The following is a 72,089-nucleotide window of genomic DNA, read 5'->3' as shown; positions in this document are numbered from 1 at the left end:
ATTGTCTTCAAGATAAGAAAGAAAAAAGTGAGGTTATGATACTCCGTGCTTTGAATTTATATCCTTATTTTAAAATTGTAATAGTCAATTCAACTATTCAACATGATCTTCATATAAAAATATACTTGAAGACCAAATTTTGCATTTGTTAGAATCTTTCTACTATTCTTTTTATAGGAAGAAAATTACCTAATCTAAAAATTTTGAACTATATATCCAAAAATAGTAATCTTCTATCTTAAAATTCTAAAACAAATTTAATTTCTAATTAAATAATATAAAATTTGGTCTCCTGTACATTATGTTAAATGGTTTGAATTGTATGTTCAAACTTTGAAAATGAAATTATGAATTCATAATATATGAACCAATCTACACATTACAAAGTAGCATATAGCCTTACTCTCAAGAAAATTAATTATACGTCTTTGACAAAATGAAACACAGGCCTTTTCCTACCAGTTCGGCTATGATATATAATTCTTTTTAGGAATTAATATACAAAATGTTTTATTACTGTCATCACCCCGTGATTTTTAGTGATAGGAAAATAAATATTAAAAATATTAGAAATAAGAATGGTTGACGGGAATTTGTAAAAACGAGAAGGCAGTATATTGGCATGGCGTCCCGCAGGGACGCCATGCCACACTTTGGTTCTCCGGTAAAAAATAAAAATAATTAAAGAAGTGGGACACCATTAATTGCAATGTTTGGTGCGATGGAAGAAAAAAAAAAACAAATCCTGAAAACTGGGACGCCATTTCAATTCTTGGGTCAGTGGAAAAAAAAAAAAAAAAAACTAAATAAGTGGGACGCCATGCCAAGGCTTGGCCCCGCGGAAAAATATTTGAGGATGACTTAGATTGAAATGGATGACTTAGATATCAATGTACACAGTCAAATATTGCGCAGTCAAATATTGCACAGTCAACCAGCGGTACCGTGCCAAATATTGAAATGGATGACTTAAGATATCATTCTTCTACACAGTCAAATATTGCACTGGATCTAAATTGAATAACTTTTGACGATCTGACTTAGATTGAAATGGATGATTATATTTTTTCCGCGGGACCAAGGAAGGCATGGCGTCCCAGTTAAATTTTTTTTTTTTCCGCGGACCCAAACTATACCATGGCATCCCACTTATGGAATTGTTTTTTTTTTTCCACCGCACCAAACATTCCAATGGCGTCCTAGTTATGAAATTGGTTTTTTTTTGTTTTTTTTTTTTTTACCGTGGAACCAAAGTTTGGCATGGTGTCCCCGCAGAACGCCATGCCAATATACTGCCTTCCCGTTTTTGAAAATTTCCGTCAACCTTTCTTATTTTTAATATTTTTAATTTTTATTTTCCTATCAATAAAAATCACGGGTCATCACCGTCACCATTCTTAAATATTTAGCTTAATATCGTTATTATTCACTTTAATGACTATATTATCCATTTATTTAATTAAATATAACTGGACTAAACTTAATTAAAAAAAGAGGAGGGTCCAAATGCCTCCACGTTTTTGTGCCTCCATCATGCCTCCATCTCTCTCCATCATTTTCAAAGTTCAAACAGTCGATCCGAACCGCTCAACTTAACCTCCATACTAAAATATGTTTGGAGACCAAATTTTATATTTTTAGGAATTTGTTTACTATTTTTTTAGATAGGTACAAAAATACTGTTTTTAGATGGTTCAGATTTACTGATTTTGTACATATCTAAAAAAATAGTAAAAAAATTCCTAAAAATATAAAATTTGGTCTCCAAACATATTTTAGTATGGAGGTTAAGTTGAGCGGTTCGGATCAACTGTTTGAACTTTGAAAATGATGGAGAGAGATAGAGGCATTTGAACCCTCCTCTTAAAAAAATAACAGTAAAGAAACAAAATTCGGAAAATTTAAAGGGAGAGGATTTTGAACCGGTCCAACCGAACCAAACTATATAAATTTTTACTTTAGTGATTTTTATCATCATTAGTATTCACTTAATTTAAATAAACTTTCATGAAATATATTAGTTTGATTAATGATAGTAATGATATATAGACAATGATTATGGTGTCTAAATATTTTTTTTTAGTTTTATGCTATTTGATATGTTAATTTCGCTATATATATATCAGACAAATTTTCTGTTGCTAACTTCCTATAGAAGTTATATTTGTAGCGCCTTATATGGATAGCTTGGCTAATTAAAATTGTAGAACGAGTCTTGCTGATTCATATAATGGAATGATACAAATTTTGACGGTCTAATTAAAATGAAATTGGTCAACCTACAAAATGTTGTTTAATCTGCATGGATAACGCAAATGTTGTCTTATAACTTATAAGCATTATGAAATACTTAGTTTTAACAAGGTTATGATAGTAAAAGATCCAGAGATTTGTTGGTCTCGAGATTCATGAGTTGACAACAATGGTTACAAAACAAAATAATTATTTAAAGCGAAAGGGGAGACAAATAGAATTAAATTCCATAACATGCGGAATAAACACATTAAAATATTAATTGGAATATAGCAGGCTAGAATAAACTTTTTAAAAGATATTAATTGTTTTCCAATTTCCTTTCTGAGTGAAACTCTGTCCATTCTTTCAGTTGTGCACTTTTACTTTTAGGTGGACCCAACATTCTATTGCTGCCGGATGGACGATTAATTAATTCCTATGTTATCCCGATACTTTTATATTAGCTTCGTAGGATACTGATACGTGTCTGATACTAGCGTATCGGATGAACTGGCATATCCAAAACCATCTGATATGATCTCCGATACGCATTGAAACGTTTGGATACGGCTCTCTCTATCAGGATACGCATTGAATACACCAGATCTGTGCACCAGTGTTGAACCTGTGCACCGTGCATGTACCCAATGCGCGTCCATCCACTCGTGGACCGCACATAGAACCTGTGCAAATGAATGAGAATCATGCTCCCCTACCAATACACCACAATATATTTGTTGTTAGAAAGGATTAACTCTGTTAATTATTTAATTTATACTTTGAGTTATTATATCATCTCCCCTCTAGAATTTTTAATATTTAATGTATATAAAACAAGTGTTGAACTAATATTATAATAAAAATAAAAACTAATATCTATAATAGACGTATCATATTCATAATTTTTTTAAATTATTCTATCGTCGTATCCGTATCATATTTGATACGATATCCGTACCCGTATCCATACAACATAGATTAATTCTAACCCAAACTCTCGTAAAATTATGTGTTTCTTCCTTGTAGGTTGTTTATGTGTTTCTCTGAGATGCCTCTTCTAAACAGGCGAGGCTAGAACGAATTATAAGGCAAGAGAGGCAATATCTTCACCGAGAAGGTGATCCGACAAAACAACTTCAAACGGGCACATCTCAACACTAGAGTGTCTGATTTCAATATATGACCACTTTTCGAAAATTGCATGAGGAGATCTACAAAAAAAACAAAGGAAAAATCCTCAAAACTTGAATTAATTGAAGTTTCCGATTAAGAATTTTCTTTCTAATTTTCGTATTTTTTTTGTCCTTTACCATACTTTTTCTTTGACATTGTTCATGTAAATATATGAAGTCTCAGATTTTAAAATTTTGTTATATTTTCATCTTTTTTTAGTTAGAATGTTATTCATGTAACTGATAATGTGTGAAGTAATTATAATTATTGTTTATATTGGTAAATGTAGTGTGTTTGGTACTGGTATCTATTGTATTTAAATTTATATTTTATTGAAATTTAGATTTAGAGTTTTATTTGAATTCAGATCTAAAGTTTGATTTGAATTCAGATATAGAATTTCATTGAACTTTTTTAAATATGAATTATATATGATTTTTAATAATAAATAGTGTAGGATTAATGTTTTTTAAAAAAATCGACGAATAAACACTACTACGGAACTGCAGACTTCAATCGGACAAAAAGTAGATCTGTCGATGAATTTCCGATCGCTAGAAGCCAACACGATAGAAGAACCTGCATATCTTCTATCTGCTCCTTACCGTAATAAGAACCAATTTCTTCAATCAGTATCATTTATCATATTAGATTCAATTATTGGCTTCATAATTTGGTCTAATGGCAATGTAATTTGTGTGGGAGGTAATAGATTCAAAATTCGACTACAAATTAAATATATTCTCTTATATACTTAAAGTTGAAATTTTGCTCTTTTTTATTTGAAAAAAAAGTATCAATTTACTTCATAAAAATACAATGAAGCAAAGAAACAAAAAGCTTCTTCCTACTAATATGATATATATCAATTCATATGCTACATGTGATTATTTTCAGTTTGTAGTTTTATGTCTTTCTCGTCCAAGTTCGCTTCCTTGTCAAGATTTCCCTCCTTGATTGTATCTTTTCCTACATTTTCTTCTATCCTTTTCCCCCATAAGACATTGTAGAGACCTCCAACCATGAGTATACCTCCTATTACACTACAAAAAATACAGACACACATTAAGCACACCAAAAGTAAGTACACTAGAGAAAACTCTGATAATTAAAATAGTCGAAAGTGGAATTTGTTATCAACAAATCAGTCACAACCTTTGTAGCACGGATAATCCTTCTATTTATTATGTGCATGTGTCAGACATATATATGCATGTTCATGAGCATGCAGCGTGACGCTAGTACTCATTGCGCACCAGAAATTGAATGAAAAAGGTTGTGTTGTGTCTTGTTGAAAGTTGGACACCTCTATATGTTAATGCTACATATATATAGGTCCATCCTGAACCTATATAATATCGGCTGAATATGTGCTAGCTAGGATACTACCAAATAAGTTTGTTTAATTCAAAAATGAAAGCATTATGGTGAAGATAAGAGTTAATAGGCTAGTAATTGTACCTTCCTGAGGTAATTGCTTCTCCTAATTAAGATAATTGATGAAAGCATCATTGTGAAGATAAAAGTCAATGGCATTGACATTGCTAAGAAAACTGGTCCCTTTATCTGAATTACCCATGCTTGCAAATAATATGTTATTCCAGCTAGTACAATTCCCTACATTCCAAGGAAAAAAAAAACGATGAGTTTGGACATACCCTTAGGAAGTGACTAGTTTGTTTAGATATTACTGGAATAGCTGCTTAAGAAGGGACCTATATATATATATATATATTATAGACAAGAATTTATTACATAATTACTGATATGCACATTTTTCTTACTGATTCTGTCTAATTGTGGTTGTTGACACTGGAAAGCACTTGTACCTGTGGCTGTCAAAGTGTCAATACTGATGGAATTGTAGGTCTAGTAAAAATGGTGACCAATAACAGTACATGCATGTTCTTAATGGAATTGTAGGTCTATTAAAAATGGTGATGGATCTCGTCTATTTAAATGCATGTTCAATCCTCATAGGTGACTTGTAAAAGGAAATGTATGGCGGGTTAGTATTTATTTATTTTTAATAAAAAAAAACACATTGGTTGCTCCTTGAAATACTGGAGTCGTGAATACCATGTAAGGCTGTAACATGTATGCATTGGCATGTACCGTTGCCATGTAGTAAGGAGCTACGATGTACCAGTCTGTAATAAACTTGACCTGTCTAATTGCTATACTAATGTTCTCAGCACCAAAGTGACCAATTTCTCAAAAGGAAAAAGAAAGCATACACAGTAAACAATAGCGAGAAGGCCGACATCAAAGTGTAATTTCCATTTAGAGAAGTCTCTTTCAAGAGCAAGAGCAATGAAGAAAGATTGAATCATAGTGAAGATGCACTGAAAGGTTGTGTTCAGAATCTTGGAGGGATACTCCATCATTGGCCCCTGGTATGACATATATTACACATATTATTCTTTATATATAATATATATTGCTTTTAACAAATTTGTAGTAGAAATTGACCGGTACTTGTGACAATTCAGATTGTACAATTTACTCATTTTTGACACTTAATTTTACTTAGGTTTATGTTTTATTAGGAATAGTAAACATGAGTTGCATTGTTTTACAAGTTGGTCAACACATAATATAAATATATAATATATATAGAGACACACACACATACATGTACATATATAGATAGAGAGAGAGAGTTGTGCTATTGTGCTTCATGAAATAAAGGACGTGTTTTATTTCAAGCTCATATCTTTGTTTCTGAAGTCCAAAAGATTGATGTGAACCGTTCAACATGATCTCCATAATAAAATGTACTTGGAGATCAAATTGTATGTTTTTTAAATTTGTTTATTATTATTTTAGAATTTTTTAATTTCTCTGTTTTTTAGAAATTCTCTCTCTTTTCTCAGTTCATCTTGGCTTTCAGATCGACTTTTTGGATTTTAAATTTTCAAATTTGGATCTGTAGCACTTCGGCCCATATGCTACCGAAAGCATATTAGTCACTCTCTCTATATATATATATATCTTTCAATATAATTTTTGGAAATTAGAAAAAATATATTTTATTTCTACATAAAAAAGTTAAATAAAATAATTTCTGTATGTACATCCTCGATTGTTTTGTTCCAACATTTATCATCTCAAAATGAAGGATGGAATCCCTGAAAATGAAGAGGTTGCATGGAGTGTTGAAAGCCTCTGGAATTATGCTGTGTTTCTCAGGTGTTATAATCCTTGCATTTTACAAGGGAACTGTTTTGGATTCCATTAACCACCACCACCTGCTTCACAACAAAAATAGTACAGTCACACAAGCTGCCAATAGTAATTCTCAGATGAGATGGATTTTAGGGATTTTTCTCACAACCTCCTCTGTTTTTCTAACGTCACTCTGGACTGTCCTTATGGTAAGCAAACCAATTGAGGTTTCATGCATGCATGCTTGATCAATTGTGTAGTCAAAATTTGTTTATATATATATATATATATATATGAGGAGGGTTCCAATGCTTCATGTTTTTCATACCTCATCATATCTCATATTTTATATCTTCATTTTCTTCATATTCAAAGTCTAAATTGTCGATCCAAACCGTTCAACATGATATCCATACTAAAATATGGTTAGGGATGAAATTTTATATTTTTTTGGAATTTTTTTGCTATTTTTTAAGATGGGTAGAAAATCACTGTTTTTTGAACGGTTCAAAAACAGTGATTTTCTACCTATCTTAAAAAATAGCAAAAAAATTTCAAAAAATATAATATTTCATCTCCATGCATATTTTAGTATAAATATTTTGTTGAACGCTTCAGATCGACAATTTGGACTTTGAAAACGAAAATACAAAATATGAGATATGATGAGGTATGAAAAAAATGAAGCATTGGAACCCTCCTCATATATATATATAAACGAATTTTGACTACACAATTGATCAAGCATGCATGCATGAAACCTCAATTGGTTTGCTTACCATAAGGACAGTCCAGAGTGACGTTAGAAAAACAGAGGAGGTTGTGAGAAAAATCCCTAAAATCCATCTCATCTGAGAATTACTAGTGGCAGCTTGTGTGACTGTACTATTTTTGTTGTGAAGCAGGTGGTGGTGGTTAATGGAATCCAAAACAGTTCCCTTGTAAAATGCAAGGATTATAACACCTGAGAAACACAGCATAATTCCAGAGGCTTTCAACACTCCATGCAACCTATTCATTTTCTGGGATTCCATCATTCATTTTGAGATGATAAATGTTGGAACAAAACAATCGAGGATGTACATACAGAAATTATTTTATTTAACTTTTTTATGTAGAAATAAAATATATTTTTTCTAATTTCCAAAATTATATTGAAAGATATATATATAGAGAGAGAGTGTGACTAATATGCTTTCGGTAGCATATGGGTCGAAGTGCTACAGATCCAAATTTGAAAATTCAAAATCCAAAAAGTCGACCTGAAATCCAAGATGAATTATATATATATATATATATATATATAGAGAGAGAGAGAGAGAGAGATGGACTTGGGTGAGACGCGGAGCACCACGCGTTTGTACTTCACGCCATATTTTCATTTTGAAAGTCCAAACAATCGATCCGAACCGTTAGATGTGATCTCCATATTGAAATGTGCTTGGAGACCAAATTTTACATTTTTTGGAATTTTTTTACTATTTATTAAGCCACTTTGAAAATCTGAAAATCCGTGTGAACAGTAAAAAACAGTAAAAATTTCTGGACCACCGGATCAGCGATTTTCAAAGTGGCTTAATAAATAGTAAAAAAACTTTCAAAAAATGTAAAATTTGGTCTCCAAGCACATTTCAATATGGAGATCGTGTTGAGCGGTTCGGATCGGTTGTTTGGATTTTCAAAATGGCTAAAATGTACCATGGAGCACCAAACGCGTATACTCCGCGTCTCACCCAAGTCCATCTCAGATATATAGATATAGAGATATAGATATATAGATATAGATATATAGATATATATATATAGAGATGGGCTATGGTGCATTGCAATGCATGAACCCTCTTATGCATTGCACTATAAATCATAGATTTAAAGTCCAAATGACCAATCCGAACCGCTCATCTTGTTCTTCATATTAATATGTGCTTGGGGACCAAATTTTACATTTTTTGGAATTTTTTTACTATTTATTAAGCAATTTTGAAAGTCGCTGATCTGATGGTCCAGAAAAATTTACTGTTTTTACTGTTCACAGCAAAACAGCAATTTTCAAAAATGCTTAATAAATAGTAAAAAAATTCCAAAAAATGTAAAATTTGGTCTCCAAGCACATTTCAATATGGATTAAATATCTAACGGTTTGGATCGGTCGTTTGGACTTTAAATCCGTGATTATAGTGCAATGCAGAAGGGGGTTCATGCATTGCAATGCACCATAGCCCATCTCTCTGTATGTATATATATATATAGAGAGAGAGAGAGAGAGAGAGATTGACTAATATGCTTTCGGTAGCACTTCGGCCGAAGTGCTACCGGTCCAAATTTTAAATTTCAAAATTCAAAAAGTCAATCTGAACCGTTCATCTTGTTCTCCATATTAATATGTGCTTGAAGACCAAATTTTATATTTTTCTGAATTTTTTTACTATATATTAAGTCACTTTGAAAATCGTTGATCCAACGGTGGCTTAACAAAACAGTGCTACCGTTGGATCAGCGATTTTCAAAGTGGCTTAATAAATAGTAAAAAAATTCAGAAAAATGTAAAATTGGGTCTCCAAGCACATATTAATATGGAGAACAAGATGAATGGTTCAGATTGACTTTTTGGTTTTTGAAATTTCAAATTTGGACCGGTAGCACTTCGGCCCATATGCTACCGAAAGCATATTATTCTCTCTCTCTCTCTCTATATATATATATATAGAGATCTATATATATATATATATAGAGAGAGAGCTAGGCTACGGTGAGTTGCGAAGTAAAGCGACTATTTTACTTCACGCTCATATTTTGCGATTTTAAAGTTCAAAACGTCAATCCGAACCGTTCATCTTGTTCTTCATATTGAAATGTGCTTGGAGACCAAATTTTACATTTTTTTGGAATTTTTTTACTATTTATTAAGCAATTTTGAAAGTCGCTGATCTGATGGTCCAAAAAATTTTACTTTTTTACTGTTCACAGCAAACAGCAATTTTTAAAAATGCTTAATAAATAGTAAAAAAATTCCAAAAAATGTAAAATTTGGTCTCCAAGGACATTTCAATATGGATTAAATATCTAACGGTTCGGATCGGTAATTTGGACTTTCAAAATAAAAATACAGGGTGAAGTAAAAACGCGTTTTAGTTCGCAACTCACCGTAGACTACCTCTATATATATATATATATATATATATATATATTAATTGTGTTTTAAACCTCAAAATGGCAGCCAAGATGAAAGCCATGACAGGGATGAGACTGGAAATAGCAGATGATGACGCAGCTGAAATGTAGCTTAAACCGAGTGAGAATAAGTAAACAGAGCCATAAACCCTAATTAAGAAGGAAAACATGATAAATTAAGTAATTAGTTAGAAGGAAACATCAGTGAGAACTGAGAAATATCAAGTTTAGTACCAATATATGAACTAATTAACTTCAATATTAAGGCAACACAGCAAACAAAATTACTCTTAATTAATTAAGTTCAATACAAAATTGCAAGGTATATATGTAGTAATTAAATTATAAGAGTTGCTTGGTTTCGACATTCAGGGCTTGCTTGATTTAAGTAAACATACTCTTAAGGAAAGAATTAATAGAAGAAAAATTATTACACAACAAAACTTACCCATATAAACTGTGCAAAAATAATTTAAACGCGATTTTATATGAAAGATGAGTAGCTGATCTTTTCCTAAGCAAAAAATATATGCAAAGGTTATTTAATTAATTAGATGGAAAAAAGGTAAATAAAATAACATAACATACGTCAACAAAATATTAAAGACAATTTTCTCTTGCAGAACATATAAGGTAATTACCATATTTTTCTCTCTTTTTTTATGGGTGGGGGTGGCTTACAAAAAGCAGGTATTTATAATCTAATTGGCATTGACATTTTATGCATATATGGTTGATCATCTTGAAAATCCTTTATATAGTTTGGGAGAATAATATTGTATGAAAAAAAATGTCTAAACTGCATAAACTATATACCTGTCAAGAAGAAAAGCAAATTAGGGAGAAATGAAAATGGAGGCAACTAAATGCCTATAGAAAACAAACACCGGTATGCTCATGCCTTGGTTGAAGGCTGCTTTAGAAATGATCTGTGCTATTGAATATATAAACCTAATTAGAACTACAACTAAATATGCTTTAGTGTCGGTCATTGAATACTGATGTTTGTTTTAGTCTGATGAGGGTAACTGATTATGACTCTTTTAATTTATAGCATTAGTGCACCATACGAAAAGAAGGAATATATAGATATATACTTTCATTAAGATAAGAAAGATAACAGTAAGGCTGTGATACTTTACTACAGTGTGTATATCGGTTCGTGCTATAAATTTATGCATTCATTTACAAAGTTTCAGTAGTTGATCCAAACCACTCAACGTGATATTTATATGAAAATATACTTGGATATCAATTTTAACATTTTTAGAACCTCTTTACTATTTTTCTAATATTTTTTTAGATAGGTAGATAATAACTTTTTGGACAATTCGAAAATAGTGTTTTTCTACCTTTACAAAATTATTAAAAAAAATATAAAATTTGGTCACCATATACATTTTCATATGAATATATATTATGTTGAGTAGTTCGAATCGATTATTTAAAAAGATAAAGATATAAATTCATAATATGAACAAATTATACACATTACAAATATCACCTCACTCTCTTGAAAATACGTCTTTGACAAAGTGAAATAATTAAGCCTTTTCCTTCCACTCTTTGGCTATGACAATTCTTTTTGAGAATTAATATACATAATATTTTTATTACTATCATCTCGTTATCATTTTTAAAATTTTCCCTTAATATCGTTATTAGTCACTTTAATGACTTTATATGCACTTTATTTAATTAAATAGAACTGAACCAAATGCTTAATGAAAAAATAAAATGAAAACAAATTTGGAAAATTTAATAACGAAAATATTTGGAGCCGGTCCAAACGAAAATTTTCACTTTAATGATTTTTGATATCACGAACCGTGAGTTTAGTGCAGTGGTAGTGTACCGGAGCCTTTTAATAAAAAAAAAATATTTTTGATATCATTATTATTCACTTTACTGATTTTTTTCATTCACTTAATTTAAAAAAAATAATCATGAACTAAATTAGTTCGGTTAAATGACAGCGATTGTATATAGTAACATTGATGATAGTGTCTAATTTTTTTTTTCTAGTTTTACGCTATTTGAGATGTTAATTTCGCTACCAAACAAATTTTCAGTTGCAACTACTATAAAAGAAATATTTGTAAGTTATGGTCATGTTTGATTGTGGAGTAACTTTAATTCGGAGTAAATTGCTTACTCCAAGTTAAGGTGAAGTAAGTTAATCATGTTTGGTGGAGTTAGCTAAATTATCTCTCTAGGTGAAGTAAACTAAACCGGATTAATTCAAATCTTACTCTCACTTACTCTATCAATTTTACTTCTTATTTGATGGATTAAGTGGGGAATAAGAAGTTTAATCCACCCCTTACTCCACAACTAAACATGACCTATATTTGTGTCACCTTACTATATATGTTAGAAGTTGAGTCAGTCAACTAATTTAATATTTATAAAAAAAAAAAAATTGTGAATTTTAAACCTATAACTTCTCACACAAAGAGTTACTATTAGATGAAAGATGGTTCTCAACTTCTCATAGTGCCTTATTTGTAAACCTTGGCTAATTAGAAAATGTACGAGTGCTGCTGATTAATCTAATGGAATGATACAATATTTGACGGTCTAATTAGATTGACATAGGTCAACCTAAAAATGTTGTTTTTATCTGCATGGATAACGATGTGAGCTTCCAACATAATTTGTCTTGGTCTAGCTACCAACTTATAAGTATGAAATAGTTAATTTTAATAAGGTTATGCTTGTAAAAGATCCAAAAGATTTGTTGGTCGAGATTCATGAGCTGACAACTATGATTACAAAATAATAAAATAATTATTAATTTAAAGCGCGATGGGAGACCAATAGAATTCGATTCCAAAAATACGCAATAAACAGATTAAATATTAATTCGAATATGTCAGGCCAGAAGCCCAGAATCAACTTTTTAAAAAGATATTAATTTATTTTCAATTTAATTTCCTTTCCGAGAGTGAAACTCAGTCCGTTCTTTCAGTTGTAGGTGGACCCAACATGCTTGTGCTAACTACTACTTGCAGCTGCCGGATGGACGATTATTATCTGACTCGAACTCGTCTGATCCGAACTCAAACTCGACATTGTAGGCATCACCAAAGAGAATTAAATTTTTAAGTTATGAGAGTCAAATGTGAATAAATATTAATTATATAAAATTTTCATGTTGCGTATCAGACTAGATCTCCATCTGTTAACTTAGTTCTTTTTTTTTGAACTTAAGACTAATTTTGGATTGTCATTTTTTATTTCAATGTGAAGAATAAAAAAAAATTGTTCTTGTCATTTTTTGTGTGAAAATTGTATGAAGTTATTAATATATTTTGTAATTGTTTCAAGTTGTTAACGTTAGTGTAATTTTAAATAAAATATTGGTATAATTTTAGTTCATTTTTGGCAACACTTTGGTACAATTTTGGAATTCAGTTCACATAAAATATTGGTTACATTTATGTAGAATTTTGGTATAATTTTGGTAGCATTTACATACAATTTTTAAAAACTTAGTACAAGATGGATACAACGGCGATTTTTATTAATATCCCTAAAACAAATCAAAATTTTAAAAATGCCCCTGCTCCCAATTTTTTTTTAAAAATGCCCTGACCGCCTGGGCTTCGGGCGGCCCAAAAAAGCCTGTGAGGCGCCACCCCCTAGGGCAGCCCAAAGCACAAGTGAGGCGCCACACAGCAGGGCGCCTCATGTGTGTGTGTTTTTTTTTTTTTTTTTTTTTTTTTTTAGAGAAATGTTAGTATTTTGATTTGAATAATTTTGTGAAGAAAAACGGATTAAAATTCATAATAAATCCAGGAATTTAAAATTCAAATACATTACTAAATAATACAGTACCGTCGAGTCCATAGAATAAGGTAACATAAAATTCATACAGCAACAACCAGTTCAAATATCAATTATACAAACCATTACAGTTAAAACATAAAATACTACAACAACATACAATTGGGGTCTAAGCCTTACGAGACGAGGAGCTTGCTCCCTTTTTTTCCTCAGCCCGACGGACGCACGCAGGACACTCCCACGTAGTGAGACGAGCGTCGTTCAGCAGATCTGCATGCGGGTCCATGCAATTGGGATGAACAGCTTTGCCACATTTATAACAGAAGAACATATCCACCATATCTCCGTTCAGCTCACATAAGCAGCACTGTCCCCAACCAGGTGGAGGGACCCTGTCCACCCAGCCTTCCATCAGCATTTTTCTAATTGATGGATCAAGAGTGCTCAGAAATTCTTCATTATTTTTGGGTGAAAACAATCTTTCCAAATTCCTCATCGCGTAGGCTTCAGCCGTCCAAAAATTATTAATGAGTGCTCTTTTTGCTTCGCGTTCGGTTTCAGTTCTTCCTCTATTTTTTCCAACTTTGGGTGCCATTATAACTAGGGTTTCAAGTGACAGCAATTGATTAGAAAGGCTAATTATGTGCGTAATTAAATACTAACTGTACAGTAATCAACGGCTAATTAGAAAATAATTAGAAAATATATAAAAAATAATTGAAATAAATATTTTAAAAATAATTAAAAGAAATATTTAAAAAATAATTACAAAAAATATTTAAAAAATTATTAAAAAATTATTTAAATTACCTGTAGCTGTAGTCGCCCAGAAAATCGCCCGAAATCGCCTTGAGCGCTTTCTCCCTTCTTTCTGCCTTTGAGGTGGAAGGTAGACTGATGTTGGAGTGAGAAGAGAGAGAGAGAAAAAACGAATAAATAGGCATCCCTAGTGGACCACCCGTGGCCCAGCATCCCTTCTTTCTGCCTTTGCGGCATCTCATCGCCGTAGACAGGGACTCGTTGATAATCTGGATTTCGCGTTGCAGACTGTATCTCCCGCCAATTGATGTTCTCCCCAGCATCGCGCAGCATGCCAACGAGGCGGCCTTCAAAACCGCCTGTCTCCACGATTGGTGCAGTGTGCTCGAGCATCTGGCATCCTATATATCGCCAAGCATCCTTCGCCATGCACGCCAAGCTGTGTCCAACTCCTCTCATAGCGGTCAACAGCTGCACACAACATGATTATGCCTACAGTAAGTAATCTGGATTTGCACTTTAAAATTAAAGTATGTTTCGGTTTTACTTACCGCGCGAGCATTGATCGGACCCCAGGGCATATAATTGCTGGATGAATCCATCAGCCTACGTCGTAGGGTCTCGCCATAATGGCCTGTCAGGTAGACTGACGGCATGCCCCATCTCTGGTACCATACGGCATATCTCAGATCCCCGGGACCAGCACCCAACGATGTAGTATCTGGCGGGCTCCATAAGTGCTGCTCCGGATGTCGAGCCCAGTTGTACTGCATGACGAAATGCTGGCTCCAGTCGACTTTAGCCTTAGTGTGCGCCGTTCTGCAAGTGCAATTAATTAGAAAGTAGAGAAACAGTGGATATATTAAAGTTAAAAATTAATTAAGTAGAGAGAACTTACTTGTGGAACTTGTCGATAGCATCCTTGCCCATCAACGGGTGCTCCGGGATGAAAGCATCCAAGCCAAACTGCCGGGATACCCGATCGGGGTAATGGTACTCCACGATCCAGAAACAGACGACCGGTCCCCGATAATACCATAGATGTGTCTGCTCTAATGTCAGCGGGCTCAGCCATCTGCGCTGATACCATGCACGATACGGAAACCAATCGATATTCCCATCTCGGAGCATCTGGAGCTGACCCCGGACATAAGAAATCCCCCTGCCCCTCTCTTCATGATCGTGATGACTGCCCCATATGGCGGCGTATGCGGGGCATCTGGCTGGCTCAGGGCCTCCCCAATCGGGATGCGGCAATGGTATGACTGGCTGGTTTATGGGCAGATGTGACCACGACCAATGCTGAAGCAGAAGCAGTGGTCCAAAGAGCTGTTTATTCTTGACCTGAAAATTTAACTTACAATTCAATCTGGGTGCTTCTTATCCATCCTTCAATAACAACGTATATTAATACAGACTTACCAGACAAGCATGACAGAGGCCTCTGTATAAGTGGGCGAGGACAGCTCCACCCCAGTTCCATCTCGATTCTTTCTCCAGGTCCCTCAGCAGGGAGAGGTACATCATCGGAACCGCGTCACCGCTGGAATCCTCGAACATGACAGCACCGCACAAATCCAGCACATATGCTCTAGTATACCTGCAATATAAAATAATCAATGTAAATAATTGAGACGGTTGAGCAACTACTAAGTTAATTTAAAGAGTGTAATAGTACCTCCTGACCGCCTCAATGTCATCAGTATCAACATCTATCTGATTATGGAAGAAGTGAGACCGGAGTGCCTTTAGAGAAATGCAGTACCCGGAATAACGAAACTCCTCCTCCTCCCCCTTCTTCTTCTTATATTTCTTTTGCAGAGTCTTCGGATCACACCCTAACAACTCCGGTATCATCCTCTGCAGCTCTGGATGGTCTGAGATGCCGCCTATGGGGTCGCCATCGATACGTAAACCCCATAAGGCGCTCACATCACCAAGGGTGACTGTCATCTCCCCGACCGGGAGATGAAATGTATGAGTCTCAGGTCGCCATCTCTCCGCTAGACCCTGCATCAGAGACACATCGATCCTACTCTGCGGCATGGTGGCAAGCTAATACAAGCCGAGGTTCAAGATGTATCGCTGCATTTCTTTATGGGGGACGTACGGAATCTCAGACCTGCGGTGCCTCACCGTAAGCATGACATCGTCCTGTATTTATTATCAATTTGTCAGACTCAAATCGTGCATTTTTTTTTAATAACTCAACAGAATATCATTTTTTAAAGTATAAAATTCACGTACCTCAAGAGATGCCAATGAGACGCGGTGCTTAACATGATGGGTCCATAGAAGAGGACTAAATGTGTCAGGATCATGCACACCATCTGGAAAATCGGCCTGAGACGACGGATCCGCTCCAGTCGGATCCTCAAAACCCCTGCCAGTCGTATCATCATACGACGACGGGCCCTCTCCAGTCGGATCCACCGAGGACGTGCCAGCTCCACTCGGATCCACAGGATCTGCACCCTCTGCAGGCTCAGCTCGTACTCCCCACCATCTAACTCTAGGCATACTACATTTGCCAAAAAATATTAATCAAAACATACAATTTATATAAAAAAATTTTAATAAGAAGCATATACAATTCTGGGTTTACTTTTTTAATAAGAATTGCATGTATATAATCCAAAAATAATTGTATGTAAATAAATTGCATTTATATGATGTTCAAAAATATACAATTAATTTTGTTGCATGCATATGCATTTGCATGTATATACAATTAATTTACACTTTGCATGTAAGTAAATTGCATGCATACGCATTTTTTTTTTACAAAAATTAATTTTGTTGAAAATAAATAAACTTTACAAAAAAAAATGCATATACAATTCTGGGTTTATTTTTTGGGTGTATATGCAATTTGTTTACAAAATTAATTTTGCATGTACATGCATTTTTTTTTGGTAAACAAATGCATGCAATTTACTTACAATAAAAAAAATGAGATATAGATGCAATTTACTTACAATAAAAAATATATATATATCATTTTTAAACAAATATTGATATACTTCAAAATAATTAGTTTTACTTCAAATCTTTTATATTCATATATACATGTTTTTTATAAACTATCACAAAAATAATTTTCAAAAAATAAATATGCATATTTTTAAATCATAAACCCTAAATTGAAGTGTAAACCCTAAATTTGTAAGTAATTCACAATTGACAACCATAAACCCTAAATTTAACTATAAACCCTAAATTTAAAAAAAATTCACAATTCACAACTACAAACCCTAAATTCAACCATATGTCATTCAAGCAATTTTACCATAAATCATAATCCTAAATTCGAGCAATTGCACCAATTCAAGCAATTCAAGCATCCAATTCAAGCATCCAATTCAAGCAATCAAGCAATTCAACCATCTAATTCAAGCAATCAAGCAATTCAACCATCTAATTCAAGCAATCAAGCAATTCAATCATCTAATTCAACCATCCAATCGAACCAATTCGACCAATTCAATCAATTCAACTAATTACTAACATTTCACCCTAAACATCGAATCAAACAAAACCGAATCACATTACATCATTTAATCACATTTAACCGAAACCCTAAACCCTAATCAAATCGAAAAAAAGAAAACTCACTTGTTCGATCGAGAGAGAAGCGAATCGAGGCGCGAGGCAGAGAGGGGTCGGCTCGGAACGACTTCTTTCTTCTTCTTTCTTCTCTTTTTTTCTCTTTTTTTCCTCTTTTTTTCGGCAGAAACAATGGGGGAGAGAGAGGAGGGGCGGCTCAGATGGGGGGTTATAGATGGGCAGTGGGGCGCCAGATGGGGGGGCGCCTCACTTGGCTTATGGGGCGCCAGATGGGGGGGCGCCTCACTGGTGTTGTGGGCCGCCATTTGGGCCGGCGCCTCACAGGCTTTTTTGGGCCGCCCGAAGCCCAGGCGGTCAGGGCATTTTTAAAAAAAAATTGGGAGCAGGGGCATTTTTAAAATTTTGATTTGTTTTAGGGATATTAATAAAAATCGCCGTGGATACAATAATGGTTATATTCGATTTACAATTTGCTATATTTGGTGGACAATGGTCTACAATTGGTCTATCATAATACTAAATTTTCCTACAATTAATTAAAATATATTTGGTCAAATTTAGTTTTATAATTGGTTTACCCTCGGTATCAAATGAGTTTACCAATATGCGCATATAACTAATGAAAAAAAATACTTACCTGACACGTAAGAAGCAATCTGCAGTAAAAATCAGAAGTTTGTGATTTGGTAAAAGTAAAAAAAAAAAAAATTGAAATCTGGAGTCGTTTTTCTCACTCCTCTCCAAAAAAAAAAATACTACGGTCATGGTCATGTTTAGTTGTAGAGTAAAGAGTGGAATAACAACTTTAGATTTTATTTATTCCGTAGAATGTGATTTAGTTGAGTCAAGATAAAATAAGCTGATTTTTAAGCTAGTTTAAATTGGCCTAAACTAACTCAGATGGTTTAATTTTATTTGAATATGAGGTCTAACTTCCATTGTTTTTATTATTTTCAATCACTTTTATATGAATGTAGATTAAACAATTAATATTGTTTTCATTTAAGAATAAAGAAACTTATATATTTCATCAGTTATAGAATTAACAGTTTTTTAGAATGGCATAATTTTCTAAATTAACAAAATATGTAATTTAGAAAATTATTAAATAAAATATTTTATAGAATTGTACTATAAATAAATATATTTTTTCAGCAACCCAACATATTTCTAACAAAATAAATTGATATACATGTAAGTTTAATTAAACAAGATTTACAAAATGCAATGTGCATCTCTAATATATAGAATTAATTTGTACATAACTCATTTGCTTGTATAATTTCTTTCACTCAAAATGAATAAAAAATACGAAGAATAATTGTATTATTGATATTACAAATTTTGTAAGACAAAATAATTAGTATTATCAAATCATGCCTTAAGCCACTAAATTCTTACTAAACAAGAAATAACTTAAGTCAATGTTTAACTTTAGACATCAACCAAACATAAACAATTTAGATCGGCCTAAGTTAAAATAGCTAACTAAGTTAAACCTCATTAGTTTTAATCCACAATCAAATTAACAACACCGTACAGACGTAAGACACCTGTCTGTGATTTTGCTATCTTTGAATTTTGATTTTCCTTTTTTTTTTTTGAAATGCTAGCAATAAATAAAAAAATCCGGATAAAAGTTTAGTATAATTGAATGCAAATTTAGAAGCGTCAACGAAACATGAGCAAGCAGAGCTACTGTAGCCCTCGCGCATTTCTCGGACTATCAAATGTTAAATTTGTTAACAAAAGTATCAAACTCAAATGTTTGTTTGTAATTTTGCGAATTTCGTCAACAACTGGATAAAGTTGTTAATCTGGGAAATTATTGCTTTCAAAATTTAGAAAGGGATCACCCCAATCCTTTCTATCATTCTATGGGCCTTGCATGCGCTGTGGAAGTCATCTCATACCTCCCAAGTACCGGAAGCGTATCCTCTGCGGAATTTTTTCGTGCGGAGTTTTTAATCTGGTATGTTCATTTCGGATCGGACGGACCAGATTAAAAGTTCCGCAAATTTTGAGAATTTTTTTTCCAATTCGGGCAAGATCTGATCTGATCTGTCCGATCCGAAACGAACGGACCAGATTAAAAGCTCCGCACAAAAAAACTCCGCAGAGGATACGCTTCCCCAAGTACCTTCCTCCTAGCAGGGAAGGACGCATGGTGGCAGTGGACCAGGGGTGTTCAAACGATTGGTTCGGTTCGGTTCAAACTAAATTAAAATAACTATTTTTTTTTGTTTTTTGTTTTTAAAAATAAAACTGAATTGAACTGATTAAACCTATTAACCAATTAAGAACCGAATAAAAAAAAATTAGATTTGTTAAGCTTAAATTAAAGTAAACCTATCAGTACTATTATTAATGAAAATAATACATTGTCATACACAACAATTGCAGTTCGGTTTGATTTAATGAAATCATTATAACTAATAAAATTAGAATCGAACCAATATAAACCGATCGGTTCAATTTAGTCGGTTTTGAGAAGTCTAAACCGAACCGATCTATTTAAACCGAAATTATTCAAAATTTCAATCGAACTGATCCATTTAAACTGAAAAACCGATCCATTTAAACTGAAATATTCCGATTCAGTTAAAAACCGGACAAACCGAACCGTTTGAACTCCCCTGGTGGTGGCAGCTTTTTCTTTTCTAACGCTCGGGACGTATTCGACAATATGCCTCAGAGAGTTTCCACTAATTAATCAAGGCGCTGTGCATTGGGCTCAACAACCCAGTGTTGGGCCTCCAAGCGCCACTTCTTCTTCTTGGGTCTCATATATCCGTGGTGTTAGGCCACACCTTGCATTGCATATTTGCATGTGCATCCTTCGATCTGATGCATTTGCCTACCGCTTCAGAGGAGAAAAAGTGTTAATTGCCTTAATCAAATTTGCTAAATTTGTTCTTTGTAACAGATACATAGAGTGGATAAACCCTCCTATTCTCACTTCCTAAAAAGTTCTAAACATAGTCTCACAAACTTTTCTCTGCACTTTATTTAACCCTGCTTTTTAAATCCTGTTGCTAAAATTAGCCTTTTATGTTATTCCTATGTGCACCTCTTTTGTGTATTCTTTGACCACAAGCATTTATTCATTATTCATTTTTAACTTCTCAATTTCATCAATTTCTGTAAAGAAAAAAGTGTGAAATACTTTCATCTGAGATTGAGTAATTAGCAATACTGGAAAGAGATGGCAACAATGGTGATTGGCTCAAAAACTGGAATTTTCTGCTTGAAGGAAACTACTTGGTATGTGTTCTTTCTCTGCTCACTGTCTCACACAGATACATGTTAATGCCAATATTTTAGTCTTGCGAAACTCTGATATCAGTTCGGTCGTGCTATTCTGTGCATATATAATTGCAGGAAATGTACAACTTGTCTTGAGAGCGATGTGATGATAGAGGTTACAGGTTTCTCGTTTTGTCTGCATAAGGTTTGCCATTTGGTCTTCAATTTATAAAATCAGCATTATCTCATGATTTTATTATTCATAGAGTTTTTTTTTACCATTCACGGAATATATTAACTTCTTGTGAGTAATAGAACTAATTATGTTTGTCATTTCACTAGTTCACTTGTTATGGTTATCTTATGTAACTACTTTTCCTGTAAATGCAATTTTTCTTTTATTTCTTTGTTGGATCTTTTTATTGTTAAGTTGGATTTTGTGGGGTATAATTGGTATGTCTTATGGTAAACCACCATTGTACAAGAGATAAAGGTGGCAGTATGCCATTAAGACCTTAATATCACCTTAATTTCATGTGAATGATATAAAAATAATTTTATTTTCTGTTGCAGTTTCCCCTGATAAATTGCAGCCCTGTTTTGAAAAAACTATTAAGCAAATATTCCGATGACGAAAGTAGCATTTGTACATTTTCACTCCACGAAATTCCAGGTGGGGTCCACTCTTTCAAGCTAGTAGCCAAATTCTGCTACGGTGAGAAAATAGAGCTGACATCATCGAATGCAGTCCCCCTCCTTTGTGCTGCCTATTACCTTGGCATGACTGACAACTACTTGGAAGGAAATTTAGTTTCACTAACAGAAAGTTTCCTCTCTGAAAGAATCCTACCAAATTGGAAAGAAACAATCGTGGCACTCCTCTCATGTGAAACTGTTTTACACTATGCCGAGGAAGTAGACATCGTATCTGCATGCCTTGACTCACTTGCCTACAAGGCGGTATATGGGAAATCAAGTTATCCACATCCGCAACAAAAGAAATCTTGGAATGGGATTGAATATATGGATGAGACTCCTCCCAAATTAGCGGGTTCGGGGTCAAGTTTTGATTGGTGGTTTGATGATATTTCCTCACTGAGTCTACGTCTCTTCAAGAGATTTATCGGGCTACTTGGTGCTAAGGGGCATGACCCAGTAATTATCTCAAATGCAGTTATTTATTATGCAGGTAAATACCAACCGGGGTTGAACCCTAATTCCACGGGCAATTGGCCAATCGATCAGAGGATGTTTCTTGAAGAAATAGTCAGCTTGTTGCCGGTACAGAAAGGCGTCACCTCGACTAAATTTCTTTTTAGTGTGCTGAATACAAGCCTCATGTTAAATTCCAATGTGAAATGCATCGAAAGTTTGGAGAAAAGAATTGGTGCACAATTGGAAGAATCTACCATGGAGGATCTGTTGGTGCCAAATTTGTGTTTTGCGGAGGAGAAAGTGTACGATGTAAGTTGCATCCAGAGAATAATTGAGCAATTTGTGATAGAGAACTTTCATCTAAGTGAAGTGGCATGCAATTCAGCAGGCAACGAGTGCTTGACAGAAGCTGATTCAAAACAGTTTGCTAAAATAGAAGCATTAGCCAAATTGGTCGATGAGTATTTACGAAAAATTTCAACTGACACAAAGTTAACGTTTCAGCAGTTTCAATCTCTTGCAAGTGCAATCCCGACGGGTATGAGGCCTTCTGACGATGAATTCTACCGCGCAATCAACTCTTACATTGAGGTAATGATTGATGTTATGATTTGTACAATAAATAAAACACATCTCCAGCTAGAGAATCTTTTTGGGTACTAAAAATGTTAAGCTATCTGGTTGACCTTTACAGCAATAAGTAAATTAATATCCCCACAAACACAAAAGATGTATTCTTTTTGTGAATGTATATGCCTACAGTACTCTCTCACAGCTTTTTGTAAAGATGTGTTCTTTTTGTAAATTTTTTTTGTAAAGATGCCTAAAATACTTGAGGGAACCAACTGCTCCTCTTTCTTATTTTATTTCTCTCTGAAGATATTAGGATGCACATGGTAGGAGGATGGGCATGATATGTATGCATGACAATTCAATTTGTTAAAATTCGTATTGACTTGAATGAAGATTATTTATTAAAAAAAAAACTCAAATTCATTCATACTTTCATAGTTTATAATTTGTTTATATGCAGTACAATTCACAACTTTCAGATGAACATAAGGAGCAACTTTGCCAATTGATTGACATAAAAAATCTGTCGGAAGATGTGTGCAGAGAAGTTGTGCAGAATGAGAGGCTTCCACTGAGAGTGACGGTTAAGGCTCTCTTCTTTGAAATGCGCCATTTAAAGAGGTCTCTCATTGAACTTGAAACCGACAACGGAATTCAAACAGTTACTGGAACAGAAACAGGAAATGAAATGGATTCTATTGAAGGAAGGGATTTGGTGATGCGGTGTGGTCAACTACAGAAGGAGTGTGAAAATCTGAAGAAAGAGATGAAGAGAATTAAAAATGCTAAAAAGGTTAAAAAAGCAAACATAACATGGGGGTCATTTTTTGTTAATAAGTTTTGCTCAGGAGGAAGAGTTGTGAAGGCACTACTGGCAGCACCAAATCAGCTCTAGGATTGCAACTTCGGTTTGCAAGATCGATTTGCCAAATTACGTACCTATCTTTTTTTTAAATGCAAATATCATATTTTCAATGAGGTATCAAACATTTTATTCATTTTAATATGAGAAAAAAAATATTATGAACTTTATTTCAGTTAGTTCTCACTGATATAAAATAAAAAAATGTTACTATTTTTAGTTTTAGCCCTTTTTTTAGTTACCACTCCAATAAATCTAAATTAAATGAATACCACCCGAATTACTAAATTTAAGATTCTTCCACATTCACGTAATGGATTTGCGGACAGATTACCACCCGTTCGTGTAATGGATTTGCGGACTGACCCGTTTCCGACTTGACCCGTTCTCTAAATGGTTCTGCGGACGGACCTATTCTCTAAATGGTTCTGCGGACGGACCCGTTCACAAGATGGATATGTGAACCGACCCATTCGCACTCTAGATCTGCGCACGCATTAGGTTTAAGCATATATACATATCAGATCAATTCTGTTTTCATTCTCCACTCATTCTTCACCAAAGGCAGCAGCAAATGTGCGTTTTTTTCCATTTTTGAAAAAAATTATTCGAGAAAACTTCTGACAAGAAAATGATTTTCTCTAAAAAATTTAGGTAGATATATAAGTTTCCTAAATTCTTTTTGACCAGACATGCATATTTGTCTTCAACTTATATAGATTAGCAATAATCTATTTTTCACAAAAATTTATGATAATATGAACCCTACAAACACAATTATGTTTCTTAAATTTCCTTCAGTAGTCTACTTAAAAGTCATTAAAAAAAACTTTAGATAGTATAATCACGAAAATGGTACCAGTAAACCTCAATTAAACAGAATAGAAGATATATATAGTTAAAATGTAAACATATATAAGTGTCTAATAAAACGTGTAATTGTATAAAGTGGAAGGTTACTAATGCATAATTATATATGTTAAGAACTTTATTTATTGCACATGTAATTGTCCTATGGCATGCATATTTGAGACGAGGGAGCAAAATATCCGAGAGGCAACAGAGAGGATGTCCGGTATGGATCTTTCGATCTGAATATATATTTTTTCGGAATACAAAAATAACAAATCACTTGTCAAATCTAAATTAGGCACGAAAATTTCAACACATATTGTATTGAATTTGATTTGATATCCATTGTATTGTTCAAACAAAATTATCTATATACATGTACTCACCAAATTTGATTAAAAAATCTTCAGCACTCCTAGAAATTAAGCAGATGCTTTGTACTCTGACCAAAAAGTCTATTTTAATTCACCTCATTAATTACTCTGTTACGCTACTTAATGCACCATGCGTGATGCGTCACGTTCCCTTTAAATTACTTAACCACTCATGTCGATAGTTTCTGTTTATATCTTAAACAATTCACCATTATTGGGATCTCAGTGGTATCAACAACAAAAAATAAATATTATTATATATTAAAATCATGTGACATGCATGCATCCATTAATATCAAAACATGCCGCGTAGGTCTGATGCACTGACTACAGTAGGAGACCGCCAATTAGAGACAAAAGATAGTACGGGAGCCAGTGCTCAACATTTTGACTTGAAAACAAGTTGACAATTGATGAACTAAAATAACGAAATGAAATTGAGACGTGGTTGTTGTCAACTTAAGATGCATTTATTGTGTAAATTAAATTAAGCAGCTGTTTGCATGGGTGTCAAGTATATATATATATATATATATAATTTGTTTGGTACATAGCGGTAGCGGACATGTCTAAAATATACATGATATGCATTTATTGTACTTCTTAAGAATATTATATCATGAATTGCTATTCTAGTCAAATGGCAATGAAAAAATAAACAAAAAAAAAGAAAAGAAAAGAAAAGAGTACGCATATCGAATTAATTATCTGTCGAGAATAAAAACAGTACATCATCCAGGCACTTAATTATAATTATTTCTGTACCGAAATCAATATAAACACGGAAATGTAAGTACCAAAATCAACGACGTGTAAAGTTTTGCAGATATCAAATTTGCATCTTCGTGCTACCTTATCATGATTTTTGGAGACCCGGATATGTTTGGATTGTCTGATGATAGTGCAATTTTTAAAATAACAGTGTTATTTTAAATTAGAGTCATCTAAACAATTTTAGTTGTTATTTGGAACAAGCACAATAGTGTTGTTCTACTGTTCTAACAAAAAGTAAAAATAGTTTCAAATCCTCTATTTTATTCATTTTCTCTAAACTCTATTCCAAATAATGCATTCAAACAACTTTTTAACTATTCCAAATAACTTTGAGTTAGTACTATTCTCTTACCATCAAGGTTAGTACTATTATTATCTACTATTCTCAAATAATAGCTATTTTAGCTATTCTATTCTAGAATACATCCAAACGTATCCTAATTCTCTCCCAATATATGGTGTGAGTGTGACATCTATCATCAGTTTTCCATTTTAGGAAAAAAAAACTATTTGATTTCAATTTAATTTTTTAGAAGAGTATAAACCAATTAAGTTACGCAAGATAGAGCATAGAATTATTATTTATTTGTGTAAAGCATGGAACAACAATATATTCAAGGTTCGAAAAATATTTTTTTGATTTAGTAACTAAGACAATATTTTTTTTATATGTAAATTCATAGGTTGAAACTTAAATTGAAAATTCTTTGTGAATATTTAAAGTTTGATGACTTAATACTATATGTATTTAAAAATAAAATATTCAGGAGTCTAAAACATGTCGAATTAGTCTAAAATATCTTTCGTGTGAAAATCAAAAATTCAAAATCTAAATAAAGTCGAATGACTTAAGATCATTTTTATTTGAAAAGAAACATGACAAAAAAGTCGTTTAACCGTTAGAGTGTCAATAGGATAGAGGTAAAATTATATTCATATTCGTTTTTATTTTTTGAATACATATATAAATTGAATATTAGACAAATACGGGATACAAATCGGATCAAATATTTATTAGAAATATATAAATATAATTAAAATATCAAAGTTTATAATATTTATCTAATTTTAATAATAAATAACATATTTTTTTTTCATAATAGATATTAAACTATATTGTTTAGTATATATCTACTATTAGAATACTGATAATTGAAATGTAAAATCATATTTATATTATATCCATACAAATATCCGTATTTTTTTTTAATAATGATTGGATATTTTCCACTCCGTTACCAGTTTATAATATTTGTTAGAAATATATAAATATAATTAAAATATCAAATTTTATAATATTTATCTAATTTTAATAATAAATAACATATTTTTTCATAATAACATATTTTTAATTCTCGGGAACGGGTCCGTCCGCAGAACCATTTAGAGAACAGGTCAGTCGAGCGGGTCAAGTCGGAAACGGGTCAGTCCGCAAATCCATTACGCGAACGTGACAGAATCTTAAATTTAATAATTCGGGTGGTAGTCATTTAATTTAGATTTATTGGGCTGGTAACTAAAAAAAACGGTAGTTTTAGTAATATGAATGTTTAGTGACAGATTTGGATTTCATATATTATACAGGAACAAAATAATAAATTTTGCATATTTTGACTACTAAACTCGTATTTTAAACTTCTTCAGTTTTTGAATCTAAATCATTCACCTGGGGCTTCAAATTACATTTTTTTTTACCATTTTGAAAAAAGAAAAGAAAAAAAGAATAGTGCAGTTGCTACACACGAGTATATGTTGTTAGGCTGTACATACTAAACAGAGAAATAATGCAAAAAAATAAAAACTAGGATAGTACCTTAATGTGCCTTTCAATCTCTACATCATACCAGTACTAGAAAGAGGAAAAGGTTGCTTTCAGTTACTATAATAAAATTACTTGGAAGAGAAAAAACCGTTTAAGTAGCTTTCAATGGCCTATATATAATGATATTGCTTCATTGTTGTTCTCTTTTTGAAGTTGAACCATAACTACTCCCATCTTTTTAATTCTCATGTGGGCACATGAAAAAAGGTTTTCTCATTGATGTCTATGTCGCCTCTCAGCAAAGCAACAATAGAATCTCCAACTCCAAGTCTCTCTCTCTCTCTCACACACTCTTCATTTCAATATATATATTACGTAGACACAACTCATCAAATCAAAGTATAACTGATCCCATCCCCTCCGTGCTAGCTAGCGAGGTGATAGACATGATGTATGAATGGAAAGTGAGAAACAATGGATACTTTGGCACCACATTGACAATTGTTGCAGCAGCCTGTCTTTGTGCAATAATTATCTTATTGCTTAGCATATTGGGGTGGTCAGTTAACATTAGCATCATTAGTTGGGGCATGATAAGTGCTGCAATTGTGATACTTGTCGCTCTCTGCTTCTATCTCTATACTCCTCCAAATTTAGCTGATGAATCTGCCACCTCCTACGATAACCTTCGACAAGTTCTTCACGAAAGCGGAGCCTTGTTGTAACTCATAACTACTGCTGCTCTCCAAGAAGCTTTTTTTTTGTTGTTGTTGTTGAAATCCTACTTTGGTTTGCCCCCATTTTTTTTGTTTACATTTGTTATAAGAATCTTAATTTTATCAATTTGATTTTATATAGTTGGTACTTGGTAAAGAATTATATATAGATGTAAACACGGGTTAGTAATTCTTATATAATAAACATTTTACATGATAAATCAGCCACTTATTACTGCTGATTTTGTATTTGATTAGTTCTGATGTAAAATAACAAAATGCATTTGAATCTTTTTCATTTGAAAATTTCTTTGTTTAAGAGATTTCTGTTTAAATTTCCAAAATTACTGGAATTGGGGCCTTGGAATTAAATAATCCCATCTCAATTAATCAATAGTTAATACTGATATGCATCACGGTCACGGCAATGTTTGCCTCAGGTTCAGGGGACCGAATCACCTGCCCACATATAGATTTAACCGTTGGATCTGCTTTGGGATCCGCGCTGTGATGATGAAACGGAAAATTGAAAAGCTCCTCCGTTAGCTCCTTTTCCTTCCGATTCTCTGTCTCCCGTCTTGTCCTTCCGCCTCCGCGTTTCTCCTCTCCATCTCGCTCGCGCATCGCTTCTCGCTCAGACGCGCTGCGCTCTCCCAGTCGCGCCTTGCCTCGCCATGGCTCAGCACAGTCGATGAATTTACCAAATTTACCCTCTTTCGGCTCAAGTTGTCTCCTCACACTCTTCTTGGTGCCCCTCAAGTATGCAGTCCTCTTTCAGTCTAAAAATTTCTATTTTATCTCAATTTTTTTAATTTTTTTGTCAATCTTTGTCATTTTTGCTAGAACTTTGATATACATTTTTGCTTTGTTGGACTGGCATGGTGGTGTTTAGTCTTGGATTGAGAAATAACTATTATGTCAATTTCATATGCTGATTCTTGTTAAGGGATTAGAAATTCTCTTGCTATCTAAACAAAAAGGCTTCACAAATTATAAATTGAACTCTTATCTTTCTATTCCTAGAGCATTAAATGGCGTTGTGATTCGATTAACATCCAACAAATTAGTGGCCTGCACAACTATCAATTTAATCTAAGGTTGGACAGACTAGTAACTTTTGTTTTTAGATGTTACTTTTTATCTTATTTTTTCTTTTGTAACTCTTACACACTTAGAATAAACATGTTTGCTTGTCAAGTTATATTTGTTTTACTGTTTGCTTTACATCTACTTGGTATGCTTGGAATAAACATGTTTGTTTGTATGATTGATCTGGAAATTCGGATAAAATCTAGATTAGAATTGAAATTTTGCATTTTTCAAAATTTAAGTGTGCATTTCGAAGTTTTATGCAGTATGGAATGGTGATGGTACCTCTGTACCAGTCTGGTATGGTAATGGTACCACTGTACCAGTATGGTATGGCGCCACTGTGTCATCAATCTGCTTTGCTCCTGCTTATGCTTAGAGCAATATGTTTGCACTAGATTTGTTGATGTTTTGAATTGTCAGGTTCTTTTCCTAAAGATGGGAAGTACTTATATACTGGAGGAACAAAGGTACTTCGTATATTTTTCTTATTCTCAACGATAAATCTATGTTTCTATTTTGACTTTATTTTTATGCAGACATTGAGAAGATCATATTTGGAGAATGGAGACACTTAATCCAACTTAAATAATTAATCAAGCCAATGGAGAAGAGAATCCTATTGGACTTGGTTATAATCAATTTTTTTTTTTTTTTGACAAAATTGGATGAACCCACCTGTTTCATTACGAAACTGGAATAGCTTGATTACAAAACAAATAGTGAATCAAAATTATTCTTGCATGAGGATTGGATACACAAGGTAAATAAGGATACAGAATTACAGATGGAATTGGATACACAAGGTTTCAGAGAGTACAAGGAGCACTAAAGTGTTTCTAATTATTCCTGCATGATCACTTTCAAACCAAAATTGGCAAGAGAATAGAAGGCAGAGTGGACTGGTACGCCACAACAAAAGGATTACAAGGGCAGTTATGGAAGTCTGCGCTAAGGACAATGTTTTTATTTTCCTTTTCCTTTTTTTTTTCAAATTTCAATTAAGTCAGTAGATGCTTTTTCTTTCTGAATTAATATAAGATAGATTAGTATTACGGTTGATATCAGCTAGAGTAAAATAGAATGGACTTCTATTTACATGTAATGTTATTTTTTTTAATCAAGTTAAAGCCTGCGGGTTTCACTTTAACAAAAAAAAGAATGCGTGGAAACTATGGTGTTTTACTTTTATTTTTATTTTTTGTGTGTGAAGAGTTCTTTAAATTTTTTATTATATTATAATTTAGATAATTTAATTCTGAAATGATATTATAATTACAAGCTTGTCAGAATGTTCTTTTTTGTAAATAATTCGATTAACCGAAGTGTGATTGCTACATATTTGCTATCTGACAAGATGAACTGTTTGCATTTCTTTTTTGTAAATTAAACCTTCAAATCTCATTGTTCTTCTTTATATAAAACCCTAATAAGGGTCTGAAACTTCAAACCAGACTCAATGACATGGTACTATAGTTTTGTACCAATGTACCAGTCCATGACCACACCCCTCTGCATGGTTGAAATCAGAAAAAACCAAAAGAAATCAAACTGGCAAATTAGGATAGAAAAACAGTAAACAAGAGGAATATAGAAAAGTCAAGTTTATGTTAGAAATAATTCATGAAATTCATAGCATATATAAAGTATGGTTGGACAAGCATGATTGCATAAAATTTTATAATTTTGGGTTAACAAAATGAATTATTCTCAGTTCACTAAAAAACAGAGCAAAGTCAAACTTCGTCAACCCCGAACATAGAACTGAAAATAAATACATGAAAATTTATAAACATTGATAAAAGACATAAGCAAATGTCAGGGTTGAAATACAGACAAGTAAACTAAAACCATGAAATTGAAACTAAAATAACAGATCCAATCTTCTTCAAAGGATTGATACACACCTTTGACCAAACTAAAATAACAGACCCAAACATGTTAGGCAAGCGGGAAGCAAGATGGAGAGTAAGATGGAGAACGAGATGTTAGGCAAGAGGGAGAGCGGAAAGCGATGCGCGAGCGAGATGGAGAGGAGAAACGCGGAGGCGGAAGGACAAGACGGGAGAGAGAGAATCGGAAGGAAAAGGAGCTGACGGAGGAGCTTTTCAATTTTCCGTTTCATCAAGCGGTTCATCACAGCGCGGATCCCAAAGAAGATCCAACGGTTAAATCTATGTGTGGGTAGGATTTTCCCCGAAATTTTTATTAATAGAAAATATAATAAAATAATATCCAGATTAGGGGACGCTTTTTGTGATTTTTCAGATATAAGGAAAACGTTTTTAAATATCGCGGCCAATGGCCGTTGTGGTTTATAACGGCCATACTTAGTGCCTTATTAACCATTCTAACTACATTAACCATGCTAATTGAACCAGAGAAAAAAACCGGAAAAAAACCCTGTCCGTTGTGAATAGAAACGGTCAGGCAAAACAAAATAAAAAATTGCTGTCCGTGATTAATAGCAACGGCCAGGAACAAAAAAAAAAAAAAAAAAAAAAAAAAGAGGCTGTCCGCGATTAACAGCAACGGCCCACTTTTTAAAAAGATGTGTCAAGAATGTTGCAACAGCAAATCTGTATTGGAGCTTTTACAAAGAAAAAAGGCCTTTTATAAATCAATCCCATCGCATCATTTTTCTCAGAAAAATATTAAATAAATGAATGGTATTTGTGGGTCCCTAGCATCAATTTTCTCAATTGTCGCTCTTCCAATCAATCACATCACATTACAACATTTTTTTATTTTGGGTACAACTACAAGACTTTTATAAAAGGGCACGATATCGTTCCTTATCACCACAAAATTTGAGCCATTAATACCAAGTGGGCCGTTGCTGTTAATCGCGGACAGCCTCTTTTTTTTTTTTTCTTTTTTTTCTTTCTTCCTGGCCGTTGCTATTAATCACGGACAGCAATTTTTTATTTTTTTTCGCCTGGCCGTTTCTATTCACAACGGACAGGGTTTTTTTCCGGTTTTTTTCTCTGGTTCAATTAGCATGGTTAATGTAGTTAGAATGGTTAATAAGGCACTAAGTATGGCCGTTATAAGCCACAACGGCCATTGGCCGCGATATTTAAAAACGTTTTCCTTATATCTGAAAAATCACGAAAAGCGTCCCCTAATCTGGATATTTTTTTATTATATTTTCTATTAATAAAAATTTCGGAGGATTTTCCTGCCCATAAGGGGGCAGGTGATTCAGACCCTCTGTAACAATTAATTAATTTTTGTACTGATTTCTACTGAAACATTCAATTAATTTTTGAACTGATATAACTGTAACATTCAATTAATTTTTGTACTACTTTCTACTGTAACATTCAATTATTTGTTGTACTGCTTTCTACTGTAACATTAACTGGTTCGTAAGCTAACAATTTTACTTTAACATTCAATTAATTGTTTCCTGAAAAAAAAAATTTAGAAACCACAAATAAAATAAAAAAATACCAAACCAACTTGATTGCTTTAATTTTTACAAAAATCATAAGAACCGAGATGTCATTTCAGCCCGAAGAGTTTTTTTTTCTCGTACCGAATTTCCATTTCGGTCCAAGGTGTTTTCACAAGTTTTACACCAACAAATAAATCATTTTTTTAGGAAAAATTGGTTATTTACCACTCCAAAACCTTCAAATTTGAAAAATGTCATCTCGAAATTTGAAATTGTAATAATGTCACTCTAAACTTCATTAATTTTTAATTTTGCCACTCCAAATAATTAAAATACCCCGGTCATGGCCATGGCCACGTTGAAAATGGGAAAAAAAAAGCTCTCAAATTATAAAGTCGAAAATTGAAAAAGAAACTTCCCTTTGATTTGTTAGCAACAACTTATATTGTTTTCTTTCTTGGAGATCTGTGAATACATAAAATTTGGTTGGCTAACGCGGAGCAGGTACAAATCATTAATCAGAAGCAGCATTATTGTCTACAAAATTGCAAGAAAATCATTTGTTCCAACATAATTAATTAGGTTGGTCCAAGGTAATTCGACCAGAATCAGACGTGCATCCACCCAAATTAAATCAAATCAAAAGCCTCTTGTACAAGTGTACACATATTTGCATGTCTCATAGCTCAGTTATCCTCTTGATTTTCTATGTTTCTCTCAGCAAGGAATGAACCTACAGGATTCAATGTTAATCAAAGCGATTTTCCTTTTTGCCTAAGATTAACAATAAAAAAAAAAGAGAGAGATGACTTGATAATGACAATCTTGACAACTTTGACAATATTTTTTTTTAAAGATTATAATTTGATATCTTATTTTTCCCATTTTCGACATGAAGGGAGAATATTATAGTCATTAATTATTTGGAATGACAAAATTAAAAATTAATGAAGTTTAGAGTGGGATTATTACAATTTCAAATTTAGGAATGGCATTTTTCAAATTTGAAGGTTTTGGAGTGACAAATAACCAATTTTCCCTTTTTTTTAAAAATATGTGAAAACAGCTCGAACCGAAATGGTAATTCAGTCTAGAGAAAAAAAATATACTTCGGACCGAAATGACATCTCGGTTCTTATAATTTTTGTAAAAACCAAAGCAATCAAGTTGGTCTATTAAATTCTTTTTTTTTCTTTTTACGGTTTCTAAAAAAATTCCGTTTCCTGAACCATTTTAATTTTAATTTCAATTTCCTGAAACACTTTGTACCATTGTTATAATTAGCTAATGTACCTATTAACAAGAAATGTACCTGCGCACTTGGATTCAACTCGTGAATTCATAAGTCGAATCGAATCCGAGTTGCTAATTCAGTTTCGAATCAAAAAATCATAACTTGGATTCAATTTGCGAACAACTTGAGTCAATTCGAGTCGACTCATAACATAGATAATACATAGTTTATCAAATTAAAAATTATCAAAACAAAGTATGGCAAAATAAATAATACATAGTTTATCAAAATAGTACACAATTTAGAACTTTACATAATTAAACAGTGGTAAATACATAATTAAATAGTACAAAGTTTATCAAATTACTAAATAGTACAAAGTCTAACAAAATATTATATAGTTTACCAAATCAATGAGTCAACCGAGTCATTTTGACTCGAGTCAGTTTCAACTTGAGTTGTTGGTGAGTTGAATCAAAATTAATTCCAAACGAGTTATGAATAATGAATTTTTTTGTGCACCTCTACCCCCTCCTTGCTCCGAGTTCAGATCCCCTATAGTAACCTAAAGTTTGAGTTTGAACCTGGACCATTCGATCAGCTTTGACACAAATATTAAAGGGACCTGTGAATTTTAACTTGAGTTGAATTGACCTACATTTCTCATCAGACGGTCCGGATTCAAACTCAAATTTTGAGTTACTTATAGACACTATCAGGGTATCCAAAAAAAAAAAAAAAATGAGTTACTTCAGAAAATCTTTCAAAATGAAAATGAAATTCAACCAGATATCTGGGCTATGCTGGGCTGAAAATCCATGTAAGATATATTCGTTAAAGGCCCGCAAAGAACCTCTATCTCAGTCTCATATAACTTTGCAACTTGATTTTTGTCATTATCTTTAAAATGAAATTCAAAAATTTATGTAAGATGTAGTGCCGACATTAGTGCTGACATTTCTTCTAAAACCCAATAATTTAAGATTGGTCTCCTACCCACCCAATTCCAATTAAGCTCTTATATTTGGAGAATGAATCGAACGTTGATGAAGAGAGCGGATAATATATGATATAACCCAATAAATTAGAAATTTATTGTAGATGAAGAGAGCGGATTAAACAAATACATCACTTGCATATGCAGGTAATATTACAAAAAATATATATATATATGAGAAATTTATTGTTATCGGTCCCATTATATTTGAAAATATATAAACTACTAACTTATCTTACTCATATTTATCATTTTAATTCTTAAATTTTAAAATTGCCAATTTTTATTCAAATTTTTTTAACTTGCACCAATTGGTTCACTGATATTTTTTTTATATAAAAATCTTTATTAGCTTCCGTATCATCATAATATTCATGTTAAGATGTACATATAATCCATTAATTAATTTTTAATTAAGTTCCAACGACATGGATGTAAATAGTATTTTTTTTAATTAATATGTTATATTCTGAATAATCATTACTATCCACATCAGCATTAATAATTGTACAACAGAATTCATTCTATTATAATAATAAAAATAAGATCAATTCAATACGAATTAGAAAAATAAGATTCAAAATAATAATTTTTAAACTTAAAAAATAATTAATTGAATAATGTTTTTAAAACCATTCATGTGATTTAGGTCATTGGTAAACTATGACGTGTCTGTTCATTTGTACTAAATTAGGACTTATTATTGTAAGTCATAAAAAGATAATTACTTATGGAGACCAAATTTTACATTTTTTGAAATCTTTTAAATATTTTTTTAGATTTATTGAAAATCACTGTTTTTGGATGGTCCAGAATTTTCAGATCAAGTGATTTTCTAAATATCTAAAAAAATAGTAAAATTTTTTCAAAAAATGTAAAATTTGGTCTCCAAACACATATTAATATGGAGAATAAGATGAACGGTTCGGATCGACCGTTAGGATTTTAAAACTCGAATATAGAGCCGTAGCACGGTAACAACCCGTGATATACATAGTACCATAGAATCACTCAGATCTAAATATATAATAAATGAAAGAGAGATAACGAAAGCAGAACTGGAGAAGGGTGGCCAACAGCAAAGAAAAACATACGGCGAGATGGATCTGAAGAGAAATGTATAATCTGACTCCTGGTTTAACGAAAGGACGAGAGGTGAATGTGGCGGCCCGATCTCTCGCCAAAAGCCACCTTAACATTGAACTACCAGACGAGAGGTGAGGACGCATCCGCACCATCTGAACCCGATCGAACGGTCAGAACAAATATCGGCCAAACAGATTGATTCCATGAAGGGGGTGGGGCCCATACTGTGTGGACCATGTGCAGTATTAATTATTTATTTATTTATTGTAGTTGGACTCTGGACTTCCCTTTATAAGCCAGGCCAAGCCAAACCGTTGGATGAGAATAGATGCAGTCAGTCCAAAGTTGCAATTTCCAAATCAAATTTCCAGCAGCGAATAGATGCAGTCAGGCGGTATTGGTTGATTGATTGATTATATATCAACTCCGGCCGATGTAACCAGGTCACACAAAACCACATATAATACATATATTATACTATATATGCTGGATGGATGGAACCTGATGGGAAGAAGGAATATTTTGACGCACTCACCGTTGTGTTGGGATTTCTTTCTCTACTTCTTTTCTTCGGCGTGTTAGTTAACATCAGCATCGTTACTTGCGGCATGATAACTGCTGCCATGGCAATCGTTCTTTTCATGCGCTGCTATCTCTATATACCAACAATTCTTCGACACGGATCATCCGTGGCCTCCTACGATCACCTCGGACAAATGCTTCATCAAAATGGAGTCATCTTGTAACTTAACTAACTACTCCTTTATATTGCCATGCATCTTCTTCCTTGTATAACTCCTCTCCTAGCTACTTTTTTTTTTGTTTGCTCTGCTCTTTTTAATATTATTTTGCTATATATACATTCAAATTTTGTAAATATACTGAAGTTCTTTCAATTCAAATCTTCCATTACACAAACTATGTATTTATATGAGTACAAAATAATGACGCAATTATAATATATAAGAGTTAGAAATTTCAAATTGCTCATAAAGAATCAACTTCCCAATAATGAATTCATTTCGGGCCCGTTCAGCCACATACTATTCACCGTGGGAAAAAAAAATTTGCTCAGAGCTAAGTTTTTATTCTCACAGTGAACAATAAAATTCAGTTCAGAATTTTTGATTCCCACACCCATTCCTATTCCCTACTGGGTTGCCGAACGGACCCTTCTTTGTCATTTGGATTCGTACGTACCCTATACTGTCTTTCATACATCCAAAAAAAGGGAGGTCCAACAAACTTTTAGTCCTATCTCATTGTAATCAATGAATACATACATTATGCTCAATTCAATGAATACATACATTATCCCACAAAGTGTTAGTTCTATGACTATCTTGTTTGCAATCATTACGTAAAAATCACTGAATCATTGTCAAAACTGTAACACGCCCAAGTCATAGTGATTAGTTAAGAAAAACATTAGACTAGTCTAAAGTGCTACATACGAAAAAACAAATTAATGTATGAAAGAAGAACAAAAGATGGTATACATGCTGCCTGCCGGGTAATATTTCTTTTTCCCGCTCCCAAAATCATTTCAAAGTTCGAACATCCCTTTCTAAGTTTCGTTGTCGTATCAGATCTATACTTAGCTCATTGATATATAACAGACGTAACAAAACTGGTCCCTTTCTCAACGTATGTACATTATACAATAAATAATTGAAAATCTAGATTGCAATACACAAGTCACTTCAACCTTTTATTGAACGTTCGCAATATATTTTCTTATTCAATCACATATGTGCAAGTAGGTATCATAAAAAAAAAAAATCAAATTGTAACTTCCTCATTTAGCTCTAAAAACTATAAAGAAAAAAAAAAGACAGAAAATAATAAATAATATGAGAAAAAACAAAAACAAAAACAAAAACAAAAAAAAAACTCTCCTTGCTCTACACTCAGTAACAATGAATAACATATATGCAGAAGTGTTTTGTGAATTGGCCTCATTACATTGTTTAAGTTCGGCCAACGATCAATACGAAGAGGTTGTAGAAACAAGTCCCAAAACCGTAATGTAGAAGCATGTAACATTAAAGTAATTTCATTATGGTTTCTTTGCCTGTACGAAGAAAGTGAGCATTTTAGATATTTATTATTATTACCAAATAACATATCGATATAAAGAAATGAGATGTAAAGATGGAAACCTTTTTGAGGTACTTCTTGTGAAGTTTCATGGCTCCACTACAAGCCTTTTTTGCATCTAGATTTCCTGTTATGTCATTCAAAATCTGCCAAATATAGCATATTAGCAAGGATTGTAAATTCTTCTTTTTTTAAGAATTGTAAATACATTTTTTATGGTGTGTATAAATCCCTCACAATATAAGAAAATTTATGCATGTCTCGATAAATCAAGGAAAACATGCATACCCTTCTTCCTAATTCCCTTGAAAATGACCAAGCCAACACCCTTCCCCACAAATTGTCACAGAGGAGAATGTTTCATTTTTATTGGTTTTATTCTTTGAAGATTTGAGTTGGAAAGTAATGGGTGACAGTTCAAGGTTGCATATAAATATACAGGACATTTCACATTTCTTTGATAGAAGCTTAGAGTGTCCCTACTTGCTCTTCATCTATCTATGAAAAGAGAATTTATGGACTGCTGGTAAAAATTGGGAGCAGAAGGCAGAGATGATGCTTTCAGGACTAAATTACACTAAAGTTCTTTAAAGTACCACTCCTATTTTATTTTGATTCAGAAAGTTTCTATTTTGTTAGTCCTTAAAAGGACCAAATCCTGGTAAAAAAGTAGAGATTAATATCAGGGTTTTCACATTTCCTTCAAAGGAAGCCAAAACTCACCATAAATCCGATCCAAGATTTGGTACACAGATGAGCCAACAGGAGGGTTATATGTGGTCTCAATATAATCTTAATGAAATTTTAGGGAAGAATCTCATCTTTCGATACCTTAACAACATCATCTATGCCCCGTGCTTCTGTCATGAGCTTGGCACTCTTATCTTTCAAAACACTTGCTACGAGAAAAACTGAAATGGGCAAAGGGCCTTCAGCGGGGACCCCACTTCTGACATTCTCTCTCTCAAACTTGCCGAGTTGACGAGTTGACTTTCCCTTCCCTTTCGATCCCTCTGCCTTTTCAGATGCAAATCCTGGTTCTTCGTACACGGAGAATATGTCAGGGTCATACTCTAGGGCCCACATCATCTGTTAAATAAATTAAGGTATATTTTAAAAGAGCTTTCTATTAGTTATAATTATGGCAGCTCCATTCTAACAAACGAAATATCGAGCTATTTGTGATAAAAAAAAAAAAAGGGCACCAACATAATCAAGAAATTAATGATGTCACTTCAACCAAACCTGTACTGGAATATTTTCCCTAACTAACCCTACATGAAAACAAGTGACAGAATCATCTTCTGAGAAGACGAGTGTCATATTGGCATCTGAAAGTTAGAATCCATGCATAGAATGGTATAACATTATTGAAAATAGAATGGTATGATCCTACCATTAGGATTCCTTGTATAACATTCTGAAACATAGAATGGTACGATTCCATACCATTCCGAAATTTTGGTACCTAGCTCGAATAACATCAACCATTTCATACCTCCCAGAGGTACAAAGAATCACCAAAGGAGAGCTCTCGGCGAAACAACACCATGAACATGCGAAATGCAAAAAGATAATCTCCTCCTCCTAGTGCATCTGTCAAATGAATTTAAGCAGCTTAGCAACTAACTTATAAGGATCTAGGAGTTGGTTATAAAGTAGCTCTGACAAGTATTACCGAGGTGTTGGTGAAGCTTTGGGTCAACAACTTGAGTTATAGAAGCCAGGGTTTGCAGTTGGTTCTCCACTCCCACTGATCTCTCTGTGCATCTGAAATTTCCTCTCTTAAACATGAAATAACCATTATTAGGAGATTTCATAATGACCACAACACAAAAATATAATCCAAAGTTTTTCTTTGCATCTGTGACTGAGAGAGAGAGAGTACCAGTCTTCGCATCAATCGCTCGAAAACCCAAAAAGAATCAGCCTCATCATCAAGAAGAATTATCATAGGAGAGCATAAATCACTCATTCCTACAAAAAAAATATAAAAGAAAAAATAATAAGATATAGTCCATCATAAGTACAAACTGAGTAAATAAATTAGTTTAAAGTGAGTCCCACCTTGACAATATCCAACATCCTTGTCAATCCATGCATAGACTGCTAGGATATCCCAAAGTTTAGAGAGATTTTCCTTGCTTTCATAGAATACCAGTGTTCGATCTGTGCGTAGCACATCCAAACCTAGCGAAAGAGATCAAAATGCAATTTATACCAAGGATTGATGCACAAGATCATTGTACCAGCTGTATGTACTGATACCAGGAGGTAGTTGTCTGGCTACTAATCCAATTTTTCTTTATTGGTTTCTCATATAAAAGAAGTCACAAAATAAATAGGGGTAATGTCATGAGACCTCCCTAAATTTTTTTACTTGTGGCAAATGGCCTCGTTAACTTTTTATTTTGACAATCATCCCCTTGAAATTTTCAAACTGTGACATGCCTCGCTAACTTGAAATTAATAATTTTTAGTGTGAAGTGACTAAAGTAACTCTAATAAGATTATATAGTAGGACATCGGACGAAATAATGGTACATGTTCCATACCACCACATTACCGTAGTTGATTTACCTGTCAATTCATCACAGTATCAAAACTAACTAAAGGCAAGAAGAAACCATACCAATCTGGTGTAAAGTAAGCTTCCAATCTATAACGGGTTTCTCAAGAGGTTGATCACTCGAAGGTGCATTGAAATTTTGCCTGGGTGCAGATTGCTGGAGCACTAACGGGTCATTGATTGGTTGCCCATCCTCTGTAATTAGTGGTGCTGTTACTATGATGCCGCTCCCAACATGTGCATCCATCTCCTTACATTCCTGCTTCCACCTCATGTATTGTATCCTGTTGCAATCTCAATTAATAATGGAGATCATGAAAATTATACACTATGATTTGTAATTTACCAGAGCAGTCAGCTCCAGTACATGCTTGCCGCCATACTGGTCTATGCTCTCTGGTATGAACAAGTCAGGATTAATACTTGAATCATGGATACTGGTTCCGACTGTTAAGAAATAAATAAAAAAATAACAAGTACCTTCTCTTTTGTCTAATCTGTTCCCTCTCATCGAAGGAGCTTTTCGGATCGTAGCATCCAAGAAGAAACTCCCAGACCTCACCTCTAATTGAAGGATGAATTCCCTGTGGTTATATATAGTAATACAAAAATCTAAAATTTGTAATGGAAACAACAACATTAATTAAAACAATGGAGGGGATAAGGCGAAAATACCCCTCGCTGGATGCGACCAAGTACTGTGGCCATTTCTAAGTAGCCTTCTGGACTAAAGGCGGCTTGCCACCTCCTCGCACTTAAAGTCTTTCCATTCTATTAAAATTTAGAGAAAAAAAGGATCAGAAAATACTCTCTCTTTTTTTAAAAGCAATTATAAAAGCAGGTAACACATTTTAACAAGGGAACTGTTTTTTTGCCACAAAAAGAAGAATTAAAAATATATCTCCAGTGTAGAAATATAATCAATTTTAAATACAGTAAAGTATTAGAGATTATTTTGAATTATAGTAACTATTTGGTTGCTTTATGGTATTCTGGCATTTCCTTTATCAGAGGCAATTGATAACTTTTTTTCAGTAATTAGAAAAAAAAAACAATAGTTAATTAAACATAACAGACAACCAGAGATGTGCATAAGCAGTAATTACATGGACCTTATACAAAGAAAATATAATTTAATGTCAAAATGACGCATCACACGAAGAAACTAACAATAACGGGCCAGTTATTATCTACCATTCAATGAAGTTAAATAGCAAATACTTATACCAGAGTTCAAACAAGTCAACTCAACAAAGGATAAGCTTATGATGCAAAGAAAATTAGCAATAGCACAGTAATCAGAAAAAAGAAATTGAAGCATACCCTGATTTTAAACTTGGTTTTTGGCACATCTGTGCATTCAGGGCGAACTTGATAAAAATCGTCCGCTGGAACCCCACTATCTTTCCACATTGAAGGAAGCATCTCTTCTCGCGAGGTAAAAAAACACGGAAGAGAAAATCCCCAAAGACTTTACCAGAAAATAAACAAAAAAACGATGAATATCCGAATAAGAACGAAACCTGCCAATGATCTCAAATTTGAGCTGGGATTAAGATGGAAGAAGATTGGAGTTAGGCAATTGATCGATCGGCGAGGAGAACTGGCAAGGCGAAGAGAGAGATTAAGAAGATTAGTTTATTGTTTTTTTAATGCTCTTAGTTGGAACGATTCTGTCCGATGGCTTCGCGTGGAAATTGAATTTAGATTTTATGCGGCGAGTTTCGTATAGATATCTCATTGGGATTTGGGAATTTGGAATTAACTGTATTAACTGTATATAGCTACACGAGGGAAAACATGCAATGAAAACAGGGAATCCGTGTAGGTAGAAACTGGATCATTTTTGCTTGACGTTAATAGTGTTCCTAATTTGGGAGTAAGATAATTAGTATGTTTTATGGTTAATTAATTAATGTTTTATCCTTCCGGTTAGGCATCGCTTTTTTGATATGTCTTCTGTCAGCGACTTCCCCGATTGAAAAGTCAACCGATAGATACAATCCTTATTTTTATTTTATTTTGTTGATAATCTGCAATTAATTACGGATTGGACTTCGCACATGCAGTGTCGAATCGAATCCTATGCAATAGCTTACAAATTCATAACGTCTGAGGTAACAGAATATTTCGGTTTGAATCACAGCGTCCAATTGGAATTCAGACCAATCCGGTACAAAATGGAACGGACAGGGTCGCTTTAATAATTGTGCAGATTCTGATTCAACGGTCCAGATCCAAACAGAAATATTATGTTACCTTACGAATTCATAGCATATAACCTTTTTGTCTGATAAATTACCTACGCCTCTAAATTTTTTACCGTCCCTTCTAATTCATGTGAACTTAAATTGTACTTCAGGGTAAACAAGTTACTCGTGGTGACTTGTACAAATCTTTCTTTGGTGACTTGTAAAAATCTTTCTTTGATTTAATGCAATCGTTAGTAGGCTAACCAACACAGGCCTTCAATAAAAAGAATTGTACTCTATACTCCTTTCTTTTTTTTTCTTCCCACATCACAATTTTCGTACTTCCATAAGTTTTAAGTTTCAATCTTCATAATATAAAATTTATAATTTTCATCATTTCATTATTCGAAAAATTACTTTCGTATTTCAGAAATTTAGTTTAAAAATGTGTATGTGTACACACAAAACAAAATATATCAAATAGATGACACTCCAAAAACTTCAAGACTAAAATATTAAATATGCACCTCAAAATTATGAATATTGGCAAAGGTTTTAAGTTTCAAATTTGAAATTTGAAAACGTATAGCTTTAAATTTTGAAAAAAAAACTAATAATTTATAATCTAATTTTATAAAAATAAATAAATACAATGATCAAAGTTAAAAGTATGGCTTAGAAATAATAAAGTATGATAATTAATAACTTCAAAATTTAAATATCATTGATTATATTCCAGTAATTATTACCTTATATTGTTCAATTTATTTAAAAGTCAATTAATTAAGTTGTGTTTGAAATTGTTAAATTTAAAGTTTTGAACCTTTTTAAAATTTGAGACCAAATCTTTCAATTTTGAATTATTGAAAATTTTGGAAATTAAATTATGTTGTTGAAAATTTGAAATTGTGAAAGAAATTATGAAGAAAATGAGTGGAAGAAAATAGAGGCGAAGAGGAAGTAGGAATGGAGTTTATGGGATCCACAAAGAAGTATCTTTTGTTGAATTATTTGCATGCAAGAGTATTTTATTTTGTTTTTTTTTAAGAATAGAATTTATTATTTTCCCATATGCAAAATGATGATTTATATGACAATCCCAATAATTACGTATAATTATTATACTAATACGAGTGAGGTTATAGTAATATGGACCTGTATTATGGACTCGTATCATTGATTTTAAAGTTTCAAATAATCGATCTGAACCGCTCAAGATCTCCATATGAAAATATACTTGAAAATCAAATTTTACATTCTTTTTATAATTTTTTACTATCTTTTTAGACAGGTAAAAATATTACTTTGATTTAAAAATTCTGAACCATTCAAAACTAGTGAGTTTACCTATTAAAAAATAGTAAGATAACTTTCTGAAAAATATAAATTTTAGTACCATCATGAGCAATACAATGTTGCAAGAATATAATGTAATCCTCATTACGAAGTATCATACGATTAAGTGAAGAATTAAAATACTATCTCATGTAGTTTTTGTATTCATTCGATTATTATATAAAATAAATGATACAATATTACGTGCATTTTTTATCTTATAAGCTATCAAAACTGTTTCTATCATTACTTTCATGCAATATGCTAACGAAAATATTTCGGTCTCCAATTTTGAATTTTCGAAGGTCATAAAGTTTATATTTTCAAAGATTAACATTAAATTATGTTGAATTGTGAAACTAATAATTTTTATATTACGAAATATCAATAAAATTTCAAAATAAATTCAATGGAATTTAGAATTTCAAATATCAGATTATGTTGTTGAAAATTTGAAATTGTCAAAGCATTCATGAAGTAAAAGAGTGGAAGAAAAACAAAAGGGTTGAGATAGTGAGAAACAAGTTTATAGGATCCACAAAGATATTTGTTGAGCAATTTGCATGAAGAATATTTTCATTCAACTTTTGAAGAGGAAGGCAAATTTTTAGATTTTCCCTTCTCCGAAAAAAAATGATTTGTAACAATCCCAGTAAATTAATATGGATAATATTGTTACGCACAATTCAAGGCGTAACGATATTAAAATACAAAGAAATGGATACAAACGGCACGAGACCAAAACCGAGCTAGAACCACAAAATTACAATATACTTTTTAGGCTTCACAGCCCCCGTTTTTTTTTATGTACCACCCTAATAAATCAGAATTAAACCAATACCACCCGTTAATTCCGAATTCAGATTCCGCCACGTTCGCACACTGGATCTGCGAACGGGTCGCTACCCGTTCGCGTAATGGATAAGCGGACTGACCCGTTCCCGACTGACCCGTTCCCGACTGACCCGTTCCCAACGACCCGTGCTCGTAACTGATCTGCGGACGGACCCGTGCGCGTAATAGAGGTGCGGACAGACCCGTTCGCAGTGTTGAACTGCGCACGTGGCACGTTTTCCCTATATAGAGATCAGATCAATTCTGACTTGCAACTCCGCTCTCATTCTTCACCAAAGCTGCTGCATAGGTACGTTTTTTTACCTTTTCATCCTTTTTTTTAATTTATTTTTTGTAGTTTTTTTAATTTAGTTATTTTGTATTATTAGGTTTATTCAACCAATTATGATTGGAATTGCTTGTTATTTTGATGGTGAAGTATTACAAGGACCAAATGGCGCTTATTATAGCCACCAGCTACCGAAAATGTTCAATATCCGGCTTGGTTTGGATTTTAGAGGTTTAAATAGGGAAGTGTACCAACAACTCGGTATTGACCACCGTAATTATGAACTGATAATTACCGCAAGAATCAATATTGGCCAAGGCAATCAAACCTGGTTCCAACAGCTACCGGTACAAGACGATAGCAGTTGGGAGTTATATGTCCAAATGACAATGAATATGACTTTCAAGTTCCTAGAGTTATATGTTGTAGCCAACCCCAAACAAAACTCTAGACATAACTCCAGACAGAATAGTAGACAATTGTTGCAGTTGACTTAAGGTTTGGGGCTCGAGCAATCTGTAACGGGTCCTAGACGGGCCCCATCTGTAGCGGGTCCTAGTCGGGTCCCATGTGTAGCGGGCCCTAGTAGGGTCCAATCTGACAGGGGTCGATCTCAGATTCCATCCTCGTCCTCTAGCCGAGTCCAATCTGAAAGGGAGCGATCTGAAACCCCTGAACGGCTTTATTATGCTGACAATACGGACGATGATCTTGAAGAAATGGAGGCAGAGGCTAATTGGGATGATAATGGGGACGGTGGGGTATCAGATCACAGTGATGAGGATACTGGTATTCCTATGCTTGGTAGACGGAAGTGGCCTATAGTGGATCGTGGGGAAAGACATCCGTTTGAGCAATTTCATGACACATCAGGGTTTGGAGAGGTCGGTAGCTCTTTTTTTGCGACTTGTGAGGTATGTTTGTTAATTTATATTTAATTTTAATTTAATTATTAAAATGTTGTTATTAAATTGATGTTGATTAATTTTTGTTGTTTCTTTTGTACAATAAAAGGGAGAAAGAGGGATACTGATGTCATTCTTTTGTACAATAAAAGGGAGAAAGAGAATAACTCCATTATGTAAGCCCGTGTCCACCGATCTATCTTCTCCTCAGTCGCATCTTCTTCCAATTTTCCACTACATATACGAACTAATTTAGTACAGAGTATGAAGCATCACAATCAAATACTTACTATTACAAAAATGTAACTTACCTGAATGCCGCCCGCAAAAGAGGGATACTGATGTCATTCTTCGATGCAACCTTCGACCTCTTGAGGGACCTTTCCTTCATCAGGTTGGGTCCCAACAGTTCTTCGATGTCCTTTGTGAAGTCCCCGTACTTCACACCCATCACAGCCCGTCCAGTAATAGGCAGTCCCCAGAGACAACTGACATCCTGGAGAGACACCGTAATCTCTCCGACGGGCATGTGAAATGTGTGTGTCTCCGGCCGTCACCTCTCGACCAACGCATATAGAAGAGCGACATCTGCGACAATGGGGGTCAGCTGTGAGACATGCCACAGACCCAAACTCTTCAACACGGGAGCGTATCGCTCGTCGTAGAGGATACTCATCTGATTGTTCCGCGTATTCGTCAAGGTATGAGTCTGCATTCAATTTCAAAACAAACAAACATATAACTTACCTATTTTTATCTAAATGAAAATTAAAATTATTTGCATTTATCAAAACAAAAACTTACATATGCATTTTTGATCTTGTGCTCCTCGAATTTATACCAGCAAAGAGGACTGATACTATCTTTCGTCATATTTGGAAATACGTGACGGGCCAAGTGATAAATCTAACTGTAAATCATCTTACGTCCGATTTTGATTGGTACCGCTGGTTGACGCCATACTAACAACAAATTTAACAATTTTATCAATTTTGACCTCTATTGATAATTTCAAATAGTACAAATCTAACAATAATACAAATATCTATGGTAATTCAATAATATATCACCATTCTTGAATGAATCGGTAAAAAATCTTACAATCTACGCTAATTCAGAAAAAAATAAATTCTGAATTGGTGCATTTATACTCTATTTTGGTCTAAATACAACATTTCTAAATTTGTCGATTTGTAAATTGGTACATTTCTAAATAGGTACATTTCTAAATTCTAAATATAATTTCTAAATTCTACATACAATCACAATTCTAAATTGGTTTAAATACACAAATATTTTGGTACCCAACTAAACTACTATTTTAGTGTAATTTACAATATACTACTATTTAATAAAAAATATACACAAATAATAGTATATCGTAAATTACACAAATATTTACAAATAGATCACAATATACTATTTTGATCTAATTAACACAAATATTTGCAAAACTACAAAAAAAAAATTTGATCTAATTTACAATATACAACTATTTTGACACCTAACTAAAATGTCAGATCTAATTTACAAATAGATCACAATATACTATTTTGGTACCTAACTATTTTGGAGGAAATATGCCACTATATACAACTATTTTGGTTTTTACAAGTCATTCACTGTCAGATCTACCTAAAACAAGTCATTATTATTTTACCTAACTAAAACTAAACTAATTAAATTATTTAACAAAATTAAACTAATAAAAAAATTACCTTTTTACTGTAGACACGGCGGTGCGGAGACAGGGACAGGACATCTGTAAAAACCACTGCGGAGGGGTATATATTCGGATCCGCCACGTACGCAGATCTATAGTGCGAACGGGTCACGTCGGGAACGGATCAGGTCGGGAACGGGTCCGTCCGCAGATCTGTTACGCACACGGGTCGTCTGGAACGGGTCAGTCCGCATATCCATTGCGCGAACGGGAAGCGACCCGTTCGCAGATCCAGTGTGCGAACGTGGCGGAATCTGAATTCGAAATTAACGGGTGGTATTGATTTAATTCTGATTTATTAGGGTGGTACATAAAAAAAAAAAAACGGTCACAGCCCCAGCCCTATTCTCTTTTTATAGACGATTATATTAGCGAAAGTAATTGAAGATGTGCCATGAGAAACGAGTTTGAATGCACTGCGTCTCGTCAAGTCAGCGTCTTTCGTCATCTTTTCTTGCTGAGGTGGTCGAATGATGTCGCTAAGTCTATTCCCTTCTATCCCTTCGATTCAATCTTCTCTCCAGTTGGCGCTGCATCTCGCCAAGTCAGCGACTGCGTCATCTTTTCTTGCTGAGGTCGTCGAATGATGTCGCCTCCCTTCGTCAGTCGACTCAGCGAGCCGCTAACTGTTGCGGGCACGTATTCAAATTTGGAGCCCAGCTACAGAGATGGTCTTCAACCTCAATTTACTTTATAGCCTGGATCAGTCTCAACTCCAATTCCTCAACCTTAAACTAGCACTTGAGGTGCTCGATGAAATGTCGAAGAGGGATTTATCCGATTTTCTAACAAGATTCTCATTAAGAGCTCCCCAGAGGAGTAAAAGGTTGGTATATATTATCTCGGGTATTTTTATAAGCATATTAGGCAACATGATGGCTTAATTGAATTTGTTATCCTTAGGCACGTCTTTGACTTGTTCACAAAATGATGGTCGTTAGGTAGTTGAAAGAAAGGTATTATTTATGAGCATCAGCATGACCAAGTAACACAAGGGGAAAATAAAAGAAAAAAATTGTTCGGATTACTAGCTTAAGCATGAAAATAAGCAATAACGTTTACTGAAATTTTATTGGGAAGTACAAGGAAATTAAATCTATGTTAGTTCTACTGAGGCCTGTTTTCACCTATTTTTAATCATCTATACAAAAGTTTTCTTCCAAGTTTCCAAACTTATATACACACAAATTGTGCATTACATAAGAGGTATTTTGGCTGAATTATATCCATTTTCACCACAAAATGCTCATATTTATCAAACAAATTAAAATAGTAGCCAAAGCCAATCTTAGAATGCCAGCTCTCAACCCGTAAGCATTACTGCGTGGTATGTGATTTGGGAGTGCACACTCTTCACCATTGAAGTACACTTTTGTGGGGAACCCAGCCTTGGATAGCTTGATATTAGGTGTCTTCTTCTTAGTAAAGGAGATGACTGTTTGTTGTTTGCCAGGGATTGGTGGTTTATTTTTGGTGTCTGTTGCATTTACGATCCCCACCAAGTAATTCAACCCCTCCAATCCTTGCATGAACAGTGTATCCTTTGTGTTGTTCAATATTGTGCCATTGAAAGAGTACACCTAGTTCAGTTTTAACAATGGAATCATGTTAAATTAAACATAATTTGGTTTATTAGTTTGAACTCCAAAACTAAAATATATGTGAAATGGTAATTAATTAGTAGCTGATGCAGCCCTGTTGTTCTTCAATATTGTCCTCGACTAATTTGTTTAAAAAGTGCATCTTTATTCCTCTTGATTCTCAGCTAATTCAAAATGTTCAAAATAGTCCAAAAGGGCATAGCTGATATTGTATGGTTATTCTGGTATTTTAGGAGTGTTATTATTATCTCTGAGGGATCTTTAATCTACCATACCTTCTCATAATCTAGGAAAGCATCATGATTGAGTGTTACAGCCGTGAACCAATCCTTGAAGATGTAATTCTTCCAGTTGAACAAGGTTATGCGGGCACTCCAGCCGTTGCGGTAGTTAGAGACAATATGCCAGTTAATACTTACACCACAATTGTCGCCGCAAGGCAGGGGGTTGGGTACTGATCGATGCTTGAGCTTGGCCCAAGCCTTTGCCTTTGCTGTGCGGTTCACAAATGGGATCAGAAGCGCCTCAGATGGGAGCAACAAGGGTTGTGCATCGGGGTCACAAGCTAGTGCGTCTGAACAGCCACACGCGCACGTGTTACAAGGGATCACTGACTCATTGTAATATGCTGAGAAGGAAACACAACACCTGGTTTGGTATTTTCATTACAGTTAGTATATAATGTATATCCTTACAGATACTGCAAAAGGTATATATGGCAATGTGGTTTTCTTGTTGATACATGTTTCTCATTACTCGATAGAATGCACTAGTATAGATACTTGTAAGGAACCTGAGGTTATTATTGAGATTGAAGATGGTAATTTTGAATTTGAATTTTTTTGTTGTGATTTATGAAAGTAACCTTGTCTTTACTCATATGCTATGATAGAGCGAGATATGCTTGTAGAAACTGACATTGACACCTATTGGTTGGTATTATAATTAATGAACAATAATAGTATATGTTGTTTTTTTAGTACCAGTACCAGACTATCAATACATTGACAAGTACCATTACCTCTTACTAATGACTGAACCAGTTATCAATGTGTCTAATACCATACGTATCCTAATAACTACATAAATTTCATATTGAATAGTACTATTATAGCCACTGACCTATTTTGTCTTGTTTTTGGTCGGGTGATGTTGCACCCAACCTGCCAGCTGGCGACAGCTGCAGTCTCTGACATGAGCCCACTGGGATCAGGAAACTCCATTGGGTCAACCCTAATGGGGGCCCCACAAACATAGTTCGGGTTTAGTTCGCCCTGGATCTTCCAGTTTTGGGGTGGATACAATGTAGTACGGTTCAAATCTGGTGGCATTTTGTACACTTGGAGTTGGAACATGGCCGTTGACAAGCTCGCATTCATCAACTTTGGTAAGAGTGTGCCGTTCTTGCAACAGAATGGTAGGTTTCCTATGTCTTTATCTTTTTCCTGTCAGCACTTGAGCAGTTAGGTTTTTAATGCCTATTGGTACAAGAGATACAATTAATTTAAAGCCTCGTGATATTTTCTTAATTTTTTTTTTTTTGCTCTTCTCTAGATTATCTTGTCTCCCAAGTATTGTTTTATGGGGTTGTACTAGTTATTTCCCAATACTTTTATCTTGTTGTTAGCCTAGCATGATTTTAAGTTCAGGTCTTGTTAATAGTTTATTGAACTAAGCTTTAATGATGTTTCCTAACTAATTAAGTAATTAGTCAAATTCTTTGTTTCTAAAAATCGGTACCATCTTAACATCATAAATACCTAAAGTAGTAGATGATAGGCTGCATATAAGGATAATTTGTTTACCCTTTCAGGGGGGAGGTCAACTATAATAGGCTTCTTCTCACAACTGATAACAGGAGCAAAATCAAAATCGGCGTAGTAAGAAGCAGCTTGGCTATAGATGCAAGAAGAGGAGTCACGCTTGAGTGTGTAGGCCCCACGCATACTGTATATGAACTCTCCTCGTTTCCATTCCCAAGTGAGGTTCCAGTTGTCGAGTCGTCCAAGCGGATTCCAGTTGTCAATCGTCACCTAATAAGAGTAAAATATAAATAAACCACCTCCACCAAGTTACCTGTAGTCATGCATAATTCCTTAAACAAACTAGGCATATAATTCCTACTGCAACCCTAAGATTATTGTTTGTTTGCATCTTATTGTTATAAACGTATTTGGGGCAGTATTTAAATATGCTCATATGTTGAATTACTTGGAAGTATAGAGGAATAAGAATGCTTTTCTTAAAAATTGGCTTTCAAAGCAACTAATTAGTTTACATTACCTGTGCCATGTAGTTATTTCCATATGCCTGGAGTACATCATATGCAATAGTCAGGTCAGCCTTTTGTCTTGGTAGAAATCGGGTAGTGTTTGTTTTCTTCTTTATTTTCGGATCCCTTACACAACACAAATACATCTGGCTTCCTGGAAGTAAAGACATTAATCTGATAAGATATAGATGGTCAATAACAATTACAAATTATGAATAATCAGGGGTACTTTGGACGCTGCAAGCTATAACCAAGGACTTGTTCAATTAATATCATTCAAGAGATATTTGTCTTGGTAAGTGTGACCTACAGTTTGTTCATCTATGATCATGTAACTCATAAGCATGGTAGCATATATTATCTTTAATTAGAAGAAAGATTATATAGGGAACCTTGCACGAAACGATACACAATCTCCTAGAATATAGAGTTATAATAAACGCTCACCTCTTTTTTTCGGTGCCGGGCACTTGAACCCATCATTCATCAGCTTAATTGTCTTCGGCATTGGTGTCCCAGGGGGCTTCACACCAAATTGTGTGCCTTTGATATTAACAATCTTTTGTATTTGGTTCATGTCACCTGCTGTGTCAATGGCATTCAAAAGATCTGTATCGGGAAATCCTGAAAAAGTGGTGCCATTCCCAACCTTCGCCGGAAAATCTGTGGCGTTTGTCAGAACAGCATTCTCAACTGATACCAGAATCTCATGATGCTGAAACCCAACAAAAAATTGCCATCCTTTCAAATCCTCGCTCATAGTATTGAGGATAGTTACCTGCGCATCAAATGCATATGCTTGTGCTGTTGCATTTTTCACATGTGGGTATTCCTTTGTTCTTTTTGTGAATGTGTATGTCAAGAAAACCCCAACACAGTTATCCTGTGCTGGATTTGCCGGCGTATCATCATTGTCGTCGTAGTCTTGGCATTTAATGCTGGTGATTAGCAACAAGCTGGTGAACAAGAGAGCATTTTGCCACAGACAATGCGGCATTTCGTGGATTTCTTCTTCTTCTTTTTGTTTTTTTTTGAGGAGGTAATACAAGATCTTTTATGTAGAAGAGAACATTAATTGTTATTATTGAGAGACGATATAGGTTTTAGTTAGAAATTTTGGCAGGGAGAGAGAAAAATTGTGTACATATAAATGGATAAAAATAGGTGATGTTAAATATGGGATTTCATCATGTCAGCTCAATTATTCATGGAGTCCAGGGGAAGCGACGCGCAATGGTAACTAATTTTGTACAATTTTGATTTTGAATTGCTGTACCACTTCCCATGTTGCAACATTTATAGTTGTCTTAGTAATAATAATTTTACAAGAAATCAAGAGACAATTAAAGCACAAAAGGAAGGCATTATGCCTTATTTTTTTGCTTATGATTTATTATTACTTATTAGTATTTACTATCATGCTTCAATCTATAATGATAAAGATAAATAATAATATGTTGAATAAATATTTGAATTTGATAGTTTATTCATTACTCAAATAATAAAAGCTTATATAACGTACATATATATAAGAAAAGTTTGTTCAATGTTCATTCTTACCAAAATCATGATGAGAACTTTAATTACAAAACCTCGCACCTTACTTCATGCCAAAAATATACACTATGAATTTTCTCTAAGTACAATAAATAAGCCTTATATAGTTCACTAATAACAAGCAGTCTCTTTGCCTATTCATTAACAATTTAATGCCCACCCAACAAGCCAGCTGCTGATTTTTTTTAAAGTAGATATATATATTTACAATATTAGTAGATCTGAAATCGTCAAAAAGACAACCACCACAAAAAATGACATCCTCAAAAGCCCGACACTTGCTCTAATTCCAACTCCTCGAGGTATCTCATCAGGAAGCGCGCACTCTTCTCCATCAAAAAACACCTTCAATGGAAACCCATCCCCTTGGGCTAGTTTTATGCCAGGTGTCTTCTTCTTAGTAAATGATATAACTGATTGTTGTTTGCCGGGAATCTGCGGGTCAATGTTTGGATTTTTCCCATCGGTCTTTGCAATGAGATAATTCAACCCTTCTAACCCTTGCATGAACAATGTATTTGTTGTGGTATTCAACTTGGTGCCATTGAATGAATACATATTCTCGTACCCGATAAATGCATCGGGGCTCAGCTGCACAGCTGTGAACCAATCCTTGAATGTGTAATCCTTCCAATTGAACAAAGTAACACGGGCACTCCAACCATGCCGATAGTTGGAGAGGATGTGCCAGTTGATGCTTACACCACAATTATCATTACAGGGTAGAGGGTGAGGGATATCCCGGTGCTTGAGCTTTGCCCAAGCCACTGCCTTTTTAGTGCGATTCTCAAAGGGGAGGAGGAGGGCATCAGATGGGAGGAGGAGGGGTTGTGTGTCTGGGTCGCACGCAAGTGCGTCTGAGCAACCACATGCACAGGTGTTGCATGGCAGCACCGAGTCATTGTAGTAGGCAGAGAATGATACACAACACCTGGAGAGTGGCATAATGAAATATTGTTAGTTGATAAAATACATATAGTATATAGTTTGTAAAATTAAAATTCAATTTTTGAGATAGAACATACCTAGAGTTTCTTTTTGTTGGGCGAGTAATGTTGCAACCGACCTGCCAGCTGGCAACAGCTATTGTATCAGACATGAGGCCGCTTGGGTCAGGAAACTCCATGGGGCTAACCCTGATTGGAGGTCCACACTTGTACGTTGGGTTAAGCTCACCTTCGATCTTCCATTTTTGGGGTGGGTACAATACAGTACGATTAAAGTCCGGTGGCATTTTGTACACCTGAAGCTGAAAAATTGCCGTAGACAAGGTTTCATTCATCAGCTTTGGTAAGAGCGTACCATTTTTGCAGCAGAATGACAAGTTTCCTATGTCCTTGTCTTTTTCCTGTCAGACATTTGTTTAATTTCGAATATTTGTTAATATGGGACATAATTGCATATTATACTTTCTTTTTTGTTAATTTTTTTTTATTTTTTTTATTTTTTTGGGGGGGTGGGCTGTGCACTAGCGAGCAAGTAACAAAGCTAATTAAAGTGAAAAGGTGAATTTACCATTCATTTGTTAATTCAATAATTTTTCCTTGATTTTATATATATTGCCTCAAATTTCTGAGCTGAAAATAAACTTGTAATGGTACGAGCATATTGAATGCTGAATTTTGTCAAAATGGTTCCAAGGGGCAAAAAAAAATTACAGTAACAGTTTGCTAGCAAATCCCTTCATTTACCATTAAAAAAAAATAAAACATTAATTACGTCATTACCCTTTCTGGAGGGAGGTCGACAATAATCGGTCTCTTCTCACAACTCATAACAGGAGAGAAATCAAAAGTCTGATAGTAAGTGGCTGCTTGTCCATAAATACAAGATGCAGAGTCACGCTTGAGTGTGTAGGCTCCACGCATGGAGTATATGAACTCGCCACGCATCCATTCCCATGTTAGGTTCCAGTTGTCGAGCCGTCCTAGAGGGCTCCAGTTATCAATTGTCACCTGTGCAAGGTAGTTGTTCCCGAATGATTGTAACACGTCATAGGCCATGGTTAAATCAGCTTTCTGTCGTGGCAAAAACTTCGTTGCATTTGCATGCTTGACTTTTGATTTCGGGTCCTTTACACAGCACACATACATCTGGCTCCCTGCAAAACCCCACTAAAAGGCATTCAATTTGATAAAAATGATCTATCTTTTTTTTTTATGAACCACCCTGTGCCAATATATAGGAATTGGCCAAGAAACTAAATGAAAGAAACTTGAAATGCAAATTATAGAATGCATTGTGTACTTTCAAATGGAAAAATAATTAATACATGGTAATTAGTCACCTTTCTTGGTTGGGGTGGGGCATTTGAAACCAGCATTGAGCAGCTTAATGGTCTTTGGCATCGGAATCCCTGGGGGTTTTACCCCGAATTGTGTGCCTTTGATATCAATCATTGCTTGAATCTGATTGAGGTCCCCAGCAGTATCGATTGCATTCATAAGATCTGACATGGGATATCCCGAGAATGATGTTCCATTACCGACACGTGCCGGAAAATCTGAGCCATCCATTAGCACCGCTCCATCTGTATTTACCAGTATTTCATTGTGTTGAAACCCAATGAACATCTTCCATGCTTTTAGATCCACACTCATTGTGTTGAGGATTGTCGCCTTCGCTTTGAATGCATATGACTGTGCAGATGCATTTTTCAAGTGGGGAAATTCCTTGGCACGTTCAATGAAAGTATATGTCAAAAATACGCCAATGCAAGTATCTTGTGCCGGGATTGCCATTGTATTGTCGTCGTCATCGTAATCTTGTGCACTAACTGTGGCAAATATGAGGAAAAAGCTTAGAAGAATTGTGTGGGGCCATGAGTGGAACCCCATGGGATTTAATGACTAAAAGAGAATTTGTTTTTCTTTTCTTTTTTAAATTTATTTTGAAGAAATTAAAGGGTATGTTACAACTGTGGCAACAAGGAATAAAAATAGAGATGGCGTTAGTTTGTACAAGTTTTTTAGTTTCTGGATGGAATTTTTGAGATAGATCAGGAATGTTATAGTTAGGGTTTTGTGTAAAATTAGTTTAAGGGGTTTAATACAAGTGCTATTATTGGAATGAGGCGGTTAATGATCATGCCGGCTCTTTAGTTTGTTCTGTAATTATTAATTAATAATTGGAGAAAGTATGCAAGCTTGGAAAGATACAGAGGAAAGATTGTTTGAATATAATTTTTATTGTATATGCTTTGCTACATCTCTAGTCTATTTATAGACTATGTACAAGTTTCACTAACCAACCAATTGTATCAGCTAGTCTAACAGAAATCAGTTGCTTCTTATTTACATGTATTTTTGACTGCAGTCAAACTCTAATCCTATTCGCTGATCTGATACACCTCATGCGCCTAATAAAAAGGAATTGAAAGCAGATAGTTGTCAATGTGTAAACTTATTTTTTTTGTCCTCTGTAAATGGTATTGTTTATTGACAAACTACTGTCTTACTAGTGCATTAAGGTAGGAATGTAAATGGTCACGCCGTGACCGTTTACGTCACGACATGACGGTATGTGTGTTGGTCATGTCACATGATTATTTTCAGAAACTTGACACGGCACGATATGATACTTGTTTATACGAGTCACACATGATTATGATCCTTAGAACTTGCTCGAATATGAATCTTTAATAAACTAATTTAAATTATCAAAAAATATATATATCAATGTGACTGGACGTGACAAATGTAAATTTGGTCATGTCACATTATATGTGGTTACGGCGTGACGTGCCATGATTTTCTTTCTGAATTTCATTATTGCACAACATGTAAAAATCTGACTTAATCACGGCACAATACAACCCAAGTCACGACGCAACTAATCACAACACAACACGACATGTTAGATATTTACATTCCTATATAATTTCCTAACAGGTGAAACAAAAAATTTCATGTCGTTCGGTATTTACATTCCTATATAATTTCCTAACAGGTGAAACAAAAAATTTCGTGTTTGCTGTGCTACACCTTCTTCAGAGACGGAGAGACTAAGAGGAAATAGGAGTTAATTGACCCCCATTTTTTTGAATTTTTTTTGTATTTAGATATGATTTTCTATATAATTTAGAGTGAAATGGCTTGATATTATAGAATTGACTCCCATTCTTCATAGAAAAATTGTATATGATTGACTCTCATATATTTTTGACCCCATAGTTTGAAAGTCTGACTCTGTCCCTGACCTTTCACATATAATTTCTATAATTATGGACACAAAAATCAAATTCTTATATCCAGACTCTTCAAAGTAATCTGGAGTTTTACTTTATATCGATCAGTATACACTAAAATTAGTTACAGGATTTAAGAGCTTATTTATTTCGGATGAGAACTTGTATTAATCTTCACAACACAAGTAGCCACTCGACAACTTTTTAAATAAGAATAAGAAATTCAATCACAAACAAAGATTTCAGTTCACTGGAATCAGAAAAATGAGAAAGAATGTAGAAATTATACTACGTACCTTTCGTGCAGTCCTAACTGAAGGGCCGCAAAAGATTTTTACATCTATGTGCTAGCTAGCTAAACAGTGCCATACAAAAATATGATTTAATTTCCTAAATTCTTTTAGTTTAATTTTTAATTCATCTTTGCATTTCATGTATGGCATTAATTAGTGCTGTGGATATTCGAACGATATCTTTAGGCGGTTCCTACCTAGCTGAATATATATATATATATATATATATATATATATATATATATATATATATATATATATATATGAGGAGTAAAACGCGTTTGTACTCTATGTCGTATTTTCATTTTGAAAGTCCAAACGACTGATCCGAACCGTTAGATGTGATCTCCATATTGAAATGTGCTTGGAGACCAAAAATTACATTTTTTGGAATTTTTTTACTATTTATTAAGCAATTTTGAATATTGCTGTTTTACTGTGAACAGTAAAAAACAGTAAAAATTTCTGGACCATCGGATCAACGATTTTTTCAAAATTGCTTAATAAATAGTAAAAAAATTTAAAATTTTGTCTCCAAGCATATTTCAATATGGAGATCATGTTGAGCGGTTCGGATCGGTCGTTTGAATTTTTAAAATAAAAATATAATGCCATAGAACACCAACTCATTTTACTCCATGGCTCACCGTAGTCCATCTCATATATATATATATATATAGAGAGAGAGAGAGAGAGAGAGAGAGATGGGCTATGGTGCATTGCAATGTATGGAGGGGTTTGTGCATTGGACCATAAATCTAAAATTCAAAATCTAAATGACCGATCCAAATTTTTCATCTTGTTCTGCGTATTAATATGTTCTTGGAGATCAAATTTTACATTTTTCTGAATTTTTTTTACTATTTATTAAGTATTTTACAAAATTGTTGATCCAACGGTGGCTGCTGATTTTACTGTTTTGTTAAGCCACCGTTGGATCAACAATTTTGTAAAATACTTAATAAATAGTAAAAAAATTCATAAAAATGTAAAATTTGGTCTCCAAACACATTTTAATATGTAGAATAAGATGAACGGTTCGGATCGACTATTTGGACTTTGTAAATGAAGATATAGAGATGGGGTATGGTTGAGGCAAAAACAAATGGTGCATTTTAACCCTACTCATATATATATAAACTTTTTACATCTCTCAATTGTAAATTTTGAATTGGAGTATGGACACTACATACTGTGGCGTCCAGCTTTTTTTTTTTTTTTTTTTGGCATTGGTTAGCGGACGCCATAAACTACGGTGTCCTCTAAAATTCTATAGTTTGAGATCGTTTTATTATTTTCTAAAGAGAAGGATTCAAATGTCTTTGTTTTTTTATATCTTTATTTTTTAAGTTTTTTAATAACAAAACTTTTAAAACTTATATGTTGAAATAAAATTGTTAGTTTTAATTAATATTATTTTTTCTATATATATGCACATAAAATTTTTATTACTTTTCAGTTTTGTTTTATATAAATTAATAAGTTAAAAAATGAACGTCTAAAATCTATCCATGTATATTGATGTATTTTTACAAGCTCTTGATACCAATCAAAACAAGATTGAAACGTTGTAATCTTTTATATATGCATAGAGAAAATAAAATAGATCAAATCTAACCTTGATTTTTTGAGTTTTAAAATTTTAATTATTAACATTTACAAATAGAGACATGACGAAGACACAAAAAATACAAATAAATAATGACATTTAAACCCTACACTTTTTCAATTTATTTTCCAATTGTACCGATTTTTTATTATATTTTTTATTTCCTATTAATACAAATTTATGCTAAAAAAAATTGAACTAATTAATTAGGAGATTGATATCATTAAAAAAAATTACATTGAGCTAGAGATAGATCTTTACCTTGTCTTTGGCTAATTGAAGTAGATATCAAATTTCCAATAAAAAAAGGGTAGATATCAAATTACTTTAAAATAAAATTTAATGTTTGGTAATAATAAAAATAGTAATATTTTTTCAAAATACGATAAATTACAACAAAAATGGTAAAGGAAGTAGTATTGGATAAAAGGACTGAAACAACCTCATACATTCGGTTAGCAAGTGAACTAATAGTAATAAAAGTTGTAAACTTTTTTTAAAAATTGACAATTTTTAAGTTAATCTTTAATGGGTTTATGGAGTTGCTTTAACTTCATTACACCTTAATATATATTAAAAGCACATTCATTTAGTACTTACTGATACTTCGCACACCTTAATTTTGTTTATTTTAAAAAGGAAGCGTCTAATTGTCCACAGCTTTTTGTCCACCATTTGTCCATAGCTTTGACTTGCGCGAATACTGTAAAATTACTTCTACATACTATATAATTATACAATATATCACATAAAATATATCAGTTAATCACAAAACATCCAGCAACTATTTGAAGTGATTTCATGATAGTTAGAAAAAGATTGCAACTTGCACAACATGACAAAATAAATGTACTTTCAAACTGTACTTTAGGAAATTACAGTTATAGGAAGTTATTGGCAGTTAGAGTTAGTTATTAGCGGTTATTGGCAGTTAGAGTTAATTATTAGCGTCCGCACCAGGTTGAATCTTGTATACTGTAAAATTGAATCTTGTATACAGTAAAATTTTCAATTGAATCTTGTATACTGTAAAATTGAATCTTCTACACAGTAAAATTTACAATTGAATCTTGTATAATGTAAAATTGAATCTTGTATACTGTAAAATTGAATTTTGTATACAGTAGAATTTTCAATTGAATCTTGTATACTATAAAAATTAAATCTTGTATACAGTAGAATTTTCAATTGAATCTTGCATACTGTAAAATTGAATCTTGTATAATGTAAAATTTTCAAATAATACTGTAAATTTTCAATTGAATCTTGTATACTGTAAAAAGACAGTTAGATGAGAGTGGATAAGGTTGTGGACAAATGGTGGACAAAACCCAGTGGACAAAAACTTTTTCTCTTTTAAAAATTGAAAACAAATTGACCTATTTGGCTACCTTCTCATTTACAAAATTTTATTCCGTATTTAGTGTCATAATTACATATACTCATAGAAGGTTCTTCTTTTTAACATTCAAATTTCTAGAATTATATTTAGCTACAACTATTTTTTTGGTCACAGGTGCATTAGATAATGTATCTTATAGCTAGGGATAGTAAGTTTATATTAAGCATATTTGGGTTAATTAAGCTTTTAAACTGTGCTAATGAAAATCAGGTACTGTGACTTTTTTTATTAAAAAAATAGATAAAAGAACTAAAAAAGACAATATATTTTGGTCGTTTTTTTTTTTTTTTAATAAAAGGCATAAATTAAATGTCCGTTTCAATATATTGAAACCATGAGTTAACTTACAACCAAAACATACTGATTGAGTCTGAATTAAAAAGACACACAATCTAAAATAGAGCAAAACACAAATGCCCTTCCTTTAAGCAACCACCAAAAGACCGTAATAGAAAAGCTATGAACTAAAGCTAAGCCACTCAAGGGGCTATGGTATATATCTAATCCTAACACAGGATGTGAGAAAAATTAGGGCTGCAGATTGGCTCTGCAGACTCTAGTTAGGGGCCGCAATTAAATTAACTCCGCGGCCTGAGTAAAATTTGAATTCCCCCAAAACGAGAGTGTTTTGGTTTACTTTTTTTCGAATATGGTACTAAAAAATATCGGCATTTATAATGACTAACATAATAATTTTGTGTGAAAATCAAATATTTGAAATCTAAATAACAAATTTGACGTTAAATTTTTTAAACAAAACTTAAACATAATCTCATTCTGAAGAAAGAGATTCAATAACCCGTAGAATTAATCTTATCGAACCACAGATCAGCAGTCAAGGCTTCTGTGAAGCATGAACTCGTTGATACTAAACCCTAAACCCTAACATTTAATTTATTATATAATTGATACTTTAGTTTCAAGAATCAAGACTTCTAAAATATGTATAGTCATAAAGTATTTTAAATTTTAGATCAATTGTTAATTATTATTAAAATTTAATCATATGACAGGAAATGATTTATATTTTAACTAATGAATGTTCATCCATGGGTAGTGGAGTATACTTAATTCAATATTCGAATTTAATTACTTTATAATGTGATCATCTATTATAATTTCTGTATAGTTTTTAGTTTTTCATTTTATTTGATAATATGTGGTTTAATTTTAAAATCAAGTTCCTTCTTCAATAAGTACTTTCTTTTTCCTAAGCTTTAATAATTATTCTAATAATACATAAAGTGAATAAAGTCTCTATACACTACAACAAAACTAAGCAATTAACGATGCTAAGATCGGCACGGTATACATCTTAGATCGGCCGGCGCTAGTACCTCGGCGCGATAAGCGCCTGCCTAGGTTTTTGCGGCGCAATTGAAATCGCCGACTAAATCATTTTAACCCGTTTTGAAAAAAATAAACTTCAACGGAAATATCTATATCCTGTCCTGAACTCCTGCAGATTCTCATCATTTTATGTCAAAATTAGTCAATATTCGTAGTGTTGCATGCATGGCTTATTCCTATGTCGAACAATTTATCTTTTACATTAACAACTCGAGCATGGATTACTTTCTTTTGCCTTATTTAGGAAGATGGCAGAATATCTGAAAAGGACTATATCTACCGTTCGAGTTTCAAAAAAAAAAAAAAAAAAGGGGACGGGATAAAGATTCCTGACCACTATTGTTTTATGTTTATTTTCAATGATCTGATTATAATTTGAATTAAGTTGATATTTGAACGAGGATGTCTATATATCATGTCTTGCAGATTTTCGTCATTCCTATAATTAAATCGAACATTTTCCAGGAATGTACCCCCTTTTATTTATTTTTTTCACTTTTTCTATTAATAAAAAGGGCAATTAATCGATTCATTATAATTTACGAGATCTACTTACGTATGGTTTGATATGTAATAAAATTTAAGGATCAAAATTGAATTTCGGATCGATTTTTAATGAAATCAAACTCCAAATTTGTCCAACCTTTTTTTTAAACATTGAAAACAAATTGACCTATTTGGATACCTTTGCATTTACGAAATTGTATTCCGTGTTTAATGAAATAAACTCACAGAAAGATTCTTCTTTTTCACATTCAGATTTCTGGAATTATATATATTTAGCTACAATTATTTAGGGACCGTGCCTTTTTTTATTAGGGATAGTAAGTTTATATTAGCATATTTGGGTTATTTCAGCTTTTAAACTGTGCTAATTAAAATCAGAAACCGTGTCTTTTTATTTAAAAAGTATTAAATTAGATAAAAGAACTAAAAAAATACAATTTATTTTTGTCTACTTCTAGAAACACAAGAAATAATTATCTCTTACACAATTAGCATGAACTAACCCTTTTATTAAAAAAAGTAAATTAATATTTGTAATCTATTCATAGCCCAATTAAGCAAAAATATGCAAATTATCTTTCAGAAATACATCCCGACAAAACTCCAAAATAGATTTTTTTTTTTTTTTTTAATTTTCTCCAACCCATTTATTAACAATCAGATAAATAAAGATCCGACGAAACCATCTTTCTTCTTCTTTTAATTAAGAAAGAAAGCATACATCACGCCGCCCCAAAATATCTCTTCGATGGTCAATTGCATCCGCCATTGAAGAATTGGCAATGAACGATGAATCAGAGGAATTAAGCTAACCAAGGTAATATTTTCTAAAAATCAATTTATTATATAATTGATACTTTAGTTTCAAAACTTCTAAAACATGTAAAGTCATGATAAATTATTGTATCAATTGTAAAGTATTGTCAAATTTAATCATTTAATATAAAATTATTTATATTTTACCTAATGAATGTTTATGTATGTGTCAAGTATACTTAATTCAATATACACATTTAATTACTTTATAATGTGATCATCTATTATAATTTTCATATAGTATTTCATATTTTATTTTATTTGGTAATATTTTTTTTAATTCAAAATCAAGTTCTTTCTCCAATACGCATCTTCTTTTTTTTCTTTGTGAAGCGTTAAAAATAATTCTAATAATACATGAAGTGAATTCACTGTGTGTATTTTGTCATCTGTCTTATTTATTTATTTCTTCTCATTTTTATTAATCGGATGGGTCATATGTCATTCACATATTTCCATATTTAAAAAAGAAAAAATATGTAAGATACAATATAATCCTCAAATAAATTCAACTCTCTTGTATTCTTCCGTATGAAATTATATAGAAATTCTATGAGAAAACAATTATTAAAAAGTTGTAAAAATAGAAAGCAACAAATTAGTTTCTAATGTTGAAAATTTTCAAAATAAGAACGATATAATTAGTGCTCCATTAATAATCATTCTATATTTCAAAAGTAACATTCCAAAATTAGCATTCTATTAACATTCCAAAATTAGCATTCCAAAATTAACATTCCATTAATAACATTCTATATTTCAAAATTAGCATTCTATTAACATTCCAAAATTAACATTCCATTAATTAGCATTCTAAAATTAACATTCCAAAATTAGCAGTCTAAAGTTAACATTCCAAAATTAGCATTCCAAAATTAACATTTCATTAATTAACATTCCAAAATTAGCATTCTATTAACATTCCATTAATAACATTCTATATTTCAAAATAAGAACGATATAATCATTCCATTAATAAAATTAGCATTCTCTTTTTTATATATTTCGACGTTTATGGTTAATTGACATTTCGACGTTTATGGTTAATTAATAAGAGTCAATTTCACTTCTCAAGCTTAATCACGCCGCCCCCAAAATCTCCAGGTAATAATTGGAAAATAAAGTAGACCTCGACTGCAGGGCCAGAGAATCAGCAATGGAGACGAAGAATGAAAAGAAACAGGAGGAGAACGCGGATTTATTTTCAAGAAACTATTTAATTAGGCCATTCAATTGAGAAATCCCATTGAGAAATCCATCAGATTATGTTGCAACTACACAGATTATGAAATGAACTAAAGAGAGCTTGTCTCTTCTATTTTCTCCTTTCGCCATTACTGTGCCGTCACCCCCTCAAACCCAAAATTCGCCCAAATTTGTCAATCTGAGTTGGCTAGATCCTAACAGTTTTCAGTAAAAATGAGGGCTTATCTAAATTTTTCTGATTCTTGGGGTAGGGTTCCTCTATTTTACAAAGGGTCCTGATTGGTGTTGCTATTGACTATTACATTGTTAAATGATTTCGTTTTATATGATTTTCAGGTGTGAGGTGCCAGCTGGGTAGTTGGTTTGAAAAATTGCCTAGTAATCAACATGATGCAAAATCATACTGGCCATGTCAGCATGGACTCGGAGTTCCAGGCGCTGCGAATCAATTTGCAAGACCAAATGTCAGCCTCTTTTTTCTCTTTCTTTTTCTACATCACTAGTATTATATAAATCTATTTTCTGAATGCAAAGTAGTGTGTGTCTGTGTGTTATACCTTATCGGTATGATTTATAAAGTATTGATTACCAGCTTATTATGTTGTGTTTCATTGGTTCTGATATTTCACATATAAGTTGATGAGTGAAGTAGTCTGTCTCATTAAATACAAATGGATTTTTGCTTGAGTTGTATATCTTGAAATTATTGTTCCTGAAGCTTCTTGTTCATTACTACCAAAACTTAATTCGTTTTTTTTTTAAATACAGATTGAAACGTTTAGAGAGAACACCTAGCATTAATTCATCAAGTGAGTGGAAGCAGAGGTTGCCCGATATTGCGAAGAGGATTGAAGAGGCTGTATTCAAAGAGTCCCTTAACAAAGTAAATAAATCTCTTTATTTCTCCCTACAAAATTGTGTAGTGCCATCTTGTGTGCAGAAGACAATTGATCCTGTTGTACATTTTTTTTGTGCTTTGTTTTGTGAGCAGGATGACTATGTGAGCAAATTTCAGAGTGGGATTGTAAAGTATGTGCTGAATGAAATTAGGCAAAACCAACAATGGCAATGTCCACATCAACTCCATCAGCAACAGCAACAGACTATGGTGCATCATAACATACAGTCTAATTCGTCAGTATCTGGCATGATGATGCCTACGCCTCCTGGCATATTCCACAACCCGACTGGAACCATGCGAATGCCATCCTTAATGGAGAGCAACCAGGGGATTAATCCCATTAGTGTCCCTGCTGGTATGATCTTGAATAGTAGAGATCCCTTTGATCTCTCATCGATCCCTTGTTGTGGTTTTCTTGTGCATTCCTGGACATGTTGCAGTACATCTCTATTCCTTAAATGAACCAATAACATTTACCTTAATGGAACCAATGACTCTTACCATTATTCAAAATGTAACGCATTCTCTGGACTTGACTTTATTTTGCAGGCGAAATTGAAGTGGTTGTGTAAGTACCACCAGAACTTCCATAGAATTTTCCTTTACCATGCACAATGCACTAGTGTAAATATTTGGCAAATTGAATGCATACAATTTCTTTTCTTGTGTATGTTGTTACTAACAATACCACATTCTTTCCTTTATAGGGATCCCCATGTCTAATGGATACCAGCTCTCCCATGGAAACATGTCAATTGATCAGCCGGGAAGCACTTCAATGTCTGCATCAATAGGGGTGCGACATCAGGTTACGCCGCAAATGATACAGACCCCTGGATTTAACTCCACCAGTATCACACAAGTAACCCAACAGACCATGCCTATGAATAATGGGTCTGGAACGCAGCCCCAGAGGCAACAGCAATACAACACTCTCAGTGGACAAGTGAGACCTGGGATGCAGTTAGTTCCCATGAATCAGAAGCATTCTTCCCAAGCGTTTGGAGATGGCATGATCAATAATAACAATAGATTAGGGTTGCTTGGTAATAACATACAACAACGGGTCTCAGAAGGGAACATGGGCATTGGTGGTACATATGGGGACTTAACAAAGCCCCTCCAGCAGGGTTTCTCTTCACAGCAGATCCAGCAAAGGATGCCGAGTAAGTAAATTTGTTCCCATATTGATTTGTTTTCATTATTGTGCTTAGTAGTTGTAAGTCCCACCAACTCTAACTAGCAGGTGGTCAGATTAGCCGGACTATATATATATAGATAGATAGATAGATAGATATATAGATATATAAGAGTTGGCTAGCATGCTGTGGGTACTTTAGTGACATGCCATGCAATGTTTATAAATTTTAGAATTCATTTAGAACAAAAGTCAAGCATCAGAAAGTGAAGATTTACAAGTTAATTTCAATGCATTCATTTTTCATCATTTTTTTACTGCTTGATATTGTACTGAATGAATTCAGAAATTTATATATTTAGAATGTAAATGCATCACTCGTGAGGTAAATCGGTTTCAATAATTCGGATTGGATGTTTGAAGCATATCCAATAGATTTTTGAAGTTGTAGCATGGCATGTCACTTAACTACCCATAATATGCCAGTGAACTCCTACACACACACACACATGTATGAATACATACATATATGTATGTGATGAACTTCTTGTCATCCTTAAAATGTGTAATTAAACAATAGAAAATACATTCTAGGGTAACTAATTTATGGAAAAAAGGCTCTCACTTTTTTTTTTTCCCCTTTTCCTTTTTGAAGCATCATTGTCTCAACAACGTGTTTCTCTGATGGGCAACAACACAGTAGCCAAACAAGTTGACATGACCATGTCAAGTTCTGGAAGCTATTACAATCCTGCAGGCCCATCTAACCTGTCTTCAGCAAGTAATTTAAACAATATCTCAGCTGTTGCAGCATCCCTCCCATCAAAGCGCAGGCCAATGATGAAGAGGGGTGGCAATCAACTGCACCAGCAGTATCAGCAACAGCAGCAGCAACCAATGATGACGAGGGGTGGCAATCAGCTGCACCAGCAGAGCATGCAACAACAGCAACAGCAGCCGATGATGATGGGTGGCAATCAATTGCACCAGCAGAGCATGCAACAGCATCATCAGCGACAGCAGCAGCATCCAACGATGACGAGGACTGGCAATCAACTGCATCAGCAGAGCATGCAACAGCAGCAGCAGCCAATGATGACGAGGGGTGGCAATCAACTGCACCAGCAGAGCATGCAACAGCAGCTAATGGTAATGATGGATGGCAATCAACTGCACCAGCAGAGCATGCAACAGCATCATCAGCAACAGCAGCACCAGCAGAGCATGCAACAGCAGCCAATGATGACGGGGGCTGGCAATCAACTGCACCAGCAGTGCATGCAACAGCAGCAGCAGCAACAGCCAATGATGACGAGAGGTGGCAATCAACTGCACCAGCAGAGCATGCAACAGCAGCCAATGATGACGAGGGGTGGAAACAAGACCTTTTCTAGACAATCCTCTTTTGGGAGCATTAATACAGACCAAGTAATGGCTGAGAGTGCCCTGTTGACGGATAATCATCTAATGCTTCCTCAACATGCTGATTTCCAGGTGCCATTTGGTAATAATAAGGGAGGACAGGGACAGTTCTTTGCACCGTTAGCTGGTTGCAGTGCATCAAAGCAGACTGTCCAGTCTGGTGAATTGTCATCCCTTAATGGGGTGGTGAACAGCCGATCAAGGGTTGGGATCCACCAGCCAGACTCGATGCTGGTTCAGCAACAGTCTCAGCGGAGGCCAACTCAGCTGATGCAACAGGTTCAACAACAGATGCAACGGAACAACCACCAGATGGTTCTCGACCAGCCTTGCATGACCATATCGTCTGAGGGTGTGCAAGCCCCTGGCCCTTCTGTCACTACTATGGTGGTTCCCGATAAAGGACCCCCTCAGTCCCAGCCCACTCAACAGGAGATACAGCATCTGAACCAGATGAAACTGATACTATACCTGTTCCATGCGAGATACTGTCGTGCTCCAGTTGGCCACTGCCCTGAGGAGGGCTGTGTTAAAGCACAACACTTAATCAAACACATTGATAGATGTAAGAAGAAGTGCGAGGTCCACCTTTGTCTGAAAGCCCGTACAGCACTTCTTCATTTTCGTTATTGTCGTGAAGTGAACTGCCTAGTCTGTAGCCCAGCCCGTAATTTTTTAATAATGGCCAAACACAAGTCGTCCTTGACACTGAAGAGTGGCTGTGGCTCAGAAAAAGGTTTAAATGGAAAGGAGGTCGATAAAAATAAGATGGAGACTGCAGCCCCAGTTGCTTTACCTGCCTCTGCCCCTCTTGCTATGAAACATTCACAGAAGGGTATGAATCAATTAGACTCATCGTCAGGGTTAGTATCAGTTCAGATGGATGTTGAGCCTCTATCAAAGAGGCGAAGGATAGATATGGATATCTCCCATGTATCAGTCAACAATACAGGCCCATCATTTAGTGCCCTGCAGGAAGAAGCATTTCGTATTGAACAACAGAGTACCAGTAATATACCTGCAAAGCAAGTGACAGATGTTACAATCGATCCTGCATTTCAAAACTTGCAAATCACCTCTACAGTGGCTGACATGTCATCAGTTCAGATGGTTTATGGTTTGGATGGGGATGTTAGCATGATAAGATCTTCTCAAACTGATGTGGGTCCTACTAGTCCATCATTGTTGGTCAAGAACAAAGAGAGAAATGATGAAAATAAATCAGAGGCACAACAAGAGGACATGGAGGAGGATGGGGCTGCTGATTCATCATTGTTGGTTGAGAACGAAGAGAGAAATGATGCAAATGCAACAGAGGCAAAGCAAGAGGAGATGGAGGTGGATGGGGCTGCTGGTCCATCGTTGTTGGTTGAGTACGAAGAGAGAAATGATGAAAATGCAACAGAGGCACAACAAGTGGAGATGGAGGAGGATGGGGTTGCTGGTCCATCATTGTTGGTTGAGAACGAAGAGAGAAATGATGAGAATGCAACAGAGGCAAAACAAGAGGAGATGGTGGTGGATGGGTCTGCTGGGCCTTCATTGTTGGTTGAGAAAGAAGATAGAAATGATGAAAATGTAACAGAGGCACAACAAGAGGAGATGGAGGAGGATGGAGCTGCTGGTCCATCATTGTTGGATGAGAATGAAGAGAGAAGTGATGAAAATGCAACAGAGGCAAAACAAGAGGAGATAGAGGTGTATGGGGCTGCTGGTCCATCATTGTTGGTTGAGAATGAAGAGAGAAATGATGAAAATGCAACAGAGGCACAACAAGAGGAGATGGAGGAGGATGGGGCTTCTTGTCCATCATTGTTGATTGAGAACGAAAAAAAAAATGATGAAAATGCAACAGAGGCAAAGCTACAGGAGATGGAGGAGGATGGGGCTGCCAGTAAGTCAGGGAAACCTAAGACAAATGGTGTTTCTATGATGGAACTCTTTATGCCAGAGCAAGTTAGAGAACACGTGAAAAGTTTGAGACAGTGGGTTGGTCAGGTACATATTTTTGTTGTTTATTTATTTTTTTGAAATATAATTTTGAGAAATGTCCTTTTGTAAGATGAGCTTCAGACCATACTAGCCTCCAACTTTGTAAATTGTGCTTTTCTAAGGTGCTTATAAGTGCCTTGCTACATTACGCAACCATTGTGTGTGTGTGTGTGTGTGTGTTGGCATTGAGGTGGGGGACTGGATATGGTCATGCTAACAAATTTTCTTTGTTTCTTTTGCGATCACATTACTGTCTGTATCTTGTTGTAATGAAAGAAAATGGAAATCTATATTTCTCCCGCCTTTAACTCCATCTTTTGTTTGGTTGCTTAAGTGTGAAGGGGTTTACTCCAACTCTACTCCACAACCAAACATGGTCTAGATGAATAACTTATCTTTGGGAAACATGTGCATTGTTAATTATATTTTGAATAATAACAGTTTATGTGGTCTGTGATGTAGAGCAAATCAATGGCTGAGAAGAACCAAGCCATCTCGATGAATGAGAACTCATGTCAGTTGTGTGCTGTTGAGAAGCTGACCTTTGAGCCACCACCAATCTACTGCACCCCATGTGATGACCGTATAAAGCGCAACGCAATGTACTATACAATCTGCATCAATGGGCAGAGGCACTATATTTGTAACTCATGCTTCAACGCAACAAGAGGAACCATAAATATTGAGGGCCAGGATGTCCCCAAGAGAAATGTTGAGAAGAAAAGGAATGATGAGGAGACTGAAGAAGCGGTACATCTCTCTGTTCTTTCAACCAAGGATTGTAGTATAGGGACTAGGGACGGTACCAGACTTGTATTGGTGTGGGATCGCGATAGTAAACCCCTTTTGCATCATTAGTCCAATAGGAGAATCAAAGTCATGCTTATTTCCCTTTTTTGGGTTTAGAAGATTAAATTTGTTAATAACATGGTATCTTTATAAGCTTTTTTTTACTTCCATTATCTTTTCACCGAGAACTAACCAATAACCCATCTTCTCTTCAGTGGGTGCAATGTGATAAGTGTGAGGCATGGCAGCACCAAATATGTGCTCTGTTTAATGGGCGTAGGAATGATGGCGGCCAAGCTGAGTACACCTGCCCAAATTGCTACATTCAAGAGGTAGAAACAGGTGAGCGCAAACCACTACCCCAGAGTGCTATGCTCGGTGCCAAGGATCTACCACGCACAATCTTGAGTGACCACATAGAGAATCGGCTTTTCGAGCGGCTGAAGCAGGAAAGGCAGGACCGAGCCAACCATTTTGGAAAGAGCTTTGATGAGGTACCTGGAGCAGAGGAACTTGTTGTTAGAGTTGTATCAACCATTGACAAGAAATTAGAGGTGAAGCCAAGGTTTTTAGAGGTATTTCAGGAGGAAAACTATCCGACTGAATTTCCCTACAAATCTAAGGTATGCGGAGAAGATCATTTTTCGAGGATTATTTGGTTTTTCATTTTCTATGAAATGTCAGTTTTTGTTTTACTAAATTTCTGGTTTTACTTTCTAGGCAATATTGTTATTTCAAAAGATTGAGGGTGTGGAGGTGTGCATTTTTGGTATGTATGTACAAGAGTTTGGCATGGAATGTGGCTTTCCAAACCAACGGCGTGTTTACTTGTCTTATCTGGATTCAATCAAATACTTCAGGCCTGAGATCAGAACAGTCAGTGGGGAGGCTCTTCGCACGTTTGTCTATCACGAAATTCTGGTATAGTCACTTGTTCGACCTTTAAAAATTACATGTAGTTTGCCTATTTTCCAATTAAACAGGATGTTTTTATATAATACATAATTAATAATTGGTTCCTATAATATTTCCAGATTGGATACCTTGAATATGTGAAAAGGCGTGGATTCACGAGCTGCTACATATGGGCCTGTCCCCCTCAAAAGGGCGAAGATTACA

General features: G+C 34.1%; 5 protein-coding genes and 1 pseudogene across 6 annotated transcripts in view; 2 read left to right on the top strand and 4 right to left on the bottom strand.

Annotated features, from left to right (window-relative positions):
- Positions 1 to 4,270: 4,270 nt before the first annotated feature.
- On the bottom strand, positions 4,271 to 10,739 carry LOC144553309 (WAT1-related protein At5g64700-like; annotated as a pseudogene). Its single transcript, XR_013511351.1, has 7 exons — positions 10,564 to 10,739; positions 10,196 to 10,261; positions 9,781 to 9,897; positions 7,356 to 7,611; positions 5,646 to 5,801; positions 4,870 to 5,025; positions 4,271 to 4,451 (listed from the first exon to the last, which is right to left on the bottom strand). The product of XR_013511351.1 is annotated as a WAT1-related protein At5g64700-like (transcript).
- Positions 10,740 to 20,715: 9,976 nt separating this feature from the next.
- LOC144553216 (BTB/POZ domain-containing protein At5g03250-like) lies at positions 20,716 to 23,833 on the top strand. The gene is made up of 4 exons (XM_078301315.1): positions 20,716 to 21,126; positions 21,244 to 21,313; positions 21,682 to 22,854; positions 23,297 to 23,833. The coding sequence occupies exons 1-4, from the start codon at positions 21,068 to 21,070 to the stop codon at positions 23,729 to 23,731; spliced, it is 1,737 nt and encodes a 578-aa protein (XP_078157441.1). The 5' UTR covers positions 20,716 to 21,067; the 3' UTR covers positions 23,732 to 23,833.
- Positions 23,834 to 37,691: 13,858 nt separating this feature from the next.
- Positions 37,692 to 42,291, bottom strand: LOC144552962 (rab GTPase-activating protein 22-like). Its single transcript, XM_078301012.1, has 11 exons — positions 41,975 to 42,291; positions 41,327 to 41,422; positions 41,132 to 41,235; positions 40,715 to 40,935; positions 40,150 to 40,272; positions 39,971 to 40,059; positions 39,761 to 39,866; positions 39,581 to 39,678; positions 38,914 to 39,171; positions 38,145 to 38,228; positions 37,692 to 38,056 (listed from the first exon to the last, which is right to left on the bottom strand). Exons 1-11 carry the CDS (start codon positions 42,074 to 42,076, stop codon positions 38,042 to 38,044), a joined length of 1,296 nt encoding a protein of 431 aa, XP_078157138.1. The 5' UTR covers positions 42,077 to 42,291; the 3' UTR covers positions 37,692 to 38,041.
- Positions 42,292 to 48,974: 6,683 nt separating this feature from the next.
- On the bottom strand, positions 48,975 to 52,799 carry LOC144553215 (COBRA-like protein 10). Its single transcript, XM_078301314.1, has 6 exons — positions 52,250 to 52,799; positions 51,814 to 51,956; positions 51,336 to 51,563; positions 50,653 to 50,975; positions 49,806 to 50,178; positions 48,975 to 49,509 (listed from the first exon to the last, which is right to left on the bottom strand). The coding sequence occupies exons 1-6, from the start codon at positions 52,797 to 52,799 to the stop codon at positions 49,162 to 49,164; spliced, it is 1,965 nt and encodes a 654-aa protein (XP_078157440.1). The 3' UTR covers positions 48,975 to 49,161.
- Positions 52,800 to 53,563: 764 nt separating this feature from the next.
- LOC144553214 (COBRA-like protein 10) lies at positions 53,564 to 56,476 on the bottom strand. The gene is made up of 4 exons (XM_078301313.1): positions 55,647 to 56,476; positions 55,087 to 55,460; positions 54,385 to 54,707; positions 53,564 to 54,290 (listed from the first exon to the last, which is right to left on the bottom strand). The coding sequence occupies exons 1-4, from the start codon at positions 56,194 to 56,196 to the stop codon at positions 53,564 to 53,566; spliced, it is 1,974 nt and encodes a 657-aa protein (XP_078157439.1). The 5' UTR covers positions 56,197 to 56,476.
- Positions 56,477 to 64,735: 8,259 nt separating this feature from the next.
- The window catches only part of LOC144552961 (putative histone acetyltransferase HAC-like 1), a 10,188-nt gene continuing 2,834 nt past the window's right edge, over positions 64,736 to 72,089 (top strand). The window contains exons 1-10 of the mRNA XM_078301010.1: positions 64,736 to 64,975; positions 65,065 to 65,192; positions 65,497 to 65,611; positions 65,720 to 65,984; positions 66,337 to 66,795; positions 67,423 to 70,187; positions 70,644 to 70,931; positions 71,186 to 71,593; positions 71,691 to 71,891; positions 72,005 to 72,089. The exon at positions 72,005 to 72,089 is cut by the window's right edge and continues 58 nt beyond it. Of these exons, the coding sequence (XP_078157136.1) occupies positions 65,116 to 65,192; positions 65,497 to 65,611; positions 65,720 to 65,984; positions 66,337 to 66,795; positions 67,423 to 70,187; positions 70,644 to 70,931; positions 71,186 to 71,593; positions 71,691 to 71,891; positions 72,005 to 72,089 (4,663 nt within the window). The 5' untranslated portion in view covers positions 64,736 to 64,975; positions 65,065 to 65,115. The remainder of the gene's footprint in view (positions 64,976 to 65,064; positions 65,193 to 65,496; positions 65,612 to 65,719; positions 65,985 to 66,336; positions 66,796 to 67,422; positions 70,188 to 70,643; positions 70,932 to 71,185; positions 71,594 to 71,690; positions 71,892 to 72,004) is intronic.

Source organism: Carex rostrata, chromosome 4 (assembly GCF_964058835.1).
Source record: "Carex rostrata chromosome 4, lpCarRost1.2, whole genome shotgun sequence".
Classification (NCBI taxonomy): Eukaryota; Viridiplantae; Streptophyta; class Magnoliopsida; order Poales; family Cyperaceae; genus Carex; species Carex rostrata.
The sequence above is the reverse complement of the archived record's forward strand: the minus strand, read 5'-3'. Positions and strand labels throughout refer to the sequence as shown.

What these genes read in the sequence shown, in the direction of transcription:
- LOC144553216 (XM_078301315.1), top strand. Translation starts at nt 21,068, where the DNA reads ATGGCAACAATGGTGATTGGCTCAAAAACTGGAATTTTCTGCTTGAAG. An exon ending in TGCTTGAAGGAAACTACTTG is followed by an intron (nt 21,127 to 21,243) that starts GTATGTGTTCTT and finishes ATATAATTGCAG; the next exon opens with GAAATGTACAACTTGTCTTG. An exon ending in TCTCGTTTTGTCTGCATAAG is followed by an intron (nt 21,314 to 21,681) that starts GTTTGCCATTTG and finishes TTTCTGTTGCAG; the next exon opens with TTTCCCCTGATAAATTGCAG.
- LOC144552962 (XM_078301012.1), bottom strand. Translation starts at nt 42,076, where the DNA reads ATGCTTCCTTCAATGTGGAAAGATAGTGGGGTTCCAGCGGACGATTTT. An exon ending in GCTTACTTTACACCAGATTG is followed by an intron (nt 40,273 to 40,714) that starts GTATGGTTTCTT and finishes CTCTTTCGCTAG; the next exon opens with GTTTGGATGTGCTACGCACA. An exon ending in ATTCTTTGTACCTCTGGGAG is followed by an intron (nt 39,172 to 39,580) that starts GTATGAAATGGT and finishes TTTATTTAACAG; the next exon opens with ATGATGTGGGCCCTAGAGTA.
- LOC144553215 (XM_078301314.1), bottom strand. Translation starts at nt 52,799, where the DNA reads ATGCCGCATTGTCTGTGGCAAAATGCTCTCTTGTTCACCAGCTTGTTG. An exon ending in CCCGGCACCGAAAAAAAGAG is followed by an intron (nt 51,957 to 52,249) that starts GTGAGCGTTTAT and finishes CTTTACTTCCAG; the next exon opens with GAAGCCAGATGTATTTGTGT. An exon ending in CTTTCCTAGATTATGAGAAG is followed by an intron (nt 49,510 to 49,805) that starts GTATGGTAGATT and finishes AAACTGAACTAG; the next exon opens with GTGTACTCTTTCAATGGCAC.
- LOC144553214 (XM_078301313.1), bottom strand. Translation starts at nt 56,196, where the DNA reads ATGGGGTTCCACTCATGGCCCCACACAATTCTTCTAAGCTTTTTCCTC. An exon ending in CCCCACCCCAACCAAGAAAG is followed by an intron (nt 55,461 to 55,646) that starts GTGACTAATTAC and finishes GGGGTTTTGCAG; the next exon opens with GGAGCCAGATGTATGTGTGC. An exon ending in TCGACCTCCCTCCAGAAAGG is followed by an intron (nt 54,708 to 55,086) that starts GTAATGACGTAA and finishes AATGTCTGACAG; the next exon opens with GAAAAAGACAAGGACATAGG.